Genomic DNA, 72,089 nt, shown 5'->3' with positions numbered 1-72,089 from the left:
TTTTAAGGCTCTTTTGTCACGTATTTTGATTAATTAATATATATATTAAACTAAGTTATAAAATTACTTCATATACAATGTTAAACAAATATTTGCTAAGTGTCATTGGCTCCAATCCAGTGAAATTAATATATTTTGATGGACATATTACACCCTTTGGCAGTGGGGTTCAACTGTTTATCAAAAGACCCTGACCCTGTCTATTGATGAATAGTTGGGTAAAATAGGTTGGGTTGGTTCGCTTGAATTTCACTAAAGACTCTTTTCTGTGTGTTTCATCTTTGTTATATAGTTGACGAATTCCTCGTTATAAGTATAGTACTAGGTTCTTTATCAAGGTAAGGCACAATACCGTATAGTGAAATACATATTAATATGCCGAGGATAATAATGATGGATGAATTTAAACTTCTACTTATAAATAGTTACCACTAAGATATATTCCAATGATTAACTCTGAACTCAGTCTCCAACTATGTGTGGCATATAACCTTGGCTATTTCCCTCAGTACTTTATTCTGGACACATAAAATGGCAAAACTATTTATATCTACTACCAAAAGCACTATGTCTCATCTCAACCGAGTTGCTTGTTGGCTTATAAAATTATTCATAGATAAGATGCTATCTTAGTTATTGAGCTGACGTTCGGACTATATCCCACTGAATAAATAAACCTCTTTCAGTCTATCTTACATTCTCTGCTCATATTTCTGAAACCAATCAGTTTTGTATGGTAATGTATGTTTTACGTAATGGCGTGGAAATACGTAAGGAGATAAATAATGTATACACCGACAATCTATGAACACAATACTATTATAATAATAATATTTTTTAGTAGCATATGAAATAATTTATTGACATTTATATAATTAACCACGAAGGACAACATTCAAAATCAGACTTAAAGTTTTAAGTAATAATAATTACAAACTAATAATAATATTTACAATAAATATAAGCCTGCAAAATGTTCAATTTTTGGGATACGATGTTAATAAAATTAAAGGTCTGCATTTGAATCATTAGCTGGTTTCCACGACTGCATGAGTAACTCTGCATGAGCTGGTTTTCGCGACTTCCACCGTATTAATTTCGGTTTAAAAAAAAGTTGCGAGTTAGCCGAGAGAGAGAGTCGAGAGTTGCTAGCTGTTGTCCGCGTTCTTTATGCGCGTTTATTACTGTTTTTTTTATCCCGTAGGAACCTTGTGACTATGTTACTCTCCGTTGTTTCGACTAGCTTTATGCCAAATATCAAGTTTCTTGGTTGCTTAGTTAGAGCGTGAAGGGAGGACAAACAAAAACACACAGACTTTCGTATTTATAATATTAGTCAGGAATTGTGTAGAATTTTTGTGTTCGAATTTTCAGTACCAGCAACATAGTAAGTTGGTGGTTTCAACTCCCGTGCGGAGAGCACGTTAACCCAGTTTTTATCACTTACCAGTGGTAATAGTTAAAGCCCACCCAGCAACATTGGAGCAGGGTGGTGGGTCTCTGCTCTAAAACCGTCCCTGGTGAGGCCTGTGCCCAGAAGTGGGACGTAACTGTCTGTGGGTGATGTTGAATATGCCAGTGTGGAGTTTATACTAAGTCTATTGTTCACTGTCCGAAGCAATTACTCAAAGTTAGTCCCCCCCCTTGTACTCAAACGCGGGGCGCAATCGGATTGCAGTTTGGGGGGTAATTCAATTTCATTGAGAGTGCGCGCTTTTTGCCGGCTCCTACCTCACTTTACCTTTGGTATATATACGGCTGAAATATGTTTTTTTTTTAAGTTATACTTCTTTTGGCGTGTTAGGGAAAATTGTGTGTACACTTTCAATTGTCAAACTCTGCGAGCTCATTCCGGTGATTTAATTGATTCAATTGTACAAGAATCTCAAGAATCTTAGTATTCAAAATTTAACTATGTTTATTAAGTCCATTTCTTTAATTATGTAGAATTATTTTTTTGTGATATTTAAATAAACTTTATTAAAAAATGCGTTATAATAAAACTTTCAATGTATAATAACGCTATAATAAACCTTTTCTCTATTGCTAGTGTCGTTTTTCTACAAACGTAGAATATATAGATAAAAATTTTTATATAGATTTTGATCTCGTTACGCCAAAGAAGTATAACTTCTAACGCGTGTACATAAGTATAGTTAAGTTATATTAGTACAGATTGATATTATAAGCTCGGAATCAAATGTACCCCAAAAGAAAATTAATTAAAAAGCAATTTGGTATAACCGAAGAAGAATTCGTGGAAGAAGAATTAGATTCATGGATTTCATCCATGAATCTGCATATCTTCGTGATGAAGTAGAAGAACTACAGTTACTCGACATAGCTCAGCCAGTCGCGAAGCTTAAGTTGCAATGGGCTGGGCACATAGTTATTAGTTTAGTTTAGTTAAATTTAAGTCTTAAGATATAATATGTAAAATAAACATTAAATATGTAAGAAAATTGCACGCCACGAAGTGGCAAACTGTTGGGACTATTCCCACTTACAACACCAAAAAAATGTACACAGTTAAAGCAATAAAATGTATTCTATTCTATTCGAAAAGTTTGTGATCCAGCAACATTACGCGGGTGTGAAGTGAGACGTGCGTGGGGTGTTGTACCTGTCTTGGGACACAATACACTGCTTTCAATAATGATTGAAGGTTCTGTATGGTCTTAATTCTATGACCGCAGGTATGACGGCGTAGTTTCCGATAAATTAAATACCTCTACACGTCCCAAAATAAATTTCACATGGCAGCCATTTAAAACACATCGCCGGCCGGGCTGAGGGGTTTAAATAATTTACAATCTCCAGGCCTGATGGAATAACAGCGAGGGTTAATTAACCCCCTTCCTGTCTAACCTTAGCCAGGTCCTTTTATCTCATCTGATATTCTAAGCGATTTCCATTAGCCATTAACGAGGTTTTCATATATAGGTATAAAGTGACCACGGTGTGGGTCGCTCTTTTGTGGCTTTAGATGTAGGGTTTTACGCGCTCTGGCTTTAGATTGATTAGGTTTTTTTTAAAAATGAAATGTCAAAGGAAATTTTGCTCGTCATGGTCAAATATTCATTACTACGACGAACTCCCTGGCGCAGCGGTGAGCGCTGTGAATTTAAGTAGAAGGTCCCGGGTTCGATTCCCGACTGGGGAAATTTGGGAATTTATAATTTCTGAATTTTCTCTGGTATGGTCTGGTGAGAGGCTTGTGGCTAGTGGCTAGCTGCCCTACCGACAAAGACGTGCCGTGAAGCGATTTAGTGCTCCGATGCGATGTCGCGTGCAAACCGATCAGGGGACTATGACTGCCATACACCCTAACAGGTTAGCCCGCTACCTTAGATTGCATCATCCCTCCTATGTTTTTTCCTAACGCTGCTAAAGAAGTATTACTTAAAATACAAAGATTTGAGTACAATACAAAAAGCAGCCTTATCGCTTACTAGCGATCTCTGCCTGACAACCTTAGGATGATTCGAAATTCAAATTCAAAATTCATTTATTTATGATCAGATTACATTGGATTAATAACCACAGAGACGATGGCATCAGGAAACCACGCCACCCCAGCGCCATCTGTCGGGCTGATTTGTGAATCTAAACCATCCAGGGTGCCACCCAAACGCATACCAAAAATTTCATTCAAATCGGTCCAGCCGTTTTGGAGGAGTTCAGTGACATACACACGCACACAAGAATTATATATATAGGATATAAATATATATATATATATTGATATAATATGTTACTATCGTATTATAAAGTAGTGTAAGTTTGCTTTGTGGTGACGGCAGATCGGAATACAGTGCCCCTCCACCAAACAAAGCAGCATTCTCTGTGCTACTACCACGAAGTACTACTATCAGAGGCCTTAAATCCGGCGGTGGACGGTTGCAGGTTATGGAAGATACAGTAGTGGAAGTCATCAAATAGGTTCAACCACCTTTCCAGGCACGCCATCCATTCGGTCAGGCAGTTCGTAGTCATTCGAAAGTGTTTAACATTAAATTGGAAGGATGAATTTCATAACATTAGCATATTTATTGCTTCCAAATGGAAGGATCGCGTGTGTGACTAATAAATAATTGGTTTAATATTTAAGTATTTACTCAATGCCAGTCGCCAATCGTGAACAGTTCACTTAAAATAAAGCATATTGTTGAAAACAGACATTCTTATGCCCGGTTCCAATAAACCACGTAGGTTTATTGAATAGAATCGAATGCCTAATGATTTAGGAGATATCTATATCAAAAAACGTTTCACCAACTCTTAGGTTCAACTTGTGGTGAACGTTTGATATATGCCTAGGCTTATCCTTAGAATATGCGTTACTACTAAATCTCGGACTTTAGCTAGATCCAAAGTCATTATCATCAATAGCCGCAGAGCTGGGCGTGGGCAACTTCTCACGCGTCGTGAAAGAAAAAAAAATCCCGTTTAATTAAGGAGAAAAAGCTGTTTTTACTTTATTGCACATAAGTACATGAAAACAATACAAAATTCACACAAGAAAAATAAAAAAAATCAAAAAAAAAACGTGCAAAGGCGGTCTTATTGCTAAAGCAATCTCTTGCAGACAACCCTTGGTGAAAGTAATTGATTAAGATGAAAGCGGTAGAGTGAAAACAATAAATAAATATACTACGCCAATACACACATCGCCATCTAGCGCCAAAGTAAGCGTATCTTGTGTTATGGGTGCTAAGATGACAGATTTTTTTATGAATAATATACATAGATACTTATAAAATACATATTAACACCCAGACACTGAAAAACGTTCCTGCTTATTACACAAACATCTTCCAGTTGTTGGAATCGAACCCACGGGTTTCGACTCAGGAAGCAGGGTCGCTGCCCACTGCGCCAATCGGCCTTCTATAAACAGAAACACGCAAAAAAGAAGAACTAAATTTTTATACACAAATATTTTATAAAGAAATCCAATGATGTGCTTAAAGTTAATCCACCGACTCCTTTTCGGGTTTTACGGACACTAATTAAAATTTATAACATATTTCTAATTAGATAAGGGAATACTAGGACCCCGCCCAAATATATCACTTATACTCGATCAAGAAAACATATTTAAATAATAATTCAAATAACGTAAACATCAGTAGGTAAATAAAATTAACAACCCTAATATTGTAATGATTTTAAATCACATTTACACGTGTAAGTTTGGTTTTGAAAGTGTGTGTGTGTAGTAATAATTCATCCGAGAGTAGGTAAAAACACTAATAAAAAATTATAAAAATAGAAAAAAAAAGAAATGCGTCATCTTTTGTTTCAAACATGTTTCATTGTAATATGGACCTTTGAAAAAGTAGATCGAAACTGCAACGTTTCCTACTAGATGACGCTACATTCGCTATAAGACTTATGTGAAAGGCATATACTAATTTTCGGCAGCGACGGTAGGACAGCCGTAGCTTAATTGGTGAAAGTGCTCAGGCCGCGATTGCCCGAGAGTCGCAGGTTCAAATCCTGTCGGTTCCGAAAATTATTATATGCATTTTAAATTTATAAAATTGTTTAAATAGGATCTTAAACATACTCTTTGCTACTGCTACTGCTTGTGCTAGATTAAATTTCTGCTTTGATTTTTTAATTGGTTTTTGTGGTGCTTAACAAATAAAGAGTAAAAATAAATAAATCAATATGTTAGGTTTATCATCGTCATCATCATATCAACCCATTATCGGCCCACTACCAGGGCACGGGCCTCCTCCCACAATGAGAAGGTGTTAAGCCGCAGTACATCACGCTGGGCCATTGCGGATTGGTGGACTATGTTAGGATATGGGGAGGGATATGAACGAATGTTGCGCAATTAATAAAGGGACACGTTACTATTGTGGTTGTGTCAAATCTGTTATAATTAGTTCTGTTAGCGTTAACTTTATAACATGGCAAGTCTGGGTATTAGGGAATTATGAGCCTTCGTTATTTCGGCCAAGTTTAGTCCCAACTTTTAATCCAATTAGTGCAGTCAGAAGCTTTGCCAAAAACAGCTATGGGACTGGTTACAGCAGCATATGTTATTAATTTTTGAAGTAAAGCTTTTGAGAATCCTTGTGGTTTGAAACTCGATGAAAAAAAATGAAAAATAAAATAAAAAAATATTTATTCATAAAAATGTTTTACGAAACATTGATTCATGTTTGGGACATCCTTTAACTTAGTTATATGCTTGGATGTCCCGTCCTTTCGTAGTAAAACTTTATTGTGAAATATTAACTTGTACTATTGGATTATTAAACTATAATAAAATAATAAGTTGGTTTGTGTGTGTCTGTGTGCGTGTGCGTGTGAAAATGCGTCACGATAAACAAACGAACACATATGTAAATGTACAAGATTAAGTCAGCGAGAGAATGAGATAGCATACATTTCACGTTTTGTTTTAGTTACCATGAAAACAGAGTACCATGTAATATGTGTAATGTAATTTTACATTAAAATACTAAAAAAATGAAAAATTCAAATATTAAATAATTTTTAAGCATAGTAACAATAATAATAACTGTCTTTATTGTGTCTCATATACAATGGATTCTTATAATCTAAGGAACGGTAACAACTGTGTTAGTTAGAAACTGTGTTACAGCTATTAACGCCCACCTCCGGGTTTGCTTAAATACAAAAAGACTAAAACAAAGAAAAATTAAAATATTACAACTAAAACAATACAATTTACAATTTTATAATGTACGTGTTCGTGTATGCGTATGTCTGCGACAGTGCGTTTGTGTATCTGTGTGTGTGTGTGTGTATGTGTTTGTGTGTGTGTATGCGTGCGTGTGTTAGTGTGTGTATGCGTGTGTGTATGCGTGCGTGGGTTAGTGTGTGTATGTGTGTGTGTATGCGTGCGTGGGTTAGTGTGTGTATGCGTGTGTGTATGCGTGCGTGTGTGTTGTGTGTGAAAGATAATACCTACCTGATAAATAATTAAGAGACCGGGACACCTAATCTCTGCATCATTCGAGTCCATGTAGGACTGGAGTGTACCGATAATGCAGTCGTATTTACATCAAAATTAACCCACCAACTCAATGTCATGAACATGAGTTAGTAATCAAATATAAAGTTAATTGCTTCTTAAAAAGTATTTATTAAATACATTATAATTATTACGGTTTTTGTAAAAAACCTATTCAATTTAATAAAATATATGAAAAGTTGAATTATATATTCACTTTGCAGTAATTTTATACTGCAGCATACCTTACATTTATCCTAATATTCCTGGTATCTATCTCGTAAGTTATTTTTAGAAGCTTTACTTCTGCCGTGTGTAAATAACACTGGAATTTAAACAAGGATTGCTTCTTCTGACGGCCGATTGGCGCAGTTTGCAGCGACCCTGCTTTCTGAGTCCAAGGCCGTGGGTTCGATTCCAACAACTGGGAAAATGTTTGGGTGATGAGCATGAATGTTTTTCAGTGTCTGGGTGTTTATATATATATTTTAAAGTATTTATGTATATTATTCATAAAAATATTCATCAGTCATCTTAGTACCCATAACACAAGCTACGCTTACTTTGGGGCTAGGTGGCGATATGTGTATTGTCGTAGTATATTTATTTATTTATTTATTTATTTCTTAACTTTTTTTTTATACAGAGAAAATGCCTGACGCGTACCACTCCGTTGGAGGAAGCGGAGTAGTTATGTGGGACTTGCACCCACTAAAAACTCTGTGTGTCCCTCGATAGACTTATAAGTGAGAGCACGGGATTCACTTGCGTATTCACCGCACTCTGGTTTGACCATGGTTTTGACCCCCCAATGCATGGCGGGTCCCATCGTCAACGGCCTGATTGCTGCCAAATCCTCCAGAGAGGCGTACACTACACAGCACACCACCTTCTTAGGCCTGTTATTAGTTGGGCGACAAACTTATTGATTCAGCATTGCATAAGAACTGCTTAAGTTACGTTATTTTCCCTCATCAAAAAATTCCTTTACGAATGAATATTTCTGATAAATAATTTACGAGTATACTTACTCAAAACTATAAATCTCGCTTTATAGCGGAATAAACCTATTGGTGTGTCATTATACAGTTTTTATCAATAATTACAAGTAATAAGTAATTAACTAGGGCTGCTAAATAAACCGCGAAGAGGTAAACAAAGTTTCATTTTATCACACTTCAAGTTGGCTCTTGCCTGCAATCTCATCGATAAATTCAAAATTCTAATTCATATTAAAAAAAAAATTATTCATGTAGACCTTATTACAGGCACTTATGAAGCGTTCATACATTTTACATGTTACACTAATGTTAGTGATTGTGATAACTGCATTCGTTAACCTAAAACTAAAGCTAGGAGGGTACTAAACGCGCCCTGGTCTAAGAAGAGCCCACAAAAAACTAAGCCAGGTTTTTTTTTTGTTATCACCATCTCACATTTTAGTTAATGTTGAGCTATGAAGTTAGAGCAATTCATACCCAAGCTTTTTTTATCATACATGTAATCCTTAATATTATAATAGGATTTTTCTATAAGCTTACGTTTTATATAAACTTTGAACTTATTGAAAGACATCTTAAGGATTTTATCTGGTAATTTGTTATAAAAAGATATACAATTACCCTAAAATTTATTTCTAATTTTATGCAGCCTAGTAAACTGCACTACAAGTTTATTTTTACTGATATTGTTGTTGATACCTAAAATATAGTGTTTGATACCTACAATGTAATTCAATACATAAAACATAAAGCATCACTTGCAAAAAAATAAAAACTAAATAATCCGCGATAGCGTTACCGCGGATTATTTAAGTATTTATGTATACTTATTATACTTAATACTATTTATTATTAAACTAAGAACCCATAACATAACGCTTACTTTTGGACTAGATGGCGATGTGTGTAATATCGTATTATATTTATTGATTTTATTATACTTATATGGCAGGGTATGCATAAAGCAGGAACATGGCATGAAATGGAAAATTTCCCCTTCTTTACGAGTTATATCAAAAATAATTTGGATGTGCAGTGCTTTTGTGCATGTATGAAGTGCACAAGAATCTAACTACCCCTTGGAGTCACATAATTGTCCCATAAGTCAGTCACAAGTATCGTTAATACTGAAATAAGTGATTAATACAAAATAAAAATTACTCATTAAAATAAGAGCACAATTCTAAGTCCAGCACGACGCTAAAACGTGGCTTTGAATAATAAGTACGAATAACTACTTATTATTCCAAAGGTGGTAAAATACCGAGAAATACTTTGAGGGGAAACTTTATAATGTAGTCGCACAAAGTATGAATAAATTTATGAGGGTGGAAAAAATCTAAATCCATCATTATCATAACGGGTCACCTATACAGTCAGGTCAACTCAGGTTCTTAACTCAGAAAGAGGAATGTGCAGGCCGTAGTCCACCACGCTGGCCAAGCGCGTGAAAACGTGATAGAGAACTCTCGGGCATGCAGGTTTCCTCACGAGGTTTTCCTTTACAGTTTAAGGGTGTCGATAAATTAAAGTATCATTTAATATTATGAACAGCACACATGAACAGGTGCTAAGGCGATTTCAAGTCATAAAAATAACACGACTTTAAAAACATAATGGAGAACTCTCACGACTGCAGGTTTCCTCAAGAGGTTTTCCTCAAAGTAGGTGGAAATGGGATACTAAGTCGATGAATTAAGGTATTTGATAATATAATGAGCAACGCAATTGTACATACGCGCACACGGACACGTGCTAATGCGAATTCAAGTCGTAAAAATAGCAGACGGTTGTCAAGTTTTTGTCCAAACTCTTGGACTAATAGACCCGCGCCCGGTGAACGCCGGTAATGGGTTTTTTTTATTATTCCTTTCCCTTCGTTACCTGTGGATAAGGATAGCGGCAATTAACTAAACTGCTATCTGAAGATTTCGGATTAGATTGATTACGTATGTGTTTAATTTTAAACCTTTCATGAGCTTATAGGATTCGCGTGTGTAGTTTGACCTTGAAAACAGCAAACAGACAACTATACTTCGACTATATCCGGAGTCTGGATTATGTGTTTGTCCGGGCGTGTTTGTACACGTGTTATCCGGACAAACTTCATTCCTATAGACAATAGGCGTGGGCGGTACAGATGTTCTGAAATGAACGCAGCAAACATTGATACGTTGCTTTATTATAAAACAGATTTTCCGTTTAAACGTGAGCTTATATGTATTTTGATGACCTTTCTGGCGCAGCAGTGAGCGCTGAAGTTTTATATTGGTGTTCCTGGGTTCGATCCCTGGCAGGGGGAATTTGAGTTTAAAATTTCTGAATTTTCTCTGGTCTGGTCCGGTAGGAGGCTTTGGCCGTGGCTAGTTACCGCCCTACCGACAAAGACATGCCGCTAAGCGATTTAAATTTCGTTCTGGTACAATGTCGTGTAGAAACCGTAGGGGTATGGTTAACCCGGGTTGCTGTGCCAGGTTACCTCCACGCGGTGCATCCTGGGCACCAGTCAGTAACTTATCATCATCTAGTGATTTGTTACTGACTGGTGGCTAAAAACCTGGCAGGGAGGAGGAGAAGTTTCTCCTGGTGTTTCCTTGATTAGTAGAGGACACTGTAGTAGAACAAGAATGGGCTTAGCTTGCAATTACTCTGCAGCTGCGCGGGCGGGCACAAGTGGAAATAGAAACACCACTTGTCATCTTCGTAATCCTACTGTGGAGGGTCCCGAATCCTACGTGTCTGGCGACTTCTAGTGGGACCGATGGTCTTGCCTTAACCGGCCGGACTACGAGGAAGAAAACCTCTATAAAAAACTACCCCGAATCCCAAGCGGCGGCGCACCGTGAAGGGATGCATGGCTGATGGGATGTTCAGTCGCTAGTGCGTACCTCGCCAGGGTACCGGCCGACCCCCGTGGCGAGTTACGTTAGGCTTACCTGGGTGCAGGGGGCACCACCCAGATGGACCATGTATATCCCCCGTACTCGTGGGACGAAAATGGCAAATTTAAAAACAAAAATTAATACGAGAGGGTTAGAAGGCCCGCTAGATGAGGAGGAGATGACGTACGTTTTGTCACGTCCATTGGAAAAGGAAAGTGAGGCAGACGGTTCCGACTGCTCACTTGCATCAAGCGCGTCGACCGCATCAGGAGCTCAAGCGCGAAAAAGACGGCAGCCCTATCTATGCAAGCCAGGAATGGCTAAGAAACCAGCTGTAGACGAGGTGGACATTCTCGACCCCTACGACATTGCGCCAAAGGCAAGGGCAAAAAAAGACCTCCCCACAGTTGAGGACTTACAGCAAGAGCTCAAAAATTGCACTCCTGCAGACATAGGGAATCGTATTGTGGAGTCTATGTCCACCATTGAGAAAGTTGTAGATAGTTCCCGCAACCTTAGGGGATCGCATGCACAAAGCCTTCGCATAGCAGCTCGTTCAGCGTCAGCAGCTGCTTCGGAACTGGCACTGAGGACTTCCACCGTAGAGATACAGCAGCTTCAAATGGAAAACGACAAACTCCGATCAGAACTAACCAATCTAAAATCTGAGTTAACCAGGCTGACAACGGAAGTAAACAGCCTACACCAAAAAGGCAGCCGGACTGAATATCCGATACAAGAATCTGGACTAAAGATAGTCGAACACCCACTAGCGCATCACATTGCTGAACTAGTTGACCAAAAGTTGGCCGACTTTAGAGCCGAGGTATTATCCGATATAAGGATAGAGACACGCACTGAGTCTCAGATAAATACAGGAAAAGAAAAAAAAAATGCAAGGAAAACACAAAAAATTAAGGCGGCTCAAGTATCACAATCGGTTGCTTCAGAGGAACCTTCTAAACTACAGAATAATCCGGAGCTGGAGCAATCAGCTACAGCAACTTGGAGCAAAGTTGTGGGACGAAAAGCGAAGAAAGCATCTACTTCAACGAAAGGCGCGGCTCAGGTCAGACCAACTTCCTCCAACTACAATAAAACGGCCGAAAAGCCATCTGTTGCTCCTAAAACCGCGGCAGTTACCATAACATTGACTGACAACTCTGTAGTCAATTACGCTGCAGCCATGGCAGCTGCCAGAGAACGGATAAATTTGGCGGATTGTGGAATTTCACAAATTCGTCAAAAGAAGGCAATCACAGGCGGGTTGATACTGGAGGTCCCAGAGCCTGATAGTGCCAAAAAAGCAGACGCTCTGGCAGAGCGACTTCGTGTAGCTCTTGCCGATTTGGGTGTGCATATTGCACGGCCCGTTAAAACAGGGGAGATTAGAGTAATGGACTTAGACGAATCCATCACAAAGCAGGATGTAGCGGCGGCAATAGCTAGGTCTGGAGGATGTCTCGAAGAGCAAGTGAAGGTAGGTGATATTCGCTTTAACAACTTCAGGTTAGGAACTGCCTGGGTCCGATGCCCACTCACGGTTGTACACAAGCTCGCGGAAGAGAAGAACGTGCTTGTGGGATGGGTCAGTGCAAGGGTACGAATCCTGGCAGCTAGAAAAATGCAATGCTTCAGATGCCTTGAAACGGGGCATGTCCGGAGGCAATGCCAAAATATAGTAGACAGAAGTCTGTGCTGCTATAATTGTGGTGAACAGGGACATAGAGCTCGCGAATGCAAAGCGCAAGCGCCAAATTGCCCCCTATGCGCTGATCTTGGTCGACCAGCAGACCATAGGCTAGGCGGAGATAAATGTAACCCACCGAAAAAGAAAACTACGAAAGGTGGGATTCAGAACCCCTCTGAGTCGTGTACAAAAAGCAAAACAGCCCAGTCAGCAAATCAGCTGATGGAGGAGGTCACAATGTTGCAAAATTCAACGAGCTAAGGGTCCTTCAAGGCAACCTTAATCACTGCCGCGCGGCGCAAGACCTGTTACAGCAATGCCTCGCGGAGTGGTCAGTTGCCCTAGCAGTGGTGGCTGAGCCTTACAAAGTCCCCAAACATCCACGCTGGTTTGGAAGCCTTGGGAACACCGTAGCTATATATTGGGGAGGAGTACAAGGTAATCCCTCCTGCTCCATCCTAGAGAGAGGTCCAGGGTATGTGGCAGTGGAGTGGGGTCTGCTGGCAGTAATAGGCTGCTACATTTCTCCCAACTCCGGTCAAAACGCGTACGAGTCATATTTGGACGGGTTGGCTGCTTGCATCCGCAGATGCCTACCTCGCCCAATGTTAATTCTGGGTGATTTCAACGCGCATTCTAGAGTGTGGGGTGACAAACGAAATGACCGAAGGGGAGAAATCATTCAAGAGTGGGCAGCTGAACTTGACCTCCAACTTCTAAACCAAGGCACTGTAAGCACTTGTGTGCGGTGGCAAGGTAAGTCGATCGTTGATCTTTCGTGGGCGACTGCCTCTGCATCTCACATGGTGTCAGGATGGAGAGTTGCAGAGGAGGTGGTCACACTTTCAGACCACCGACATATCATTTTTGCGGTAGCACATCGACCTCTGCACACATCCGAGCATATAAGTAGCGGCCAGATGCGACGATGGTCACTTAAGAAACTTGACAGCGACTTGCTGGTTGCTGCTGCATATGTTGCGGACTGGGCAGTGGGGTTCCAGGATTCCCTACCCAATCCAGAAGAGGAAGCGGCCTGGTTTCAGTGTACAATGACATCTATATGTGACACCTCTATGCCTCGGGCCGGACGAACTAAAACTAAGGCAGTCTACTGGTGGTCTGATAATATCGCGCATCTGCGCAATACCTGCCTTAGGTTCAGACGTCAGTACACGAGGGCCAGAAGAAGACGGAGAGCCACAAACGAAGAAATAACTCTGGCATACACAAATTACAGAGAAGCCACTAGGGCGCTCCAGACTGAAATAGCAAATGCCAAAGCGAAGAGCTGGAAAGAACTGCTCGAAGGACTTGACAGAGATCCATGGGGGCGCCCTTACAAAATCGTACTCGGCAAACTTAGACCGTGGATACCACCACTGACTGAGACCATGGACCTTGACTTGGTGAAGAGGGTGATTGATGTACTCTTTCCTAGCTTCCGAGAAAACCCATTGACCTTAAAAGCACCACTTGATCACGCTGTTTGGTCTGAGGAGTTTGAAGTGTCGGAGGATGAGCTAAAACGAGCCGTTAAACGTCTCGCAAACAGGAACACCGCACCTGGGCCGGACGGTATACCGGGCCGCGCATGGGTGCTTGCTGTGGAGGCTTTGGGAAATAGGCTACGGCGCCTTTTCAGCAGTTGCCTCCATTTAGGTGTATTCCCATCCGGCTGGAAAAAATCCAGGTTGGTACTTTTAAAGAAGGATGGCAAGGCTGCTGATTGCCCTTCCGCTTATCGTCCAATATGCTTGCTGGATGAGGTAGGCAAGCTGTTTGAGCGCATTATTGCTTCCCGCCTTAGCGACCATCTAACCCATGTGGGTCCTGACTTATCAGAAAGTCAGTTCGGTTTTCGACAGGGCCGCTCGACAGTGGATGCGATCCTCCGCGTTCGCACTATATCACAACGAGTTGTTCGTGAGGGTGGAGTGGCGTTGGCGGTGAGTTTAGATATTGTGAACGCCTTTAACTCGCTACCCTGGATGCCTATCAAGGAAGCCCTAACTCACCACAACGTGCCTTCATACCTGCGCAACATAGTAGCAGCCTACTTGCATGACAGGTCCATACAGTACATAGGGCGGGATGGCCTTACGCAAATAAGGGAAGTCAGTTGCGGAGTTCCACAGGGCTCCGTACTGGGGCCACTTTTGTGGAATTTAGCATACGATGCGGTTCTTCGCGTAAGTCTCCTACCTGGTGCCCATATAGTGTGCTACGCTGACGATACTGTAGTGCTTGCTGAAGGAGACTCCTTCCAGTCAACCTCAAGGCTCGCAGAAATAAGCGTGGCAAATGTAGTTGCCAAAATTCAGGAGCTGGGCCTCAGGGTAGCGCCTAAGAAAACCCAGGCACTATGGTTCCATAAGCTTCCCAGGCGGCTGGAACCACCCTGCTCGACGATTCGGGTTGGCGATGCTGATGTGCAGGTTGGCAGGCACCTGAAGTACTTGGGCCTGACCCTGGACAGCCGATGGGGCTTCGAGGAACACTTCGAGTGCCTGGTCCCCCGAATTCAAAAAGTAGCAGGTGCAATGCACGGTTTGCTGCCCAATCTCGGGGGACCTCAGGAAGAAGTCCGCCGCCTTTACGCAGGTGTTGTGCGATCAATAGCCCTTTATGGGGCACCTGTTTGGTCGCAAAGGCTATTAAGAGTAAAGCGACTCAGAGCGAAGCTCAACAGCATGCAACGCAAGATCGCCATTAGGGTTGCGAGAGGATATCGCACAATATCCTTTGAGGCGGCTACCATTTTGGCCCGCTGTCTGCCTTTTGACATATTGGCGGAGGTGGACGCCAATATATATGAAAGAAGAAGAGAAATGGACGTAGAACCCGAAGCGCTGAGGCAACTAGCGCACCGACAAGCCCTTATTCTTTGGCGTACGCGTCTTGAAGAGGAGAAAAACGTACGCCAACGCGCTGTTGGTGCCATACTACCAAACCTCGAGGCCTGGTTGTCAAGGAAAAGTGGAAGTGTAACCTTTAGACTGACTCAGGTACTCACCGGGCATGGTTGTTTCGGGGAGTACTTGTGTCGGATTGGTCGTGAGGCGACACCAAAATGCCACCATTGCGGAGGAGACCGGGACACCGCGCAGCATACACTCGAAGAGTGCCCGGCCTGGGACCAGGAGCGCCATCTACTGATCAGCCACGTTGGAAGAGATCTTTCTCCTGCAGCAGTGATAGCAGCAATGCTCGCGGAGGATAGAGCGTGGAAGGCGGTAGTCTCCTTCTGCGAAACTGTACTAGTCAAGAAGGAGGCTGCTGAGCGAGATCGAGAGCGAGCCAATCCTGCTCGTAGAAGACAGCGCCCTACAGGTAATCGGGAATCATAAATCTTCCCGGGACGAGCTATAAGCGTTGTGCAAGGGAGGCACCGGTGCGTTCCTAGGAGATCCCGGAGCCTCCCATTATGTACTGAGGCTGGCAACCGAGGGGGTTTTAGTGGGTAGAAATCCCACATAACCCAAATCCCACAGAGAATTGGGCATCTTTTGAGAAGATTTCCCCCCCGTCAACAAAAAAAAAAAAAAAAAAAAAAAAAAAAATGGTTAACCCGTTACCATCTTAGTCAGTCAAGGTATAACTTGTAGTGGAATTAAAAAAACCTTCTTAATCCATACTCCATAATTATATCCTATTCTATCCTACTTCCTACTTATATTATACCAGCTGACCCGCGCAACCTCGTCTGCATCAAATCGGTTATTATCTGTTTTAACATCTTAAAAAAACTAAGAACCTAACTGCAGCGCCATCTACGGGGTCCAGTTTTATTTCCAAATTATTTAATACGCGGCCGAACGGCCCTCTACGTTTTTCTTGCTTTTAGCATTTCTATACCCGTTGTAACTTCTAAACATAGGTCTAATTTGAATAATTTAAAAAGGAATTTCCAGGTACATATTCAATTTATATTATAAAACTATTTATTTGGATAAGGATTAAATTCATGATAGGAATGCCACCATTGACAAATTATAACAAAAAGCAGTTATTGTGACCTAACAGTTCGACATATAGCCTCCTAGACTTTTTTGTAGGTAAAAATTATTACTTTTAACATGTAGAACATTATTTTTATGTATTATCAATCATTTTCGCGGCGTACGCCAGTAAAGCTCCAAGTCAGTATGACATCTTTAACAAACATCGTTATATTTTAGCCAATTTACAGAAAACCATACTAAAATAAACTAAAACCTTACGCATGAGTCACTCGGTAGTTTTTTGCTAAGACACACAGACAGAAGAGTAGCCTTTGTCAATTTTCAGGTCCTCAACTAAGCCTATCCAAAAAACCACGATTATCTAAAACGCGAATTGCGCGGATTTTGAAAACAATTGCGGAAAAATTGTGATGCTATCCTGTTGAAGCTGTTTGCTTTTCCGGGATAAAAAGAAGCCTATGAGTTATTCCAGACTATATTGTATGTCTCTGCCAAAATTAAGCGGATCATCCCTTGTGGCGTTAAAGTGGCGTTAAAAAAACAAAGATGCATACATACATACATCCATCCTTAATCCATTCTCACAATCTTTCGCAATACCTTTTTTCTTTCTTTCTTTTAATTCCACGATTATTTTTAAACTTAGTTAGTTGTTAGTTCGTTTGGATGAGAATCAATTAGGGTGAGAGGGAAGGTGCCGGTGACCTCCTAACCGCAGCCGCAGCGGCACCTCCCTTTGATGAAGATTCAATTATCTAAAAAGCTAAAAGCTTTTCTGAATGAAACGAGCGACGCGAGTTTTACATCCATGCATTTATTTGATATGTCACATACGATTTTTCTAACCCACCACGCAAAAACGACGGCGTGTTAAAAGTTTGACGCGTCTGTGTGTTACACTGTGTGTGATCATTCTGTGGCATCGTTTTTCCCGAACGGATGAACCGATTTTGATTTTGTTTTTTTTAGTTTTAAAGGTGAATTAGTCGGGAGTGCTTGGAAATTGGCCCAAGATGGCCGCCACCATAAAATGGCGAATTATTTATCTTTTTTTACGACTCCTTCAATATGGTTATCAATTCAATCACAACTCGCTCAGTAATTTTCTCAAATGAAATGGCTTGACTAGTAGAATAATGTACCTACACATCATTAATAGTTTTTTTTAAATTTTGTTTTCAAAACATCGCGTTAATGCATCGCACAATGACATTCACATTCCGCCTACATTTATCTACTGTTATTTACAGCCCGTCTACATTTATCTACCGTGATCTTGAAGATTTTTTTTTAAATATGCTTTCTATTATGTTCTCTGCAGCGAGCATGCGGTTGGTGGTACCCGGGTGCGTAGGCGACGTCCGCAGCATGCCGGCAGTGCGGCTGCTTCTGATCGTCACCGCGATGGCACTCTATCTGACCATGGGCAAGTATAAATTACATTGCGAGTAAAAGTTAAGGGAAAGTTGTTCAGGAATGTACCTACACCTACCTACTTAGGGAGCCCCGAAATGAAAAAAATAGTTCAATAAAAATAGAAGAAAATCTTTTCAATAATATAACTACCACCTACACGAAATAAAAAAAAAATTTTAGTATGTAGCCTTTTTTCCTACGCTACGAGTATAAGTGGAATCCAGAGCCTTAAAAAAGTAAACCATGTTTCCCTCCAAAGATAATATTAACACTACCCGTTTCCCGGCTATTAATTCGATAGTTAACACTAAAAAGTTTTTATTTTTTTTTTTGCACTCAGCAAATTAAGCTTTATGTTCACACGTTTATTAATGCAACATGAGCTGCCCACAAATCAATAATAAAGTGCTTATAAAGTAGGCCTACTACAATCTCACTTGGCTAACCTGTTAAGGAGTACGGTAGTCATACGCCTAATCGGTTTGTACACGACATCGCACTGGAACTAAATCGCTTAGCGGCACGTCTTTATCTGTACCACCCGTAACTAGCCACGGCCAAAGCCTTCCACCTCTCACTGAAGACATTTATTCAAAAGAAACAGTTTCACAAAACTTTAAATTAACATAAAGAAGTGGTAATATCTTATCTTGTTAGTGTGATACAAAACTAATAACAGCTTTACGTAGTAAAATAAAGTTAAAGGTGGCGCGTTTATAAAAACTTAAACTACGCTGGGCTTCAATAAGTGATTCTATCCTAGCTTGGATATATTCTATATGTTACGTCAAGTTTAAATCAAGAGTGAATAGGCATCTTCTAGGCAAGCGCGCTCCACCTTAGGCTGCATCATCGCTTACCAACAGGTGTGATTGCAGTCAAGCGCTCGTCTATAAATATAAAAAAAAAAAAAAAAAAAAAAAAAAAACGTCAAGTTAAGTATTGGTTATTAATCAAGACTATTGTCTGTGTACGCAGGAGCGAAAGTTTTTCAAACGCTCGAGGGTCGAGAGGAACGCGCGACGGAGGAACATTTGGCCAAATTGAAGATGGACTTTCTCAACGACCACCCTTGTTTAGCAGGTATGTTGAATTCTTATTCACCGCTATTGCAAATAATCATGATACAAGTAAAAAAGAACCGCTTAAACATTGTACTTATCCCATAACATTCGATTCATCTGTTATGTAATACATGTTTTCATTTATATTCGATCTGAGATTGGTATATATATGTCCAATAATTAAAACTACGAAATCTAGCGATCCGCAGGCGAATTTAAAATTATGACGTCACGTCTATATAAACATAATTTTGTACCGCTTGAATTTCGAAAATCTCTGCGTGTATCAAGAATCATTCGAGTTTTCGGACTATCATTTGCAAAGTTTATTTATAGCTTTGGAACACTAAAGCTAACTATTGCCCGCGTTCTTTGTCCGCGTTTCTTACGGTTTTTTCCAAATCCGTTTGTTTTTCTGGGATAAAAAGAACTCTGACCGCTTTGGCGCAGTGGTCAGCGCATGCCCTATCATGTGGGATGGCAATTTTTTATTTCTTAATTTTCTCTGGTTCATCATCACTTATGTGTATATATATATATATATGAGAGTGTAGTGAGGGGACGCCTGCCTATGCCAGACGGGTGATCAGTCCTCTGTAAGGCCTATTCCACCCTATTCCCCACGTTTGAGACACAGGTTTACTGGATCATCACTTATCATCGGATTTTAACACAGTGCTTAACTTGTAGAGGTGTTAAATAAAAAAAACCGTGCTGTGAGATATAGTTGCGTTAAATCGCAATAACTAAATGAGTAAACAAACAAACCCGGTCACCTTTTGCATTTTAGTAATCAGTTTTCATATTGATAACACTACAAATATACGAACATCACATCACTGCCCGGGTCACTACTGCCCGCGTGGCTGATATGATCACGTGAACAATCCATATTTGTTTACCTTTATGACAGTTTCAGAGAAATGGTCTGTATAACGAAAAGGCTACTTGGAAGCTCTCATCTGTCACAAGATAGAAAAATTCTTAAGAGTGTAAACTGTAAAATGATGTTGACAAAGAGAAATCTGCTGAGCTTCTTGCCGTATCTACTCGGTAAAATCTGCCTTTCGAATCGGTGGTAGCTTTGACTTTTTAGAAGTGCTTATAAACTAGGCCTTCTTGAAATACTTAAATGATTTTTTAAATTTTGACTGATTTATTATAGAGATTCTTGCCGGCCCTTCTCGGTGGAATCTGCCTTCTGAACCGGTGATAGAGTCACAACAAACAGACTGACTTAACTTTTATGAAATGCCTATACACTAGTCCTACTTTAAATAAATGCAGCCCCGCCCGCCCTTTTACAGTGCACGGGTGTAGCCACCACGCTGGCCTAGTGTGATGTGAAATAGATTTTATTTACCCCCGACGCAAAAACCACTGGGTATTATAAGTTTGAGATGTCTGTGAGAGTGTCTATCAGTGGCATCGTAACTCCCGAACGGATGAACCGATTTTAATTTTGTTGTTTTTTTGTTTGAATCGGGAGTGTTCTTAGCAAGGTTTGATGAAAATTGGTCCAAGATGGCCGCCGTCACAAAATGCCGCTGATTACTAAATTTCTTTTGCACCCTACTGTACCCCCAATACATAAGTGTAAACAAAGCAATAATTTTGATTGTTTTATGAACTCTGATATCGTAAACAAGTATTTTTCTTCAACTGTGCGATACTTACTATGAATGCGGGTGTGCTATAAACAGTACATTATCACATCCTCGTTGCGTATGAGTACAAAGAGAAGTTATGCATTAGTCATTGATTAATATTTAATGACAATAATCAAGTAATTGTATAATGATTTATAGCACTGGTAACAAATATTAGTAATACTTTATCTAACACGCGACAGAGGTTATAAGATCATAAGGAATTAAATATTCTATCGGGGGCACAGTAAACATTAGCTTAAATATTTCAGGTTAAAGAATCATTTATTACTCTTAAAGAATATTTTTGCACTTACAGAGAAATCATATTGATCTTATAATATTTGATTAGCATGATAGGTATCATCATCATTCTATCCACCCATTACCGGTCCACTACAGGGCACTGTTCTCCTCCAACAATTAAGGGGGTTGAGGCCGTAGTCCACCACGCTGGCCCAGTGCGGATCGGTGGACTCCACATACCTTTGAGAACATTATGTAGAACTCTCAGGCATGCAGGTTTTTTCACGATGTTTTCCTTCACCGTTGAATCAAGTGATATTTTAATTACTCAAAACGCACATAACTTAGAAAAGTTAGAGTTGCGCTGGGATTAGACCTTTGGGAATTCGGAGAGGTTATACCGCCACCCATCGGCCGCCAGAGCCTCGTCGGTTTTACAGCAGGTGCAGGGCAGGTTGGCAATTTGGGAGACTGGTGCTAGCTCCCAACTTGGGGTATTTCTACGTAATCAAATCAGTTGGAATGGCGACCTCGCACCGGTTAACGCAGCGTTGGTGACCCGCACGAGGTAATTATTAGTACGCACACGGCACTATTCCATTCACTTTCCACTGTTTCTTCATGAACAGTAGAGATGTACTAAGTTCATGTTTCGCCAAGTAACCAAGTTTTACCCTACCTGGTAATGGTAAACAGGGTAAACAAGTTAAGCGATACTCACATACAGGTCGCAAGTGTCTTTAATGCAAATTTAATACACCTCGTTTACAGTTTGCAAGATATCTATTATGCAAGTTAAGTACGTCTCGTATACAGATAGAAAGACACTAGGTCTTTTATGCAAATTAAGTACGCTTTGTATACAGGTAAAAAGTGTATTTTATGCATGTTTAGTATGTTTCATAAACAGAAAGCAAGTGACGTTTATGCAAGTTTCATACGTTTCGTTTACAGTTTGCAAGTGTCGCAAGTTTTATGCAAGTTTATTTCGTCTCGTATACTGGTCACAAGTGCCTTTTATGCAAGTTTAGCACATCGCGTTTACCGGTTGCAAGATGTCGTTTATGCAAGTTTAGCACGTCTCGTAAACTGTTCGCTAGAGTATTTCATACAAAATTAGTACACCTCGTATACTGGTTGAAAGTGTCTTTTATGCAAGTTTAGTACGCCTCGTATACAGGTTGAAATTGTCTTTTATGCAAGTTAATTACGTCTCGTATACAGGTTGCTAGTGTCTTTTATGCAAGTTTAATATGCCTCGTATACAGGCTGAAAGTGTATTTTATGCAGGTTTAACACGTCCCGCTTACAGGTAGCAAGATGTCTTTTATGCAAGTAGAGAACGTCTCGTTTACGGGTTGCTAGGTGTCGTTTATGCAAGTATAGTTCGTTTCGTCTTAGGAAGCAAGTGTCGTTTATGTAAGCTTAGTACGTCTCGTATACAGGTCGCAAGTGTCTTTTATGCAAATTTAGTACGCCCCGCATACAAATCGAAAGTGTCGTTTATGCAAGTATAGTACGTTTCGTTTTTAGGAAGCAAGTGTACTTTATTTAAGCTTAGTACGTCTCGTATACAGGTCGCAAGTGTCTTTTATGCAAGTTTTTGTACGCCTCGCATACAAATTGAAAGAGTCGTTTATGCAAGTATAGTACGTCTCTTTTATAGAAAGCAAGTGTCGTTTATGCAAGCTAAGTATGTCTCGTATACAGGTCGTAAGTGGTTTTTTATCCAAGTTTAGTACGTTTTGTTTATAGGAAGCAAGTGTCGTTTTAGGTAAGTGTAGTGCCTACGTCTCGTATACAGGTCGCAAGTGTCTTTTATGCAACTTAGTATGCCTCGTATAAAAAACGCAAGAGTATTTTATGCAAGTCTAGTAGGTACGTTTCTATTATAAAAAGTAAGTTTCGTTTATGCAAGTATAGTAAGTCTCGTATACAGTTCGCTAGAATATTTTATGCAAGATCAGTACACCTCGTATACTGGTTGCTAGTGTCTTTTATGCAAGTTTAGTACGTCCCGTTTACAGGTTACAACATGTCATTTACGCAAGTTTATTATGTTTCATATACAGAAAGCAAGTGCCGTTCATGCAAGTTTAGTACGTTTCGTTTATGCAAGCTTAGTACACCTCGTATACTCTCTACTCTAATATAAAATAGATTTGGTAGACCTAGTGGTCAGGATTGAGTTCAATTCCCGGAACGCACCTCATAATTTTCGAGGTCGCTGAATCGGTGAAGGAAAACATTGAATTGACTTGAACTTGGTAAGGAAAACTTGACTAGTAGAACACTATTGGTTACTGTCAGGGGTATGTTCTTTTTTTTAACTCGTATAGTTATCACTTTATTTCACCAGCTGAGACAGTTGTCAAGCGAATATCTGTTATCAGAAAAAAGTTTACACAAAACGTCAATATTGTACGTATCACGAACGATATTGACCGCTAGATAGGTGCTGGTCTAACGAACGCTCGGCTGATAAAAATCACCGCCAGCCATCGTGATGCGGGGCTCACTTGAGTGTACCCATGTGTATGTGATAAGCTTCGGGACTCTTTCTCCATCCATCATTTCCGACCCCTGATAATGATGGAGTGTTATAAGTTTGACGTGTCTGTGTATGTGTGTGCGTGCGTGTGTGTGGAGTGTCCATCTGTGGCATCACAGCTCCCAAACGGCTGAACCGTTGTGATTTTATTTGTTTTTGTTCGAAAGTTGAATTAATCGGGAGTGTTCTCCTGTAAGGGATGTGTTCTAACAGATTACCCAGCTACCATCTTAGGCTGCATCATCACTTACCTTTACTTGTAGAAGAGAAAATTTATAGGAATTTTCTTTAGACTTCGGGCATGGCTAGTTTCAAACACGATCTACTAAAAACTTTGTGTCCCCGATGAACAAGCAGCCTGGCAACCCCAAGCTTCTTGAACGTCACTTATTAGTATTTACTTTCTTGGACAAATACCGTTCGTGCGTTAATATTATGAAAATGGTTCTTTGGTTTTATTTAGCGGTGATAGCCGAGTGGTGAGGTCTTCCCTTTCGAGGGGACCGAGTTTGAACCCCAGCACGCACGTCTAGCTTTTCAGAGCTATGCGCGTTTTTAATCAAAGTAATTTAAATATCACTTGCTGCCTTAAAGTTTCCCATTGCGTTTTTAAAGGCATGTGAAGTCTACCAACCCGCACTGGGCCAAGTGGTGGACTACGGCCTTAACCCCTTCTCATTGTGGGAGGAGACCAACGCACTGTCAGCGGGTGTTAATGGGTTGATAAAATGGAATAAAAAAAAATTATTATAATTATACGTACTTAACTAATCGGTGGATCATTAGACCACTGATTAGTTAATTGGTTTCTGATAAGGCGGATTTAAAGTGGAAATGTAGGTAATTAAATTAAATATTTATTTTTCTATACAAACTAATACAGAACTTTTTAGTGTTTACTTATAGCAACCATATTGAGGATAAAAGACAGACACGCGTATGGTATAGACGGTACGCAACACGTACCTCATAAAGTGAAAGGAGACGTTTGAATTTGACGTGTGATTTTAGGGCTATATCTGATTTCTTTCAGTAAAATCTATAATAAATAATTAATAAATAAATATACTCTTACAATACACACGTGGCAGTGATTTACTCAAAAACTATTAGCATTTCGGTTTCACAGATAAGTCTCAGAGACAGTAAATAATGTACCTCTAAAGCCTGTGAAGTAATATTTCAAATATTTAAAAAGGGGGGTTACTAATGTAACTAAATAATCACTAGTAGTTAAAAGTGGTTTTACTGCTGCAAAAGTAACAACTTTTTATGTGTAGAAGATTTCTAGAAGAATAATACCTTCACAGTTACAAGATAGAACATTTCAAATGCATGTAAAATAATAGATTTGAATTGATAAAGAAAATAAAAGAAGAAACCCTTCGAATTGATAAACACTCAATCCACCCTTTGAAAGTTCCAAAGAACATTACGAGGTCACGCAGTTAAACTAATCAGATTAAAAGTGACGTGCTAACATTTATTATCCAGTGCTATCTAAATGATTGTAAATAATAACGATTCGCCGCTATGTTTATGGCCGCCTAACGTATAAGTATAACGACTTTGTATCGCGCGTCTGCGCATGCGCATAGAACCAGCTTTTTTAATTGGATACCGTCAACGTAACGTCCAGTTGCTTATTAGACGCTACACGGGACGGTCACGTAGCTTTTCGAAGGGGCTTTCTAACCGCCTTTCTAATTTCAAATTGTACCGGTTAATCTAAAATGCATCAAGATGATAGCTAAACTTATTTTCATTACGAAAGTGGAAGTCGTAGCATTATTCTTCGAGCCTAATCATCCTAAACGCTTCTTCAAGTACAGTTGACCATAATTACCATCCGTTCCGTGTTCTATTCGGTGCGGACTATCAACCAGTTCAAAGTTAGTATTACTGTGACGCAAAATTTTATTTCTCCTTAATGTGCATTATAATTCGTTTTTGTGGAAAATCGAAGTGTGTTTTGCTCTGTTCGACGTAAGGACATCCAAAGTGGACGTTTTGGAAGCAAATTCCTCGAAAAACTATCGGCATTTTGCAACAAAAAACAACTACTAAAAACACAACATAAATTCACATGGACTTGCGGACTTTTTAGAATTAAAAATAAACTGTGAAATATTTTTAAAAATCGGCAGAAAAACAAACAGACTGTCTTAAACGTTGATCTACCTACATTTTGAAAACAAAGGATTTCGAAGATGGACCGGCCGAAATATCCCCGAATCCACTCTTATGGGAGCATGAGTTCAGCACGAAGCGATGATGATATGACAGTCCACAGCCAGCTGTTCCCTTATCCGAAAAAAATGATCGTGCAGAGAGAGATACTTTATGAAGAGGAGCATCCGCCTTTTCAGCCGCTCTTCGCCACCACTAGGGTTTTCGGAAAAGCAAGATGCACATGTCTGCTCTTCATGTACGTGGCGTTCTACATCGCCTACTTGGTGACCGGAGCTTTGGTATTCACTGCCCTGGAGACCCCGATGGAGAACCAGGTCCTCTTGGATGTGATTCGCGCAAAACAGGACTTCATGCTGAAATATCCGGCGGTTGTGGGTAAGTTTCTTATGTAGTTTCTTATGTAGTTACTCAAATACTTTTAAACTACTTCAAAGAAATATAACTGAGACTCTTTTTTCGAATCTGCGTGATTTAGGGTTTCCAATCGCTGTCGCTCTCCATCCGTTTGTCAGTATGTCCGTCTGTCACCAGGTCTCTTATGATCTGTGGTAGTAAGTTAAAATATTCATAGATGATGTAATCCTGTTGCCGCTATAATAATAAATACTAAAAAACAGAATAAAGTTAATAATTAAGAGGGCACCTATAGAACAGAAACGATATTTTTGTTGTTTTTGTTTATAATGGCACGGAACCCTTCGTGCGAGAGTCTGACTCGCTCTGATTGGCCGGTTTTTATTGTTTGTTTACTGATTTCTCCATCAATTGTGGACGAAATTTGAAAATTCTTTTTTTTATTTTAAGTATTGTCACACTGTCTTCTAGTCAGGGTCTTATAGAAAACCATCAAAATGAGGAAGATCTTTACACCTTGTGTCCTTGAATGTATTCGTTGAACTCTTTCGAATCAAATTTAAAGAAATTCAGGTGTGAGAATCATAGTAGTCGGCTTAAACTTTTTTTTAGTTTAAATTATTCAAGATTTTTCTACACCGATTTCTACATCTGCATATTTTTTATTATACTACGATTATTTAGTCGAGGTATTAGTACAATCAAAATAATATAGGAATCATTTATTAGCATCTTTGATCTAAATATGGTTTCGGTATTATAACTAATAAAACTAGACAAGCCACCAAAGTAATGTGTAACATTTCATATGCAAAAATGTAATAGTTCAAGGTTTGATAAAATCAAAGATATTCTTTAAATTATCCCATAGGTAGATTATCCTCATTATGCAGCTTCTGTATTATTATGTAAGGCATCTGTGGAAACTTTGCGAGGGAACCGGATTCCGAACGTCTGAATTTTTTATTATTATTTTTTACTGTTTTCTTGCTAGAATCCCTAAATTTAATTTATAGTAAAAAAAAGAGTCTTTCATAATAATAGCGATCAACAGCTTAACGTACTAAGATTGTCTTGAAACACCTAAAATTTTTTGGCTCAACCCGGGAATCGAACCTCATAATAATCCATCCATAATACAACATACTACCAATCCACTACTATGCCATCAAGGCAGCTTATCTCTTATTTTAGTTGAATCGCTTGAAGCGCAAGCTAAGCTTTCGGAACATAACAAAACAAAGAATTAAAAAAAAATATTTGTTTATTTACCAGAACAACGCAGACAGACTTACATACGGAGTAACTTAAAATTTTATACTTAACTAATAATCGTTTAAGTTTATGTTGTGTCGCGCAAATAAAAAGGTTCTCAATTAGCTTAATGTTCCGGATACTAATGTACCCACAACGCTGGTATTCTGTCAGTACCTATTGAGTTGAGGAAAAACTGTTACAGCTCAACGTTTTTACGATGTCTGTTAAATTAAGGAGTGTTTCATGAGTGTAAAACGACAAAATGTTTAATTGCGTAACTTTATTAAATACTTGAAAGTCTATTAATTGAACAAAAAACAAAATTCTCAATATCCCATCATCCGTCGCCAATAAACATCCCACTGTCCATTTCTCATAGGAGGGACAGTTTTAGCGACTACTCTGCTCCAATGCGGGTTGGTGGGCTAGTGTCACAAGTTAGTGATATTAAACGGGACAGACGGCTTAACGTGCTCTCCGAGGCACGGTGGTTGTCACCGACAATTTCCTAACTCCGGATTGGTAATCAAAATTCTTTAATAGAAAATACACGATATCTAACAATTCAATGGTTAGACATTATCTATTTACCGTAAATAACCTTAATTGATAGCTGTTCTCAGATATTCAAATTAGAGTTGAGTAGATACAAATATCAAAACCGGTCAACCTACACCCAATAATAGTCAGCTTTATGTTTCATAGATCGAAACTTACTCATATGCCTAAAAATTCCGTATAATATTTTTTAATATAAAACATGACAAGAGAACACATAAATATATTTTTAATGGCAAATAAAAATTATAACCCTCCATTGTGTGTGTATTGTGTATTACTGTGTATTACCGGAGATAGTAACGATAATGTTGTATACACCTATAATTGATCATTGTAATGGAACTAGACAGAATTTGTAATTCTAACACATAATTTAATGTTTTTATAAATGTTGTTACAATTATTGCTGGTGTGTCTTATGAATATAATAAATAAATAAATAAACTTCTAAATTCTAAGTGCAGGGAAAATATAACTTCTTTTGTTTTTCACCCCCGACGCAAAAACGACGATGTTATATATGTGTGTGTGCGCGCGTGCGTTTGGGTGTGTGTTTGTGTGTATGTTTGTCTGTCTGTTCGTTGCATCGTATTTCCCGAACTGGTGAACCGATTTTGATTTTGTTTCATTTGTTTTAAAGGTGAAGTAGTCAGAAGTATTCTTAGCTATGTTTGATGAAAATCGGTCCAAAATGGCGCATTACATATTTGTTCACAACTCCCTCAATATGGGCTTGACTAGTAGAATAATGTACACTATATTGAAAGTCGAGGTTTTTTTCTATTTTTTTTAGTTTAATAACTTATGGTGCTTTTAAAGTCATCTTATATATAAAGCTAATTCTAAATCCATAGTAAAAACATACGCAGAAATCTTCACGGATACCACACCACGGTGGTGCAGTGCTTGATGTTACTTGTAACCCAGCCACTAGGCAATGACTTGTCATTGCCTGATGACTGAGTGTACGGCTCACAGGGCTTTTTCCCTCGCTACGGAACCCTAAAACACTAGTTTCAAGTTATCGTTTTCTTCGTTTTAGACAAGTCGGCATATTTTTAGACTCGACGAGGTCTCAGCGAGAAGGTCATTCGTACCTAACATCAAACGAAGCTAATGTTTTAGTTTCTTGTATTTTATTCATGCTGATCGCACATTCAGAGGCTCTATACAGAAATCGAGTATCTGGCTTGCGTATACAGATAATTTTTCCATTAAAGGATTAATAAAACGATACTGACTCCGTATGTTTTGAATTTTGAATTTTATACTACGACAATACACACATCGCCACCTAGCCCCAAAGTAAGCGTTGCTTGTGTTATGGGTACTAAGATGACTGAAAAATATTTTTATGAATAATATACATAAATAATTAGAATATACATATAAACACCTAGACACTGAAAAACATTCATGCTCATCACACAAACGTTTTCCTGTAGTGGGAATCGAACCCACGGCCTTGGACTCAGAAAACAGGGTCGCTGCAAACTGCGCCAATCGGCCGTCGAAGTATTGAAGCGGTTATAGACCAGTGGGACTGTGCTCGACTTCACTTTCGGGGGGCCGAGTTCTAACTGTCTTCATCGTTGAGCGAAAACATCGTAAGGATACCTGCATGCCTGAGAGTTCTTGAGAGTAAGTGAAGGGAGGGGAAAAGCCCGGGAAGCTTATTGCTGCAAGCAATCAAGATTTTTCTCTTGCCTTCTGCCAGAAGGAAAAGCTGCAAGAGAACGGGATAGTGCAATTATATATACATATATTTTGAAAAGTAGACATACATAAACATGGATATATATAAATTATACATATATATATATATATATATATGCATAATTTATTTATATAGTTTAATATTTTATATAAAATAAAATATATAACTATATAAATCTAATAATTACATATATATAATTATATAATGAAAAAAGAAAAATCTCAGAGAAGAGAATAATAAGACGACACTTAAATATGGGAAGGGATTGACTTTTACGTATGTCTGCAGGCAAATTATTCCAAAGCACAACAGCCTTAAAAGTGGCAGAGTTACCGAAAAATTTGGTTTTGCAAAATGGGAGTACCAGAAATAACTAGGTAACTCATTGAAAATTTGATGAAAACTTTTATTTTTTTATAATTTCAATTGTTACTAATGAATTATTATACCATTAGTGCAAGTGACTATAAAGCTAGCACAGGCAGGAGATCAAAAATATATATCCCGATTATATCCCCTGACAAGGTATGTTATTAACGTGTCCACCCGCTAAAACAAGCCAATAGGAAATGGAACAAGCTTACACCCGTTTAATATTACAGTTATATTATTTCCACTAGTGCGCCAATGCTCGGGGGGTTGATAAAGCTGTGGGAGAAGATATAATTTTTTCCTTTCTCTGGGAGAAAAATGTCTACTGCCTAGCCGTGCTGCAAGTGTTGTTTAATGGTTAACATTTGTTGTGATGTACTACAAATAAAATAAATTCCCGTCTCTCTGAATATCTATATCAGATCCTCATAAATTGTAAAAGGTAACATTTATTTTAACAAAAATATAACCAAAAAAGGATTTACGTCGAATTTTATTAACTCCTTTTGGAAGTCGGTTGAAAAGATAATGCTTACAATGAGAAGAGTGCTGAATGAAAGAAAGAAAACACCTTAATTTTACCCACAGAAAACTATAGCAATAGAACTAATTAGAAAGAAAAATAATATAGAGGACCGTGGGGTCACAAGTCACCCCGTACTGGATAGCGCATTTTTAGTTTTTTTTAAACATTCAATTACTGTTAATAGTTATTCATTTATACTCTTTATTTGCACACAAAATAAAATATAATAATAAAAATACAGAAGAAGAATAAAAAAATACACAGACAGAAGAAGTATACAAAAGGCTATCGCTTCGTAGCGATCTCTTCGAGGGCAACCTTAAGATAAAGAAAACAAAAGCATAACATACTATTATGTAGCAACCTTGACTCTTACCGCATGTAACTCCTTATATCCCTTTTTATTTTCTTCCCTCTATCGATTTTTATTTTTTTATTTTATGCTCCTTCTTCATCCTTATTTTTCGCTTTATTTTCTTTACACTTGCGTGTATAAACCGTGGAGCCACTTGCTCATGCCGCCTATAATACAAATCCTGTCATAATATTAAGGATTACGTGAATGATAAAAAAGCTTGCTTATGAATTGATCCACAGCTAAATAGTAATTTAAAGAAAATGTATATAAGGTATGTTCGTTGTGGGCTGTTCTTATGCCAGCGCACGGTTGAACCAGGTAGATTTAGTTTTAAGTTAGCCAATCAAGTTAACACCATCACCTTACAATAATGGTAAAAAATATTTATGAACGCTTCTGAGAGCCTTCTGAGAGGTCTACGTGAATAAAAAATATTTGAATTTTGAATTATGTCGGCATAAAAGTCGGCTGCGTGCGGTTTTATATTGTCGGTCAGCATTCATTCCATAATTTCGTTGGGCCGTAACGAAGTTTAATAAGTTTTAGTATCCCGAGGGAATACAGTGGAATTAAATCAAATTACTGTCTGATGACTTATTGTTTACTAGTAGCGTTCCGCGACTTCAGTCGCGCATTTCTGTCGAACATAGAACCGTTTTTTTATATAACAATTTAATTTTTAATATCAATTATACAGTTAGATAAGTTACATGCATTCCGTCTAACTGTAGAACAGTTTGTTGATACAGGTGAATATGTGTTTCGGAAAAACTACTCGTATGTAGATCTAAACTGTACCGTGCAAATTATTATTAGAGTAAATATTAGGTTGGGGAAAAAGTTTCTTCGCATATTTTTAGGAAAATTAAAAACTTTTCCACAACCAATTATTTCAATTTTAAGTGGTGGTTTAAGTTACTACCATCCTTTCCTTTCATCTGTTACTTCCCAGTGAATGTGTTTCTAGGATGCAGTGCAAACGGTATCGATATCCCAGCTGCAGCTAGGTCGAGTCGTCGAACTTTAAGCTGTGACTGTTAGCGGGGGTCATATCGGGTAATATTGAGATTTAAGCGGAGCGGGTTATAGAACCGTTTGATGCATTATAGGGCGTAGCGGATTCATTCTTTTTTGTCAACAGTGGCGTAGAACGTATGCAAAGAGTAAGCACATTATATAAAATGAAGAAAATCTCCAGTACGAGTTATAAAAAACTAAAGAATAGGCTATGTCAGAGTTATAAAGAGCCGACCCTTCAGTATTTATTAACTCGTATTGGAGATTTTCTTAATTATTTATCATGTGCATACCCTGTGCATACCCTCTATGCATGCCACTGCTTGTCAAGGGCCCCAGTGAACAGGTCGCCTGCAATTATTAGTCCTATCAGGCGGCCTGTGTGCAAGTAACCACAGAGCCCTCAAAAGCGACACTTTGATTAAAAGGAAACTGCATAGTTTAAAATAAACTACCCGTTGACATCTTGAAAATGTATCTTAAAGTTCAAAGTTTAAGCTTATAAAAAAGCTTGGGTGTAGATTATTGCTCTAACCGGGTTGCTCTTCTAACAGTTGTAAATTTCAATGTGTGATGTGTTCTTTGACCAGAGTGTGTTTGGAACTCGTAGCTTTAGTTTTAAGTTAACGTTTATGGTGTTACCATAATCTAACTACCATGTTCACATTTCTCATGTGATCGTTCAATGTAGACAGTACGGTTTTCCAGTATTGTAACCATATAAATCGAAGTTAACTTTCTCGAAATTGAATAAGTTAGCATAGTACTTTTTGAACTTTTATAAAAAACCCTCTTATACACAAGTGTACAAGACTAATAATGAAGAATCAAAAACCACTCCACTTTAGTAGTCTTCTTGAAAAGGCGGTTAGTAAATTCATACCATTTAACACTTGATAGTTATTATTTTGCCTCTATTATTCTATACGTTTACCGTAGAAAGGAAAAATGGGAAAAAGTTTTTAAGCTACCAACATTCCGCGGAACGTGCGCGGGGTGTTTTCACTGTTTTTGGACACAATGCACTTCATGATATAATGACTGAATAATAATAAATAATAAATTAATATACTACGACAATACACACATCACCATCTCGCCCCATAGTTAGCGTAGCTTGAACTGAAATAACTGATGAATATTTTTAGGAATAATATACATAAATACTTATAATATACATATAAACACCCAGACACCAAAAAACCTTTGATGTTCATCACATAAACATTTTCCAGTCGTGGGAACCCACGGCCTTGAACTAATATAACAGTGTAGCTGTCCACTGCGCCAATTGGCCGTTGAATGCGGGTTCTGTATGTTCTTAATTCTACGCTTCACACCTACAATGGCGCGAGTAAAACAATAAATCGCTGTCGCTTATCTCGACAGCGTGCCAGCGGCCGATAGCGATGAGATGTTGGGGTCGGCACTCGGTGGCGGGGTCAGCCTATCTGGGGGGTGTGGCCGATTTATATTGCTTTGCAGTTGCTGTTGTACCTACAGGCGTTATGCAACTGGAAAATTACAACATGGATCACCTTTTTTTTATTTATTATTCAGGCTGGCGCAGTGGGCAGCGACCCTGCTTTATGAGTCCAAGGCCGTAGGTTCGATTCCCAAAACTTAAAAATGTTTGTGTGATGAACATGTATGTTTTCAGTGTCAGGGTGTATATTGTGTATAGGTATTTATGTATATAATTCATAAAATTATTCATCAGTCATCTTAGTACCCATAACACAAGCTACGCTTACTTTGGGGCTAGGTGGCGATGTGTGTATTGTCGTAGTAAAATTATTTATTATCATCGTCATCATCAACGACGCAGTGGCCTATAGCCTAGACTAGAAGTTTATGTATAAAATGTAAACAATAACATTATGTAGTTATTGCAGCAAGAGGTTATCATCAGACCGCAATTACCATCTTACTCAAAACAATCACTAAGCATTGACACAATGAAACTAGGAGGTCAATTGCGCAATGCAATCACAATCATTTTGATATCAGTATTGCAGCCCATTATTTTATATTATAACCTACCTATCTTCAGCATTAAATAAAAAGGATAGTAAAAAAAAACAAAAAAAAAATCTTTTGCAACAAAACTAAACATATTTATACCATAAAAAAACTTTTATATAATATCGGTAAAAAAAAAAAAACTTTTACCGTGTGCCTTTTAGAACTTCTAGACGTAGTTGCAGAACATATCTGCACTAATGCAGGTAAACGCTCACCAATGTTTAGAATGACACAGATGTACAACGAACACTTTGGCGACGTTGACATTCATACAACTAGTGTAAGTAATTTCAAGAAGTTGGTAATAGACATTCCGAAGTATGCTTATTACCAACTTCTTTATAAAAAAAAAAAAATAACGTATTAAGTAGTAGTTTGCATTATATTGATTATTTTTGTGTAGCCCTATTTTTTAATATAATTTTAGTAATTCGTGGACAATGATGTGGGTCTTGTGCTAATGCTATTTTATTTTTAGATTTTTTTTATTTTATTTTTGTGCATGACTGTCTGTTGTCCCTAATAAATAAAAAATTAAAAAAAATTGTATTTAAGTACGAATAATAATATATTTGTCGTTCTATTGATCTAAGGTGAGTTTCTAATGAGCCTGTTTGTTAAATTGCTCTGTACCTCGCCAAGAGTAGGGGTGGTGACAACTTTAATCTGCCGTCATCACCGCACAACGCACGTGCCCAGTGATGGGCCTGTAATGGTCGATAACGTTGATGATGATGCTATTAAATGGAGTACAGGTCGGGACAAAACACAAGAGATAAGCTTTGAGCTTTACATCTGTAGCGGTCTCCACATTACAGAACTAGATGGCGTCACAAAAATCCTGCATCGCGCTAGCGAAGTGTTCACGAAGTTGCCTATATATACAACTTCCAAAAATGAATGTTCGGACCTCGGTCCCCGAGCACGATCACCGGCTCGGAGGAAGATCTTCCTATTGTTACGATCGAGCGTATCACCATAGCTCCCGTTCACATCTTTAAAATCATACTCACACACTATATCTAAACAGCTTAAGAAAGGTCAAGAACTTGACATGTCATTCGTAAGCAACATTGCGAAAGGAAATAATATCTGATGACATCACGATATCGCCACATTATTGACACAGATAGTGGTCCGAGTACCAGTATCTGTGTCAATATTGTTTATTGTCAGTATCTATTTATCGCGCTTATCAGCTAGTAATCTTCCATTACAACATTATTGAATCTACCAACTTTAGCCCCACTGTTTTGCTCGAGTAAATACTGAGATCCACCAAAAATATAATTTATGTTAAAATTGAGAGCCAAGTTAAGAGTAATAAAGAATACGGGTGGCTGTCGGCTTCTCTGAAAAAGTTATTGAGATATAAATTGCTAGGCAAATAAATACTTTTACCAAATCGTAAAATTCATTGATTTCTGATTTTATTCCTTTGTATACACAGAACTACCAAGCTGGACGCTAAATTTCAACTTTCTAGTTCATCTAGCCCACGCAAAGCTAGAACGTTGGAACGCTAGAACATCGGCTCAAACGCTCCCGCGTTTTTAGATCTCCACCAACAAACCAATAACCCATATATTATACTACTACTATTAAGTATTAATATACTATTATAGCTTTACAAAACAAAACCAGTTTTAAATCACCTCATTTACTAACGCTATAGATGTTGCATGTTGTAATCGTACGAAAAACATAAAATTCTGAACTGTTAATGTTTAAGTTATTGATTTAATATGTTACTATTGGTTTGAATTATAAGGTTTTAAGGTCCTGAGTGCTGTTTATTACTAATCAATGGATTTCTTTCCAGCAAAAAAAAGATTGTTCCTTTTTTATTCTAGATAGACTTGCGCTTGACAACTATCATGCCTGATGTAAAGGAATGATGGGGAAAAGGCGGGAAACTTCGTGGATGGCGGACGTGGTTTTTCAGATTTTTCTTTAAATTTATTGTGAACTCGTTTTGGGGAGGATTGGTGTTGTTTGTGTTGTGCATGTTGTAGTGTTAGTGTCGTTCTTATAGTGGTTGTCTGTTTGTATGGGTGAGTTACTTTAAAATATTATAAAATTAACAATATAATATTTTGAAAAAATTGCCTATTTAGGCGCCTAGCTGCTGTGGGAATGGCACTGGTACTGCGGTCTGTGCAGTATAGACAGAACCAGTCCTTTACGGGGCGGGTTTGCGGTAGATTTGGGGAAATGTTTGGGGCGCCGCGCCTCGTCCGCCATGTGCGAAGTTTCCCGCCCTTTTTGTCAGTCAATTTCTCCTGATTATTTTATATTTTAAGGTTCCCTTTCTTCTATACACACCTCACATTGGCTAATCTGTGTAATGCCAAAAGAATAAAAAAACAAAAAGCAATGATGCGGTCTTAGTTGAGGCGCGCATTCACTCTTGTGTCTCTTGAAGGCATTCAAGTTGTATGAATCGGGAAACACCGAAGCAGGAAGAGCGTTCCAAACTTTGGCGGTACGTATCAGAAACGTAGATGAAAAGTGTTCTTCTTGACTTTGTGTGATACAAAGTTTTTGTGGTACTTAAAAATATTTTTTAAATATTGCAAAACACATACTCTACTTCTATCTATCAAATCTATCTATCTATATATTCTCTATCCATAAAAAGTCGTGAACTCCTAAAGGAATTCAAAAAAAAAATATTTATCGCACGAAACCACGCAAGCCCGATTTTCCTGATCGGTTTTTAGTGTCTAGTCATATGAATATCCAGTATGTGCATTGGTACCATGTGGTGACGGCAGATCGGAGTACATTTGTCATCACCCCTTCGCTATAGGCTAGTAACACAATATTATCAGTTTTTAAGTGACGTCATGTTTACATAACAAATGCACAAACGGAGATAGCATTTGAACTGCGTTTAACTCAACGTCGATAACTTCGGTTCCATGGTATATGTCGCATTACATCACCACGGCTGGCATAGACCTTACCTTAGGTTCTTATTTAATTTTTAGCAACGTCAACAATTTAAGAATACCGAACGATCTCTATGTAGGTACTAGACATTTTAATGTTACAAAACACGTATCTTCTCTGTCAGTTCACTCTTGTGGTCGTCACTTAAGTGACACGTGGCACGCTTGACTATTCGTCGCCACTCCTCTACTTACTTTACTGCCTTTCTTGCACACTCATGTAAGAAGACAGCCACTGCAGCCTTTATTTGGCCAGCATCTCATGAGAGATCTTCCGCGTGATCTGGTGCCCATCTATTCTTCCTTGGACACCCAGACGTTCAATGGAGTCGTTGTCTCTTCTTGATACGTTACCAAAGAAAGTGAGAATACGAGCCTGTAATATGGAGGATAGACGTTGCGTATGCGTGATGAAAACACTTACAGGTACTCCATTTGTCCTAATCTTCATCAAATCGTCAAATCATCACTATGATCTATTGGATAGAAGCGGGCGTTACTTTGCGGAAATCCATGATATATTATGAAAATGAAGCTTAACTTGCTATATTCCGCGAAAAGCAAGAGAATGACTTTACAATGAATAATTGTTAAGAAGTGTTGACTTTACCTATGTTGACTTGCAAAGTCAACATCTCCTGATGATGCTCCGGTTTCGGAGCGAAACGTGCGTAGATGGTACATTGCCGAAGATCTGTTCGGTGTGGAGTATAAAAATTGCAGAAATTATAAATTACACCTCACAGATTCTCCTGCTTTACGCGGAGTATAGCAAATTAACCTAAACTAACTTTATCGGTATAAACTTTAATTGGAAGATAAATTTTCTATGCTTTCAAAGTAGGTACCTAATTATTAATAACATTACATTAATTAATATGACTATTAATAATGATAATGACTTTAACTCAAATTGTACATTGAAATATTTCGTAGAAATACCTAAGTTAAGAATCTATTGGGTAATGCAAAAATATCCGCGTTATTGTAACCTCAAGATAAATTTGACTACCAATAATAATGACAAAAACTAAAATAAATTATTATAATTAAATTGATAATTTGCGATAAAAAATTGTCTATTATATCTAAACTTTTCCGACCATACCACAGTTTATGACATGCATTTCATCTAACCTTGCGTTGCGGTGATAGAGTAGTGGATAGGAGCTCGCCTTCACTTCCAGGGGGCGAGTTCGAATCCTAGCACGCACCTCTAACTTATCAAAGTTACGAGTATGTGCGTTTTAAGTAATTAAAATATCACTTGCTTCAACGGTGAAGGAAAACATCATGAGGAAACCTGCATGCTTCAGAGTTCTACATAATGTTATCAAAGGTATGTGGAGTCCACCAATCCGCGTGTTCGTGGCGCAATCAGTTCGTGGGGAAACCTGAACTTATCAAAGTTATGTGCGTTTTAAGTAATTAAAATATCACTTGCTTCAACGGTAAAGGATAACATCGTGAGGAAACCTGCATGCCTGAGAGTTCTCCATGTTCTTGAAGGTGTGTGGAGTCAGCCAATCCGTACTGGGCCAGCCTGGTGGACTACGGCCTTACCCCTTCTCATTGTATGTGGAGACGCGTGCTCTGTAGTGATGATTATTTTATCTAGCTAGTGAACTATATTATTTTTATGTACTCAATCGCATTTAGATACTAGTTATAACTGTCCACTGCGAAGGTCTTATGTATAGTCAAGTACCTATATCGTTAACCTCCAAAAAAATTAAGGTTGCGCTACCCCCAAATACGTAATTGTGTAATGACTCCACTATTTTCATGCCAGTTTCTAAACTATTTGTTACTATTTAGGTTATAGGCATTATTTTATAAAACGAGTGACACCTTTATAATTTTTCTCTAGCCTTAAAGGTGGGCCGAAAGACGCGCTGTTGTGGTTAGATTTATTAATATATACGCAACGGTAAGAACTAAGAAGTTACAAGTAAAGGGGACTTTTGTAGGGGACTTTACTTTATAAGAAAACTTATACACTTATTGATCTCGCAGATTTTCTAAGCCCGGCCCACCTCCAAATGATGTTGCATCTTTGATAGACAGCTGTATACCGTACATATTTTACAATTACATACATACAATTAAATAAAAGGCGATTGTAAATTTATTAAAATACCTAATTTCACTCTAGCATCTGCGTATTTTCGTAACAATAGAAAGGGAGGGTCATCAATACTCATACGTAAATGTATCAGGTTTAGGGAATTATCGGATGTTATGAGTTTTAGTGTACCGGGTATTTTAGAATGTTGTGGTTTGGAATTACCAGACCAAAACGCTGTAGTTATTTGTATGTATAGGCCGCCAAAATATGATAAAGGTACAATAGATACATTCTTTAACAAATTGTATGACATACTTAGGAAACATAGTTTTAAGAAAAAGAAACTTATTGTTTGCGGTGACATAAACATTGATATTTTAAAAAATAATAAAATAACACAACAGCTTATGGAAGTATTAGATGGTTTCAACCTCCAATTAGGGCTAAAACAACCAACAAGATTAGCAAGTGGCACTTGCATTGACAATTTTATCAGCAACATTCGTAGTTACAGCTGCGGTATTATAGAGTTAGCATTATCAGACCATACGGCACAATTTTTTGACTTTGCTGTTAAAAAATTTTGCCGTGTAACTCACTGGTACATTATAAGACGAGATTTCTGCAAGGAATATATGACTAAATTTAAAGAATGTATGCGGAATATAACATTTACAGAAGTATATGAAACATCTGAGCCAAACGAGGCTTTCAATAGATTCTTTGAATTGTTTACGTTGTTTTACTACCTCAGCTTTCCGCTCATAAAAGTAAAAATACATTCGCATCAAAAACCAAAATGGATTTCAAAGGGCATAAGGCAATGTTGTAAAAATAAAAGAAAGTTATTGTGGAAATATAGAGGAAAAGGTAGTTATATACATAAAAAAGAATTTAAAGCATACAGAAGAAGGCTAAAGAATATTATAAAATTAACTCAAAAAGCTCAAAACGATTACAAAATTAAAACTGCTAATAATAAATCTAAAACTACATGGAGCATTATAAATGAATATAAAACTAAAAGTAGTGAAAATAAAATATATCAGATTAAAAAAGAAGGCCTAATTGTAACAAACCCTAAAGATATAGCAGAGGCATTTAACGAGCATTTTCTCAATCGAAAAAATATTAAAACAAACAAAAAAATTAATATTGTTTGGAATAAATATAACTCAATTTTTTTGAAACCTTCATCACCCAAGCAGATACAAAACATTATTAAGCTATTAAAGAATACAAATAGCTGTGGGTATGATGAGATTAATACTAAAGTAGTTAAATATGTGTCAGAGTTAATATCGCCAGTGCTAAGTTACATCACTAATTTATGTGTAGAGCATGGTGTTTATCCGGAAAAACTTAAAGTGTCTATAGTGAAACCGTTATTTAAAAAACACGATACAGAGGATATGGACTGTTATCGACCCGTATCTTTAGTTCCAATTTTTTCCAAAATATTAGAAAAATATATTTATAATTGCTTAAATGATTATTTCGAAAAAAATGGTGTACTCTCCGATGTTCAAATAGGTTTTAGAAAGAATAAATCGATCAATTTGGCTATTTATAACCTTCTTAAGGAGGTTATGGTTAATAGGGATAAAAAGAAGCTCGTATGCGCGTTGTTCATGGACCTTACTAAGGCATTTGACTACGTTGACCATAACATATTAATAGATAAACTTAGTGTATACGGCATTAGAGGGAACGCACTGGCATTGATCAATTCATATCTGACAGGTAGGCAGCAAATGACGCAGATTACAAGTTTAGTCGGGTACAATAAAACTGAAACTGCATATTTATCAGAGTCAAAAACTGTAATAACTGGAGTTCCGCAGGGTAGTATATTGGGTCCACTGCTGTTTATAGTATATATTAATGATTTTCCCAGGGTAACCGATCATAAGATGGTTTTATTTGCTGACGATAGCACAGTGATCTTTGTGGGTGAGAATAAAATAGAATTTGAAAATGATATAAATGATACAATATGTAATATTATTAATTGGCTGACATTTAACAATTTAATTATTAATCTTGACAAAACAAAAATTATGACATTCATGAATAAAGGTAATAGTATGGCACTAGACATTAAGTATTTAGGTAAAAAAATTGAGGTAACAACAAACACAAAATTTTTAGGCTTGCAAATTGATGATAGCCTTAATTGGAAGAATCATATTGAGAATTTGTGTTTAAAATTAAACAGATTTTCGTTTGCATTATATATGCTGTCGAAAGTGGTTAATCAGACAGCGGTTATAATTGCATACAATGCGTATGTCACAGCAAGTTTAAGATATGGTATAATATTTTGGGGTAATTCGTCTGATAGAGAGCGAATATTTAAATGTCAAAAGAAGTGTCTAAGAGCTATATGTCACTTGCGTCCCACAGATACGTGTAAACCGTATTTTGAGAAAATGAAAATACTAACTTGTCCTTGTTTGTATATTTATGAAGTTCTGATATTTATCAAAAAAAACAATCACTTGTTTACATATAGTGATAGCGAACGCAGGAAAAATAAATTATTGTATAAGCCACATTCCACAGCGTTATTTGGGAATAGTATTTTCATTATGGCGCCTAAAATATACAACAAATTGCCAGCGTCGCTGGCCAACAGAAGCATGAATCTTGTGGATTTTAAAGATAAGATAAAAAAATTACTTATTGGGAAATGTTATTATACCATCCAAGAATATTTAACAGACACAATATTATAGGTTTGACATTTACAGTGATTATAATTTGACATGAATAATAATATTTGTACTTTTGATATCACTCTTAAATTTTATTCTTATTTTAATAATATCGATTGATTTAAGATAGTATTATTATTGTATAATTATTGTACGATCATATATATTTTTTGCATGCCATCTAAGGCGGATTGTTTGTCCCTTTGTTTTGTGTACCTACCAACAATGTAATACCAATCTGCAAATAAACGATTTGATTTGATTTGATTTGATATTTGTTTAGCTTTTATAGAATATTTATGTTTCTTATATCTAACAACCAAATAAATAAATAAATATACTACTATAATACACACATCGCCATCTAACCCCAAAGTAAGCGTAGCTTATGTTATGGTTACTAAGATGACTGATGAATATTTTTATGAATAATATACATAAATACTTATAATACACATATAAACACCCAGAAACTGAAAAACATTCATGTTTATTACATAAACATTTTCCAGTTGCGGCAATCGAACCCACAGCCTTAGACCCAGAAAGCACGGTCGCTGCCCACTGCGCCAATCGGCCGTCATATGCATTCAAGCAATTCAATCAATAGCTGTCAATTGTATGAATATGAATATTTGTATTTAGACTCCAATCAAATCTTAATATATATAAATCTCCTGTCACGATGTTTGTCCGCGATGGACTCCTAAACTACTTAACCGATTTTAAATTAAATTGGCACACCGTGAGCAGTCTGGTCCAACTTAAGAGATAGGATAACTTGGATCTTTAATTATAGTCGCAATTTTATTTTATTGCAAATTATTTGTCTGTAATTGATTGACAGTCACATGTTATATATATACTACTATATTCATTTAAGGCTTAGCGATACTGAATACTTTAAAAACAAAATCAAACGCAGACGAAGTCGCGGGCAACAGCTAGTATTCTATATATTAATATTCTCATTAGTTGTTTTTACTAAATGCTAATAGCGGATGGCTAGCGTACTCTTAAAGAGCACTAAAGACGATCTGTCTACAGCAAAATGTAGGTATAATTGTGTAGGTAAAGGCAAAGAGACGGTATCTCACCGGGACACGTATCTAATGGACTGGCGACATTAATATCAGCCTAGCTAGTAGGGTTGTCAGTCAATTTTGAGAAATAATAAATTCATCTTATTTATATTTTTTTCAAGTCAAACATGAGCAAATCCGTATATTTCCGAGAACAACTTGTCCCGATTGTTAAGCTGAATAAGGGAAATGGAAATTTTCCATTTTTTTCCCGCAATATGGCGAGGTTTTTTATTTTCCTGGTTAGGCTTTAAATATCTATTTAGTACTAGCTGCACAAAGCGGTGAAAGCGCATTTGGTAGGAGCTCGACTTTCGGGGGGCCGAGTTCGAATCCCAGCACTACTAACTTTTCTAAGTTATGAGCGTCTTAAGTAACTATAATATCGCTTGCTTCAACGGTGAAGGGAAATATCGTGAGGGAAACTGCATGCATGAGAGTTCTACATATTGTTCTGAACGGTGTGTGGAGTCCACCAAGCCGCACTGGGCAAGCGTGGTGGACTACGGCCTTAGCCTCTTCATAATATGGGAGGAGACCCGTACCCTGTAGTAATCGGAAATGGGTTGATGTGACTAGCTGCACTGCCACCCGTTAACACTCTCAATATTACCCTACTCGCTATACACCATCGGCGTGGTTAATCGCTTAAAATAACTCGGAAGGAAGGAATCCCATCTGTAATCCGCTAAATGGATATTAAAAAAGTTTGTCAATGTATAATATTATTAGAATTGTGAAACTGGAGCAACTTTTAGAAGTTATACTTCTTTACCGGTGTTAGGAAAAAAATCATGGGAGTAAAATTATACGATGTAAAGAAATTTGCGCACATGGATGGTTACACGATTTTAACAGGATGAAGGTAGTTGCGAAACCGATTGAAATATATACATACATCCCCATATATAACCCACACATCGTCCTCCAGCTCGCTTTTTACGATGGGCGCGAACACCGTCACAAAAAAGCGACACCCTGAAGTTAGCTACGGTCTACATTTTAGTTTTTCAAAAAAGGTTTGACAGTGTACAATTTCAATTGTCAAAGTCTGCGGGCTCATTCCAGTGATTAAATTGATTGAATTGTACAAAAAATCAAACATTTTAAGGTTCAGTTAATCTTGGTGGTCCGATAATAATGAGATAACTAGATAATGCGTTATAATAAAATTGTCAATGTATTAAAAACGCTTTTTCTATTGTTAGTGTCGTTTTCTCTACAAACGTATTTTAGGGCGTAAGATTCAATTTTTGAAAAGATTTTTATCTTGTTACGCCAAAGAAGACATACACGTGTACATAAGTACACAGACGTTTTTTTGTATTTAGAACTTACTTGACGGGTAATGTATAATTACTTGCCAAATAAATAATAAACTTACATGATAATGCTATAATCATCATCAATAGCATCAACAGTCCAGCGCTGGACTAAGGGCCTCTCCCAACGGGAGGGCTTGCAAATCAGCCCTCTGGGTAGACGGGTTGGTGATTGCAGTAGATAAAAGAAAGAAAGAAAACTCGTCTTTATTATCACACATTTGTGTTAAATGTTACATTTGTATCATAAATAACAAAAAATGAATACATATTCTTGACCCAAAGTAGAAGCTATAAGAAGCTATAAGCTATAGCTTCTGTTGTGGGTACTAAGGTGACTGATGAATTTTTTTATGAATAATATGCATAAATAAATAAATATACTAAGATAATACACACACCGCCATCTAGTCCCAAAGTAAGCGTAGCTTGTGTTATGGGTACTAAGATAACTGGTGAATATTTTTATGAATTGTATACATAAATACTTATATATAATACACATATAAACAGCCAGACACTGAAAAACATTCATGTTCATCACACAAACATTTTCCAGTTGTGGGAATCGAACTGCGCTGCAAACTGCGCCAATCGGCCGTCAATTGTAAATTGAATGTGAGTGCCAGCCCTACATTCTCGACACTGTGTCCAGGTGCTCTCAACTCATACCCACTTAGAACGTCTCTGAGCTTTTCAATAGGCTCAGAGATTATTTAGGAAGTTTCCAGTAGAGATAAACTTTTACAAACATCATCGTGTCTAAAATCATGCGTCTTAACTTTACAATATCAAGAACAAAGTGTGTCTTAAGTTCAAAACCTAATGATAATTTTGAAGATTTGTATAACAATTACACAGAATAAAAAAAAATACAGAACCTCATTCAGCCATTCTCACATGCTGCCCTGTGGTTCATCAATTTAAGTACCTATTTTGATTTGATTTTTTTTACAGGAGAATATGTAGGAATAATAAAAGCACTATAAACCCTCGAGTAGGGGATAGGTCTAACTTTCTAAGCACAAGTAGATTCGCATGCCGCTGAATTTCGTGTGGTCACTAATCGCCTACGATGTGACATCAAGAGCACGCTACATCAAATCATTGCCAAAATCAACTTGAATTATTCAATGTTGGTAAATTATATCAAATCTATATTTTTATCTACTGAATCACTTCATAACCTCCTACCTCCCGATGTCGAAAACATATCATAAACAAAGTTTTTTTTACACGCTTTATATTAGCTTCACTTGTATGTTTGTTTGTAACCGACTTCTTTGGGCGCGATTTTGACCCACTTTAAACGGCCAGATTTCTTTCAAACTTTGTAGACATATCGAGGACCGATGACGATACACTAATCTGAAAAGATTATCCCAATTTTCACTATAAAAAATAAGATTTTTTACTAATTACTACAGCGCCATCTAGACCCAAATGTAAAAAACCTATGGCGTTCGCGTACCTACCTAACAAATTCCACAGAAAACAATACGCTACTAGATGGATTGGCGTTAGCTATTACTTTTGAATGGCCTGTTTTAAATAATAATTAGAACTTGCATTTCGAGAGACGGGCACACTGAATAAAAAAAAAAATTTTATCTCTTTAATGGTGGATGGGTTACCGATTAATTTTGCTCTAATAAAAATAATAGATAAGGAAAAACTAAAAAAAATCGCTATTATGAATAAACTAAAAGAAAGAAATTAGTTTAGTTTTTTATACCAAGCGTGTTTTTTTAGTTTGTTTGAACTATTTAATTTATTATTTTTCTACCAGTTTATTTAACTTCAGTTACACTAGTAATAATAAATTTATTCACAAGAACGTAGGAACGCCGTACAGATCTAGTAATATTAAAAACAGCCTGGTACATTCTACCATTCGGTGTATGAATAATAATCATCATCATTTACATCACATCAACCCATTACCGGCCCACTACAGAGCACAGCCTCCCACTTTGAGAAGGGGTTAAGGCCGTAGTCCACCACGCTGGCCCAGTGCGGATTGGTGGACTTCACTCGCCTTTGAGAACATGTAGAACTCTCAGGCACGCAGGTTTTCTCGCGATGTTTTCCTTCACCGTTGAAGCAAGTGATATTTTAATTATTTAAAACGCACATAACTTTGATAAGTTCAGGTTTCCCCACGACCTGATTGCGCCACGAACACGCGGATTGGTGGACTCCACATACCTTTGATAACATTATGTAGAACTCTCAAGCATGCAGGTTTCCTCATGATACACCGTCGAAGCAAGTGATATTTTAATTACTTAAAACGCACATACTCGTAACTTTGATAAGTTAGAGTTGCGTGTTGGGATTCGAACTCGGCCCCCCGAAAGTGAAGTCGATCTCCTACCCAACGCGCTATCACCGCTACGTATGAGTAATATATATAGTGTATTAATGAACTGTACATCTTTAACAATTCTTATCAAAATCTTGTATACAGTATACGAAGATCTACGTTCGGCGTTCGGGTAAACAAGACTTACTTAAACAAAAATTAAACATTGAAATGGCACAGTCATCATCATTATAGTCAGGCTATTAGCTATCAGTTCAAATAGCTACTAACATAAATTATAACCAGTTATAAATAACGTACCTACCTAGCAACAGCGAGTAGATAGGAATCTAAACCGAAGGCTTCTTGTGCGCGTCTTCTTTGCCGAGAAAAAAAGTTGCTTAAACATTGTCATTATTTTTTTTCTTGATAAGTATATCGATCACTAATATCTATGGTAAAAAACACATCGATCCGTTGGTCCGTTGGTCCGTTGCTGAGCAAAAGAAGAACAAATTCAGCATGCATAGTTTGATTTTATAGTACATAAAACCATACGTAACGTGTAAATGAAAACCGAATTTTTACATTACACGCTTTAGAGGTACATTATTTACTGTCTCTGAGACTTAGCTGTGAAACTGAAGCGTAGCGTACGTCGCGTAGCGTAGGTACTACTCGTGTATCGGTCTTTTATCTTCAATAGGGTTGCTATATTTGAACCCTTTGAATGTTTTGAATTAGTTTGAGCTGGTAATGAGTTGATAATTTTAAATAATGTTCATGAATTAAGTTGAGTTTAGAGATATATATATCTTTATAAATACATTTCTTGTGTGCGTGTGTATGTAACTGAACCCCTGCTAGACGGCTGGGCTGATTTGAATGAACTATTTAGTATACGTTTGGGTGGCACCCTGGATGGTTTTATTTCATTAATTAGCCCGTCAGATGGCGCTGGGTTCCGCTAGTATATACATATACTTACAACATAATAATTGGCACCAGTGTAGAGTTAAAACGAGCCACGACTTAAAGTACCTACATTCCTATTTCTGGTAATGAGCGGCGAGGTAAAACAAAACCTCACTTTTGTTCACTGGAGACGACATCGTTTGTAACATGTTCTGTACATAAACAGCTGCTAACCATTAGTTATACGAAACCTTCATTAAACGTGAGCGCTAATAGTTCGAAGGTGAAAACCAGCACTAAAAAGGAAAGGTTGTATAGGGTACAGCCTACAGGTTACATTCGAAATTCTTACGCTCTCGTCTTATGGGATTTCGAATTTCTGCGGTTATTACCTCTTCCACCATATGTCTGTACGTATATCCATACTTTAAACATCCATAGGTTGATACAATGATGAAGTTTTCAAATATTTAGGTATATATTCAGCTCGATTACTATCGTCATCTCTAGGGGTATGCACAGGGTATGCAGATGATATCAAATGAAAAACAATTCCAAAACGAGAAAAAAAAGGATAAATACCTGAGGGTAGGCTTTTTATATTACTTGCAATGCCTATCCTAAAATTTTTACAACTCATAATTGAGATTTTCTTTATTATATATCATCTACATACCCTGTGCATACCCTCTATTCACGCCACTGGTCATCTTGAACGAAATCTTGAACGTTAGAAGCAAAAATAAACTTGCAGTGCAGTACACTAGACTACACAAAATAAGCAATTCATTTAAAGGCAATTGTATACAATTTTACAATAAATTACCGGTTGATATCTTGGGGATGTCACTAAAGAAGTTCAAAGTTTGTATTAAGCGAAAGCTTATAGAAAAGTCCTATTATAGTATAAAGGATTACGTAAACGATAAAAAAGCTTGGGTGTAAGCAATTGCTCTTAAATATTTTCAGGTTGCTTCTTAAATATTTTCTAATGACAATGTGAGATGGTGATAACAAAAAGAACACCCGGCTAAGTTTGTTGTGGGCTTCTTAGACCAGGGCGCGATTGGAACCCTCGTAGCTTTAGTTTTAAGTTTACGATTGTAGTTATCGCCATCACTACTCACTGCTATGTACACATTTTGTATATAATAACGCATCAAAAGTGCCATCTATGTGCCTATTTGAATAAAGAAATATTTGACTTTGACTTTGACTTTGACATCTCTCATCAAATGATAGAAATTAGATCAGATCTCTTTTGACATAGTGCGATTGGACGTAAGGTCACCTATTCACTACATCGGCAATTAAAGTGTAATCACCATTAAAGATTCAGCTTTACGAACATTAACATTTTAAAGAGCTTATCTTTATCAACCCATCACAGAGACGTGTCTGACCAGTGGCGTGCATAGAGGGTATACACAGGGTATGCAGATGATATAAAATGATGAAAACCTCCAGTACGATTTATAAAAAACTTAAGGATAGGCATTGTAAGAGTTATAATAATCCTACCCTTCAGTATTTATAACTCCTATTAGAGATTTTCTTCATTTTATATTATCTGCATACCCTGTGCATACCCTCTATGCACGCCACCGCGTGTCTCCTTTCAGAATAAGAAGGGGTTTGACCATAGTCCACCACGCTGGCAAAGAGCGGATTGATAGACTTCCCACACCTCTTAGAACGTTATGGAGATCTCTCAGACATGCAGGTAGCCTAACGACAAAAATATCTTAATGGCTTACCGTGTGTGTGTGCGACCCGAGGCTAAATTTCTCCTGTCGGGACTTTAACTCGGGACCTCCACAAATAAACGACTGTACCAGGAGATCGTCATTTTCCAACCATATCTTAACTGTACTAAACAGTCTCGGAAACCTAAAGCAATTAAAAGCAACCCGAAGTTAGGTTAGTTTTAATGAGTTAATTTATTCGCGAACTTTTCTCGATCCCTAACAAATTAGGGGCGGGTAATGCGGTGCCCATCGCACCGTAACTCCGCTCAAGTACTTTAGTACACGTTTACACCAAAGGTAAGTTTAAAAAAACCCAAACTTTAAAAAAAAGTTAAAATTCTATGATAAATTTGTTATGTGGATACACTAAAATCTATTAGTTGTGGTTGTGAGTTGTTCCTATAGTTGACCAGCCACCGGTTGTTGACTAGTATTTGCAGCATTAAGTGTAAATATTAAGATTTCCGCTACTATCTATTTATTGATGATGGCCGATTGGCGCATTGGGCAGCGACCCTGCTTTCTGTGTCCAAGGCGATGGGTTCGATTCCCCCAACTGGCAAATGTTTGTGTGATGATTAGAAATGTTTTTCAGTGTCTGGGTGTTTATTTGTATATTATTCATAAAAATATTCATCAGTTATCTTAATACTCATAACACAAGCTACGCTTACTTTGGGGCTAGATGGCGATGTGTGTATTGTCGTAGTATATTTATTTATTATTTTTACATTGGCTATATTTTTTTGCAGCTAAGCCAAGAATAAAGGGTAGGGTAGTAGTACTACTTCAATGAGAGAAGATGAAGTTCACGACGTAATATGATCAGCAGCCATTTAAGTCTAACCCGGCACTCCGAAATGTGGTCAAATTTACGCAGTCCAAAAACAAACCTAGCAGCAGTTCTTGGGTAAGATCGGGACAGCATGACTCAGCGAATACAAGTAAAAGAAGAAGATATTATATTTTATGTTTAACGGGTTGGAAGGGACTTTCACGCGCATCCTCCAACGTCATTTCACTCTATCTCCAGCTACTTTGAGAGCATTGTAGACTAGTGTCAATTGAGCAGAAGTTTTTCTAGTTATGTGCATAGACAAAATAAAATCTTTTAATCCTAATTTAGACCATGAGTTTTGTGTGTTATAGACGATCTAACAATTATCACGATTGATAACTGATAACAATCGTTTTAAAACTGGAGCCAGCGTGGAGAATTTAAGCTCATAATATAATATCTTCGCCGGGTATTAAGCTGATGGTCGGAAACACGGTATACCGTATAAGCAATGTAAACTCCATATTTCATATCTAATCGATATTCAATCAGCGACCGCTCGCAGCCAACAACAGCTTGCGGCTTGGCGGTTTCTACTCTCATCAAACTGCCTGTCATCTGGCGAACTCTCATCTAAACGCTTGTCAATTTCCCCGGCTGTGGTTAGGTACATCTGTAGTCCTAAGTTTTGCTTTTGCCGCAAACTACTTACGTTATCATTATGTAAACAATCTTTATATATTTTTATAGGGAATTTAAAACTTTATGAAAAGAAGTGTTAATACCTCTAATTATTAACAATCTTGTTGTGAAAAAAATCTATTTTGTTCAACACAGTTTCTTGTAAGACCTTTACGTCGACCAATATCCGAGATATTTATACACGCGTGTTTTATTTAACATTACCGCACTTTATGTGTTCTATTTATGATGTCTTGATTAAGTTTGTAAAGCTTGTTTTCTGCAAGTTATTATTTTTTAATATAGGCTGCATGCTGCGAACGATGCTGGATGTATGTCGGTTTACCTTGGCGCGCAATATAAAAAACGACGGGCCATAATCCGTTAATCCGTTGAAACTCTAACATAGTGGATAAGCAGCAAAAAAGGCTCAGTTATTATCTAAGAATGTATTTAAAAGTTTAGTATGTTTTTTTCCTCGCAAATATGATGAAAATTGCATGAACTCGTATGGTACATTACTTATTACACTCTCGTCTTCCTTATCGGACTCGCTTACAGCTCGTGCTGAAAACCGCCCCGGCTGTAAAATATAATGTAGCCATACTTGATGCATAATCTACTAGGTATTACCTCTTTATAACAAATTTGAGATCAACCTTACCTCAATATAACAAACCTTGATATCACGAGTATTTACTCGTTCCATTCCGATTTATTATATCGCAAACAAGTTTGGTGAAATAAATAAAAAAATGTCGGTACACCAAAAAGTAGGTAATAGAAAACCTGAGGAAAAAACCCAATACCTAAGGGATTCTGTACATCAAAGCCGCCGACATAGCCTTGACGTCGCGCCGGCTGCCTTGGTACCTCGTCTCTGTTCCACTGACAAAGTTTTCAAACTTGAAACGAGGTGCGATGTAATGAAAAGATCAATTTTCACCAATAAAATTGTAGTCTGATAGATCGTCAAAGTTGTTAAAAGTTCGAGCGTTAATTATTCCCTAGTGCCTTGTCTAAGAAGATTATCCGAACGCTCGATCGGATTTCTGTTCTTCTCGAATTAATTAACACTTTGACAAGGCTCGATTATTACAAAGAAACTCTTGATATAGTTTACAAAGATGCTCTTTAAATTTTGTGAACTTTGGCTGTACTTCAACCGATCAGAGTCTTTAGTTATCGCTTTATTTGATATAAAACATAATATTTACTGTTTTTTTTCCATTAGGTCCACGATTAGGTCTGCCTCATTTTTTTAGTGGTTAGCATGTTCAACTACGGATGTCCTGGGTTCGAATCCCAGACCAACATTTTTTTAAGATATTGTGTACTAGCCCGGAGTTAGGAGATTGGCGTGCCTTGGAGAGCACGTTAAGCCGTCGGTCCCGAGTATTATCCCTTACTTCCCATGAGAGAGCCCATCCACGCATTGGAGTAGCGTGGTGAGTCTAGGCTCTTAAACCCGCCTTTGCCCAGCTGTGGGACGTTAAATTAAAAGCACTGAGCTTTTTTGTTCAGTGGTAGGCCCTATTGGTCTTATAATTGGGTCGTCGTGGATTCAATCCCAATTAGGTGTAATTTGGGAGTTAACGTTAAACTAAAAAAACTTATAATTTTGTCCCGTCTGGCCTGGCGCTTAGGTTGTGGTTTGCGTCATAAAATGCATTTAAAATTAATTTCCTTAGAAAATCGGGACCCCGCAAATTATCCTTAAACTGTATTTATAATGATAATAATTATTATACGGTGTATACTAATATATAGTGTATTTATATACACTTTTACTTTTTTTTAGTTTAACGTTGCCTGAAATAAAGATTATTAATAATAATAAAATATATTTTGTTACTAAAAAAATTTAATGAAGCGGTGATAACCCAGTGGGTTGCAGCTCGACTTCACTTTCGAAGCGCCGAGTTCGAATCCTGGCACGCACGTCCAATTTTTCTAAAGTTATGTGCGATTTAAGTAATTAAAATATCATTTACTTCAGCGGTGATGGAAAACATCGTGAGGAAACCTGCATGCCTGTGAGTTCTACATAATGTTCTCAAAGGTGGGTGAAGTCCACCAATCCGCACTGGGACAGCGTGGTGGACTACGGCCTTTACCCTTTCTCATTGTGAGAGGACACCTGTGCCCTGTAGTGGGCCGGTAATAGGTTGATATGACGAATATTTGAATATGTAAATCATTACCGCTCCAATCCATTGCAAATAGCACAGCAGTGACTCACATATCTGCTGTCAAACTGCCAGCAATAATCTTCAGGATGGTGCTCCCCCAAGAGAGAGAGAGAGAGAGAGAGAAAGATAAGATTTATGAGTTTACTTTTTATTTACAGATGATGATTTGGAGACGTTACTGGACGAAGTGGTTCGGGCCAACAACCGCGGCGTATCTGCATCTCGCAATGTCAGCGGTGGACCCAACTGGAGCTTCGGACAGTCGCTGTTCTTCTCTTCGACTGTAGTCACTACCATCGGTGAGTTTGTTATTACAATAATTGATACACCGGCATCCAGATGGCCGATTGGCCCAGCGGAAGTGACCCTGTTTTCTGAGCCCACGGCTGTGAGGTTTTGAATCTGAATGTTTTTCAGCGTCTGGGCTAATTATAAGTGTAGGTATATGTTTATTATTTATCGATTATCTTAAAAATATTTATCGGTTATCTTAATACCTATAGCACAAGCTATGCTTGCTTTGTGTAATGTCGTAATATATTATTTACATATTTATGTTGGTAGATGAAGTTTTCAGTTGGTAGGCTTAGGGCACTTTAGAAAGTCAGCTTCAGTCACTAACATAGCTTATACCATTTGAAGAACTTTGTTACATCTATTAGTAGTCATTGAAAATACAAACTTGTTTCGGGTTGCTTGTCTGGCTGTTTTCTACAAGATATATTTCGGAGAGTGTGCTCAGGAGCTATTCGATTCGGTCAAACCATCTCCTTTCTACCATCGAACTGCGAGGCACCGAAAGAATCTGCACCGTTACGTGGTTGAAATACCATCAACACGTACGAAGCGTTTTGCTTCTTCCTTTCTGATCCGCACCGCAAAGGCCTGGAATGCCCTCTCATCTTCCGTCTTCCCTGATACCTATAATCTGGGTACCTTCAAATCAAGAGTGAATAGGCATCTTCTAGGCAAGCGCGCTTCATCTTAGGCTGCATCATCTTTTACCATCAGGTGTGATTGCAGTCAAGCACTTGTCTATATATTTAAAAAAAAAAAAAAAACGTCACGGTGACGTTTTTTCAATACCATCGCTGAGTTCGGAAACGTCGGAAACTCCTGTCTATGAAGAACTAACAATGCTATTGGTAAGCATTGTAGCATGAAATGAGAAAAGAAAGCAACCACTTGTAATGTAAGCGCAGAACGTAATTGAAGTTTCTGACATTAGCGTTTATCTTCAACTATAGTCATTACCATCGGTGTTTTTATTCATGAATAACTTATTGCACTAGTAAAAGGAGACTTCATTCTTTCTTCCTTTCTTTCTTTTTTTCTTTCTTACTTCATTTCTGATCTTCATTGACTTTATCAAAAAATGACAGAAGAAGTTGTTCAAGAAACCTTCCAAGCCTCAGCCTCTCGCGATGAAAGTGAGCGACCTAATTGACCTTTATATTGATCTAACTTCTCACGTTCTCCTCTTCAACCTGGGTCACCGGAGAATTGATACATGACGGAGACGAAGTGCTCTGGACAAGAAACAGTGGAAAATCTGCCTTTTGCAATTTGAACATTGACGACTCAAGCTTTGTACAGTCGCCGTTTCACCTTTTAAATTTGTGGCACAATAAAAATACGTAGCGGCCGGTCTGCGTTATAATAGTAATTAAGATTGACGATGGAAAAGGCCCCCAAAGGATTTCTCCGGTTTTGAGTTAGGGTCGCATTTATGTGACAAAGGAATACTTTAGCTATTTCCATGATATTATATCTAATCAGATATAATAAAAAAAATATCCGACAGCGTTTGTGAACACTGTCAATTAAGATAATCCAAAACCAAAATAAAATGTTCAAATTAAAATCTATCTTTTTAGTTCTGTATTGAATTTAATAAATAATGAAATTTTAGATTTTTTTTTCTGAGGATATTGCAACTGCGACGTAACTGCTTCGGCGTTTGTTTTATTTAAACAATTAACTTACATCATTAAATTTTTAATTTAAGTCTCATAATATATTAAATCATTTATTTCTCTCCGTATTCGTTCTCTTCTATTCTCTTCTCGAGCGGGTGAAGATCATTATCTACACCCATGTACACCCAACAATAGAATATCATCATAGTAAATAAAAGCTGTATTTGACAGTTTGACAGTTCAAAAATAGGAGTGCTCCGATCGTCACCAAACTTTACAGGATTACTCGCCAGGTCAATCCAGAGATTCTCTGAAAGTTTCATTGAAATCGGTCTAGCCGTTTCGGAGCCTATACGGAACATACTCGCAAACTTTCTCTTTTATATATATAGATGTAATACACCCTACCAATCCCGTGGTTCTCCTAATCCTTACGTTGCCTGGAAGACGTAAGCGATAAGGCCGCCTTTGTATCCTACTTTTTAAGTTTAAGTTTAAGTCGCCGAGTGCTTTCAGGAGGTTGAAATTATGATGATGAACATGGGTTCTGCAGCATTGATTATGATGGTTGCCCCGCAGGCTACGGCCACGTGACGCCGCTGTCCAAGCCCGGCAAGCTGTTCTGCATGGTGTACGCGCTGCTGGGAATCCCGCTGACACTGGTGCTGCTGTCAGCGCTGGTGGAGCGTCTGCTGCTACCAGCAACAGCTCTGCTGCGATCGCTGAACGCCGCGTTGGGCCATCTGTACCGCCCCTTCACCATACGCTTGGTGCATCTGATGATCATAGGTGAGTCTCCATATCCTCGCGGCATGCAATATCTTTTTTTTTATTTCATTACAATTCAGTTACTCGTGTTTTATGCTGCAGAAAGAATAACAACTCTTGACCCTGGCGCAACGTTGAGCGCTGTGAATTTAAGTAACAGGTCCCAGGTCCGATTCCGCAATTGGAATTTATAATTTTGGAATTATCTCCGGTCATTACCGACAAAGACGTGCCGCTAAGCGATATAGTGTTCCGTTGCGCTGTCGTGTTACCGATTAGGGGTCTGACTCTTAGGGCAGGAAGTCTCACTAACAGGTTAGTCCGCTACCATCTTAGACTGCATCATCACTTACCACCGGGTGAGATAGCAGTCAAGGGCATCCTTGTAGAGGAATAAAAAAAAAGATGTCTTTTTCTTCTTTCTTTCTTTTCTTCAAGTTGTTGACTGCAATATCATAGTCCGAAAACAAAAATAAATCGTTGGAATTAAAATAGAAAATAACATCGCAATGGTGAAGTGATTACAGTCTAAGTTCCATCTTACCGGAACCGGTGTTAGCTAACCCCGGTCGAGGCCACCAGACCAGAAAAAAATCCGAAATTATAAATTAAACCGTACCGGGATGGTGACAGCAGATCAGAATACAGCTATCACCAACCCTCTTCTGGGTGTCGTAGAAGACGACTAAGTGGCAGCGTCATAAATTATTCTATTCTACAGGCTACAGGCTATTCATAAATTATCCGAGGGAACGAACCCGGGACTTCCCACTTAAAATACCACAGCACTCATCTTACAGGATAAAAGTGATAACCCTGTTGTAAACGCTACTGCCCCTTTCAAATGCCTGAATTCGATCTTCACGCATTCCCAAATTTTCAGAGTTAATTACGTGCGTTTCTAATTAAAACAATTAAATATAATTTGCCTTAACGGTGAAGGTAAACAATGTGGGGTAACCTGCATGCCTGAGAGTTCTCCATAATGTTCTCAAAGGCGTGTGTAAAGGCAATTGCGTGCATAGAGCATGCCTGGTTATAAATACCTAAGGGTAGGCTTTTTATAACTCTTACAACGCCTATCCTTAAGTTTTTTAAAACTCGTACTGGAGATTTCCTTCATTTTATATCATCTGCAGACTGCATACCCTGTGCATACCCTCTATGCACGCCACTGTGTGTAGGCAACCCGCACTTGGCCAGCGTGGTGCACTCAGGCTTATACCCTTCTTATCTTCTCAAGGATACCCGTGTCCTGTAGTGTGTCGGTATAAGTTTGGTGACGATATGGTTTTGTAACGTTGCAGTGACGTTTCTGGTGGTATTCTTCCTGCTTCTCCCTGCGGCGGCTTTCGACGCCCTGGAGCCCGAGTGGGACTACCTGGACTCGTTCTACTACTGCTTCATATCGCTCACCACCATCGGCCTCGGAGACTACATCCCCGGGGACTCCCCCGGCCAGCCCTACCGCCCCGTCTACAAAGTTGCCGCGACCTGTAAGTTTAATGTCTTACAACGTTTTTTTCGCACGTCCGAATGTTGGCTGGTAGAAAATGCTTTAGCATTAAGCCATTTTATGGGTGTGGACTAAAAAGAGAAAAAGTTACCACTATAAAAATAACAGTATGAATTTAAAAAAAATCGTTTTCCATTATTTAAACTAGATGGCGCTCTTTTCATAACATTTAAATCTTAGTTCAGGGCGCTTTTCCTGTCATGCGGTTTTTTGGCTGCTTGCAGGTCCGCATGGATGCGGACACGTGGTGTGATATAAGAAGGTGTATGTAATGATATGATACAAGCGGCATAGAAATCCGCATTACAGGAAAAGGGCCGCAACTTTCACGCGATCAAATAATTAAAAGTAGGCAGGAAGTCTCACACAAGGCACACTGTACAATATAATTGGTGAATGTATAATGAGAATGGTATGAGAAATACTTTGACATTTAACCGTAGGAATAAATTTATACCGATCTTCACCGCTGGTGTACATGACACTTGATGCGTACAATGGAGGTTAGATAGAAAATGTGTACATGGCGTGAGACGATGGCGGTAACTATATTCGTAGACTTAAAACTTAACCTACGATCTGTCTCGTTTTAACACTAAAGTAATGCAGTAAATATATCAAAGCAGTATGGAAACTACGAACAAACGTACGAAACAACACACTCACACGGATGCACGCACCGACGAGGCCCCTAAGCTATTCTCGCAGGATTTTAGTCGGGGGTTTGGATGAATCTCACAACGTGCATACATTTTCTAAATAATGTACATTGTACGCACCAAAAGTGTCATGTACGGGTCTACTTTAGGGGCTACTACAGTAAAGATATTTATGACTGACTTCATGTCATGTCTATAAAAGTATATCTACTAATAGAGTCTAATTCAGAATTAGATTGAGCTAATTCCCCCCATTTCTTATTTTCTTAAAAATAAATATTTACAAAAACCAAGTAATAAAAATATTTTCATAAAAGTTTTATCTTTATTAATTTTTTCCCCGGGTACTTAACATATTTTTATATTTATTTTTTTCAGTTTACCTGATTATCGGACTAACCTTTTTGATGCTTACACTGACAGTGTTCTATGACATCCCTCAATTGAATCTCAGCACGGTTTTCTCTTCGATGAAGCTTGACGAAGATCCCGAGAAAATGCGTTTAAGCGGTTCCGGTGTGATGGGCCCTGGCTACGGTATTGGAGGATTGGTGATGAGGGATGACTACCATCATCATGACCAGCGCCGCTCCGTGGTTCACATCAGACCACATTTGGATGACAGCCCCAGCCCCGAAGACACGACGCCAGTCCATGCCAGGGATCTTCGGGTTCACTAAGGAGCTTCAAAACACTGACCACCTAAAATTTATTTTCGTTTTTAACAACTATGTTCCAACAGAGTAAAATGCACTAAAGATTGTCAGCCAACTTTCGTAATTAGTATGCAAGTTTAAAAAAATACGAATTGATGTGACGTCTTGTTTTTAATAGACGATAAGTTCAGGGTGTCTAGAAATATTAAAGTAGAAATAGAAATATATACTCTATCGATAGCGTAATGTTGTGTCTATCAATATTATTTCTGTTCAAGTAGTTTAAAAAATGTATTAAAGCAAAAATTATATTATTAGATGTCTGTGTAAAAACACTTGCATTGATAGTTTTAGCGTTGTGGGTATTTATTACGAAACGTAGTTTTCTTTAATCGCATCCTAATTGTATTTACGTAAAATAAAAACTAATAATTTGCATGTAACTACTACTTTTAGATGTTTAAAAAATTCCGTAGAAGCATGGGATAATATTATTATATGTACCTATTTTAATAAAAACCAATTAAATATTTAGTTTGTATTCACGGGAGTCCTAATTTGCTTATTTTCCTAAGAATTATTCTCAATCTCAAGTAAATGGCATCGTATTTTTGCCATTTTTTAATATATTGGAGTGGAAAGAGGCGAAGAACATACAAGCCCTGCATTAACAAGCGCTTACTTCTCCAAATATATCATAATTTAAAAAAATATAAAAAAAAATGTGAATGAATATCATTAGCACTAACTTCTATTTTTTATTGTCAGCCGTCCTTTAAGCATTTTTTAACGCATTATTTTGTGCACAATCTTATTTTATTATATAAATCGAACTTAGTTCGTTAAAAGACTGAGGGGGTTTTCAAATTTTCTCACTTTTCTATTTCAATATATATATATATATATATAGATTTCTATTGAAAACTATATAAAATAAAAAATATCAATTTTATAGAATAAATTTAATACAAACAGACTGAAAAACATGTCCCTCTGCATATATTGTATACGTTAATAAAATTTAAAATCTAAATTGGCGGCATATCAAGTTAGAGTCGATTCAAAGAAATTCTTCAGCTCCTATGACTGCACAGAACAAGTTGTCGATATTTATATTAAAAACATAAAAGGGAAATTTATTCAACTTCTTACTATATGGCTTTTGGGCCTTGGACCTACGCATGCAATGTGTGTGACTGTTAAACATCAAATGATTTGCATGTACATTCCCCTTTAATTGTTTTTTTCGTTGTTGCATCTAAGCTAGTGTTATATTTATTTTTAGAATATAAAAATTATGTCTATACATGTTGATGTTTTCGATGTTTATTAGAAAAATAACTTTTGTAAACTATAGCAGAAAAATAATATGTAGAAAATGAAATTAGATGTCCTTAAAATATTACTATCCAAATAACTATGTTAAATTAATTGATGTGGCGATCATTTCACAACGACCTTGATAGCAAAATCAATATGGTGTACAAAATGCGCAACTTCTTTTGGTGTTACCTCAACAATAAATATAAAAGTCAATAATATAAAACCTTTTCTAATTATGACGCTGCACTGATCGCTAATGTAATGGCGGTCAGTGCTCACGGGAAAGATTAATTTCACAGCATTTTTTTTAATCAAAACTATTTACGATATAAACAATAATTGTATAATGTTATTGAAATATGACAATATAGCTTAAAGCAGTTTAGACACAGCTATATAAATTATAATGTATTTTATTTTGGCTTTGATAGGAACTTTTATAGTAATATTAAGTTATAATAAATATAAGATTGCTGAATATTGTTTAACATTAATCTTAATCAATAATCAAAGATGCATAAAATTCTACAAACATAATTCATTATAATTGCTCGAAATATTCATATATTTTTAGCTGTATGTTTGTAACAAACATACAGCTCAACCTACTTTAGGCTATGTTCGACTCAACCTACTTTAGGCTAAAGATAGCTGCATGGTCTGGAAAACACAATGAAATCAGACAAAGGTTACTTTTTATCCCGAGAAAACCTCGCCTCGACGTTTTGGATTCATAATCTTATTTATTATTTGGAATGAAATGTTTACGGTATTCAGCAATTATTACAGGGAACATTGTATTGAAACTAGCATGTTTTACCAAAATCAATAACATATTACTTAATCATTATCAACACAAATAAATATAGTATACTATAAATACATATAATGTATCTAAGTAGATATTTATATCTTGATAAAATTTTAGATCAATAGGATAAAACATATTATATACAAATTGTATCTGTCGATAAAACACAAAATGTCTTTAATGGTATTAACTGCATATTATTATGAATGTAATTGTATCCGATGCAATTCTTAAATAAAAGAAAACAAATTAAATGTTTTTTTTTTTATTAATGCATTATTATTGCATTAATTTAAACCCTCATCTACTCTCCTTCAACAATGAGAAGGGGTTAGGCCGTAGTCCACCGCGCTGGCCAATTGCGGGTTGGTTACTTAAGTACATTGATTTAATGTTACTATCGTACCTATACCGCCACATACATTCACCACAACAAGTAATGGTAAAGTATATACAAGAAAATAGAAACAGCAGAAGAAGGATACAAAAGGCTTGATATTGACAAAAAGGTTATATAGTCTGTGTGTAGTGATAAAGGTGTTTGTCTAGAAGATGCCTGTTCTTATTCTTCTTCTTTCGCTTTTTTTGGCTTTTAGGTGTGCCAAATCGGCACGTCGTATTTCACCAATGTGACGTATACTTGGAAGATCCACAAAGGTGATTGTCAAAAAGTAAACATTATATAAATATACTTTTTATAAATCTTAGTATTCCAAAATAAGGCGTTCGTAATGGAGTGTGGCCTTTGGAGTGTTATAATTCAAAGATTTTTTTTACTATAAATTATAATAGTATATAATTATTGCTTCATTTTGTTAGATTGAATATATTTTACATAGCGACTAAAAACTAGCGTAAGAAAACTTTGGACATTTAATGAACGGGGAATATTAGGAGGAAGGACGTCGTAAAGCTTATGTAGGAGTTTCGAGCAGGAAAACAAAATATGAGCGACCGATCCTTCGTCAAGCCACCCACCACATTCACACACAATGTAATGTAAACCATGTTTTAAAATTATGAAAAAACACTCTTACACATAAAAAAAAAATATGTTGTATCACAACACTCCTTAAAAAGACTAAGTTAGAAAAAAAAAAAGAATAAGTATATATTTTCTTGACACTTGCTCGTTGTGAACGTGAACCTTACTTCGTGGATAAGTCAAGTCAAGTCAAGTCAAATATTTCTTTATTCAAATAGGCACATAGACGGCACTTTTGATGCGTTATTATATAAAAAATGTGTACATAGCAGTGAGTAGTGATGGCGATAACTACAATCGTAAACTTAAAACTAAAGCTACGAGGGTTCCAATCGCGCCCTGGTCTAAGAAGAGGCCCACAACAAACTTAGCCGGGTGTTCTTTTTGTTATCACCATCTCAGATTGTCATTAGAAAATATTTAAGAAGCAACCTGGTTAGAGCAATTGTTTACACCCAATAACCTACTATAATGGGACTTTTCCATAAGCTTTCGCTTAATACAAACGTTGAACTTCTTTAGTGACATCCCCAAGATATTAACCGGTAATTTATTGTAAAATTGTATACAATTTCCTTTAAATGAATTGCTTATTTTGTGTAGTCTAGTGTACTGCACTGCAAGTTTATTTTTGCTTCTAAAGTTCAAATTATTGCAGTCACATTTTCTTTTAAATTTTGATATATTTTTGTGAACATACATTAAATTTTCAAATATGTATTGGCTATAGAGTGTCATTATTTTAACATCTTTAAATTTATCTTTCAATGACTCTCTCGGACCCATTTTATAGATCGCACGAACAGCCTTCTTCTGCAGCACGAAAATAGTACCAATATCAGCAGCATTACCCCATAGTAAAATTCCATATGACATAATGCTGTGAAAGTAACCAAAATAGACTAGCCTAGCAGTTTCTATGTCTGTCAGGTGGCGTATCTTCTTTACTGCATAGGCAGCAGAACTAAGCCTGTTCGATAAATTATTTACATGAGGGCCCCATTGAAGTTTAGCATCTAACGTTATTCCTAGAAATACTGTTGTATCCACCGGATTCAATTCCTCATTATTAAGTAGTATAGTGGTTTTTACATGTTTAACATTTGGTAATGTGAATTTTATGCACTTAGTTTTATTTTCATTTAAAACCAAATTATTAGCTTCAAACCATTGTACTACTTTAGCGAGATAGTTGTTTACATCGTCTAAAGCTAATTCACGTCTCGTAATTTTGAACATAAGTGATGTATCATCAGCAAACAATACTATCCCGTGATTGTCCTTAACAAGGTAAGGCAGGTCATTAATGTAAATAAGGAATAGAAATAGAATAGAATAGATATAAGGGTCATAATCCAAGATATTAGACACGCGTGTTTAATTTAAAATTACCGTACTCGTGATCGTGATTATTTATGATCACCCGATTACGTTTTCACTTCACTGCAAGTTATAATTATGAAGATGGACCATTTTTAATGTAGCCGCGTAATACAGATTCTTATTTTAACCAACAAAGCTGTTTGCGGTGAAAAATAGAAGGCATTTCCTTAAATTTTATTATGGATGGTGGAGCTGTAATGGTAAGCCTAGTACTGGTGAACTTTATAACAACATGATTGAAAGCCGTAAGGTATTTAAAAACAAACTGAAGTGGTGATAAAATAATGAGGAAAAAATTAAATTAGACGCGTTAGCAATGCACAGGACAGATAAAAATTTCATTAAATTTTGGCGTACTACAAAGTCTTTAAATCATAGATCCAGCGTACCTGAAACGGTAGATGGAGTGAATGACAAATATAAGATAGCAGACTTATTTTCACACCACTTCAAGGTCAATCCCTTTCCGGCTCGTACTGCATTAAACCCTACTAAGGTAACTGTAGATATAACAGACACTGTAAGTTTTACTGCTGGCGATGTGGCTAGTGTGGTTCATCAGATGAGTAAGGGAAAGTCTCCTGGGTTCGATGGTTTAAGTCTTGAACACATTATGTATGCTGGCGAATCAATATTCAGAGTTTTGGCCACCCTGTATAATACTTGTATAAACTTTGGCTATTTACCAAAACAGCTTATGAAAACCGTGGTAGTTCCAATCCCCAAAAACAAAACAGGTGACCTTTCCAGCCTAAAAAAACTACAGACCGATTTCGCTAGGCACTGTGTTAGGAAAAATACTGGAAAGGTTAATACATCCGAGCTTAAAGAATAACATCAAGCTGAATGATGCACAGTTTGGTTTCCGTCCCGGTCTTTCAACAGACTCGGCGATTTTCAGCTTAAAAGCAACCGTGAGCCATTATGTGAACAGAGACACATCAGTTTACGCGTGCTTTCTCGACTTAAGTCGTGCTTTCGATCTCGTAAATTATAATTTACTTTGGGAGAAATTACACGACTCTAAAGTCCCTCTAAAACGATTAATCTGTTGAAGTACTGGTATGGTAACCAAGCAAGCTATGTAAGATGGGGCGACGCGACTTCTAGTGAATATAAGCTAGAATGCGTTGTTCGTCAAGGAGGATTGACCTCTCCTGACCTTTTTAGCCTATACGTGAACGACCTGATTGAGAGACTGAGAAGCACCAAGATCGGTTGTCATATAGGGTCCACTTGTATGAACAACTTCAGCTACGCGGATGATATGGTTCTTCTTAGCCCCTCTATTAGAGGACTTCGTAAACTAGTAGCAATCTGCGAGAGTTATGCTGCAGAACACGGTCTTAAATATAACGTTAAGAAGACAGTTACGATGGTGTTCCGATCTGGCAGAGGTCCGGGGACTATTCCGGGGGTTTTCCTTGATGGAGATTTGCTCGAGAGAGTTGAGCGGTTCAGATACCTTGGACATATTGTGACTGAAGGCCTTGTCGATGATGAAGATGTAGAGAGGGAACGACGTGCTCTGGCTGTTAGATGTAATATGCTCGCACGTCGCTTTGCGAAATGCAGTGACCAAGTTAAGGTGACATTGTTTAGAGCATACTGTTTATGTTTCTATACATGTCAACTTTGGGTAAAGTTCACCAGACGCGCTGTCAACAATATCAGGGTGCAATACAATAATGCTTATCGTATCTTGATGAAGTTGCCAAGGTACTGCAGCGCGTCGGACATGTTCGCTAGGTCCAGAGTACCGGATTTCTTTGCGATCATAAGATCGCGAATAGCAACATTTTGGAGTCGTTTGCGAGCCTCCGATAATGAAATCCTAAGCACGTTGGCAGAGGGTCTGGACTGCTCGATTTTCAAGCACTGGCTTTCGGTGCACCGTGAGGCAAATAGAAAATAAACTGTAGTGATTTTGTAAAGGTTAGGTATAAGAAAACCCATAAACTATGACGAACTATGTAATTAATGATTATTATTATGATGGACGTGAGTTTGCAATATTTTTATATTGCAATACTGTTACTTATTATTATTATTTTGTTATTTAATTTATCTTTTTATATTCTTATAACTGGGTTTATACCTTTCAATAAAGATTATTATTATTATTATTATTATTAAATGAACAAATTTACGATATGATTTTTATTTTCTCAATATTATTATGATAAATGAACATTTAATTTTATCAAAAAAGGATCACTTATTTTCTGAGAACGTATTTAAGTGTATCCGGTTTTTTTCATCGCAAGTGTGGTAAAATCGTCGTACGAAACGCATATTACACTACACTCTCAGCTTTCTTAGAGCGTTCGTTTTTCTCATACGCGCCTAATACCGCCTTGACTATAACACGCAATATAACCGTACTTGATGCATAATTTACTATTATTTAGTACCGTTTAATATAAAAAATTATAGTAATCTTAATCTTTTGAACAAGAAATAGGTACTATTACATCCTTATTATTAAGGCGGCAACTTGTGCTTTTGTAAAATTAGGCCTGTTAACAGAAAAGGCTGAACCTTTTCTGTTCATAAATTTAAATAAAAAAAATCTTTTATCCTACTTTTACATTTAGTTAAAAATAATAAAATTAAAAAAAGAAATAACAACAGAAAAATATAACCTGAGAAATGCTACCAATCACTTACGCGTCAACTTAAGTTGAACGGCATATAAACATCATCCCTAGCTGAGCATTGTTTTACCCTCTGCTCCACTGTAAAAACTCGGCACTGTCAAGGTCCAAGTCTAGGTCTTTTTTTTTTCTGGCCTCTTCTGGCTTTACAGAGATTAGCCAATGTCAGGAGTCTAGGTCTTATATCTGTCCTATGGAGGGTAGAGGTAAGGAGAGTCATCTGTGTATATGAAAAAGTGTCGTCAAAATGTATTAAATTAGGATGGCGCCACATTTGCATCAGGGTAACTCTTAAAAGAAGCGCCAAATATAAATATTGTTAGAGTAGGCTTGAAAAATAAACAAGGAAGTATGGAGATACAAGGAAGTAAGGTTATATTTACCACAATATTTTGTATAACGTAAGTTGTTGAAATTCTCAATAATTAACTACTTTAGTCGATAATGACATTAAATTTTTTAACTCGGCATACTTCAATTCATCTACGATTGCTACATTCATACCATACCCTGTGCATCCACCAGCGCCATTGTGGAGGATTTTTGAACTGTTATTTAGCGCATACACTGGACACTTTTTCAACTTTTCTCCCATATAAGATGACTCTCCTTACCTCTACCCTCCATAATCTGTCCTATGGTGCAAGCAAGTCACAGATAACAGATTAAAGCTCAGATAAATAGGTCCTTTATTCCTGTATAGTGTATCTGTGGATTGAAGATTACTTAAAAAAGAAGTTGTCAAAACATACCTAACCTAAAAAGCCCGGTTACTTTACTTGTGCTTGCTTTATAATTTTAAAGATAACTGAACTGATTATAAATCTTTGAATATGTCTATGAAGTTAATTTCTAGATAACAATTATAAAAAATGAAGTTCGTAACACATTTCTTTAGTACTTCTTGAGTTCATTCTGAACTCAGAAAACCCACGCCGCTTAGTTTAACAAAGAAAATATCAGTAAAAAGAGACTATGGAATCTCCTGTGTCGGCTTTTGCTGTATACAACGCTTCTAAAAACCAACCAAAAAAGAAAAAGAATAAAAAAGTCAAAAATGCAACAGCTTCCAAAATCCTCAATAAAGATATCGGGGATGATCTTAAGAAAGAAATAGCATTAAAACTTAAACGTCAGCAAAACAAGTTTAAAGAATCGAAAAACATCTGTAAAAAAAAGGTGCACAAGAAAAAAAAGTCGAAAAAGACCACAAAAGCTACTATTCAAAATGGTAAGAAAAAGTCTTCAGATAGTGCGGACGAAGATGTTCCTCAGTTATTACAAGCTCCGATAAAGAAACAACTTGAAATATTCAATTTTGAGAGGTCACCTTCCCAGTCAAGTACTAACAGCTTTGAATTTACCCCAATTGAAACTGACAGTGTGGAAGAAGGATTAAAAGTGTTCAAATGGATGATTGCGCCATTCAGCCCCGAAGATTTTCTCAACCAAATATGGGAAAAAAAGCCACTTCATATATCCAGACAAAAGTCAAGGTACTACAATGAAATAATTTCCACACCAATTATAGATTCTATGTTACGAAATGAAAACATTCAGTTCACGAAAAACATTGATATCACATCTTATATTGATGGCAAGAGGGAAACTCATAACCCTGAAGGTAGAGCGCATCCTCATCTTGTCTGGGACTTCTACTTAAACGGTTGCAGCATTCGATTATTGAACCCCCAAACATATATAGCAAAGTTGCATCTTTTAAATGCTACATTACAGGAATTCTTCCATTCTTTTGTTGGGGCCAACGCTTACTTAACTCCACCAGATAGCCAAGGGTTTGCACCACATTACGATGATATTGAAGCATTTATTTTACAAACTGAAGGCAAGAAGCACTGGCGGATTTATAAACCCAGAGATGAACTAGAAACTTTACCAAGAACATCATCAAAGAATTTTACTGAACACGAAATAGGTGAACCAATATTAGAAGTGACTTTAGAAGCAGGCGATATGCTATACTTTCCTAGGGGTTACATCCATCAAGGAGTAACTATAGATGGAGAGCACTCGTTACATGTAACAGTGAGCATGTATCAGAAACATGCGTGGGCAGATTTGTTTGAAAAAATGATCCCCGCAGCACTACAGATGACAATAAATGAAAATATTGAATTAAGAAGGGGACTACCCATTGATATTTATGATAACTTTGGTCTAGTGCATTCTGATGTTAAAACGCCGCGCAAAGCGGAAATTGTGCAGCAAGTAAAAAATTTATTTAACAAAATTCAAGAATACCTACCAATTGATGAAGCTGTGGACCAAATGAGCAAGAAATTCCAGCAGGATGTTTTGCCACCTGTTTTAACTGATTTAGAGAAAGCTGTTACCGTATACGGTGACACAGATGTCATGGTGGAAAATGGAAAAGTGACTAACAGAGTAGAAATAAGCTTAGATACAAGGATAAGACTGTTACGTAAAAATATACTAAGGATGGTGTCTGAAGAAAGTATCAGGCTGTATTATTATGCAGAGAACTCTTTGGAATACCATGGAAATGAACTTCCCTTTTTAGAAATAGAAGAGGATTTAGCTCCTGGTATAGAAACATTAATAAATACCTATCCGGAATATGTTTCAGTTGAAAATCTAGATATACCAAATGAGACAGACAAGTTACAATTAGCTGATGCACTGTGGAGCAGAGGTTTGATCATGACGGAGTATCCATTGGAGAATTTAGATGATGATTAAAGTTTTGTATGTAGAATTTATGTTGTTTTAATTGGATGTCCTACATAACCTGTTCACAGCTAGACAGACTGTTTATGATAGTTGGCTATGAATCATCTGCTAAATGGGGCTCGCATTTGCACATCAATTACTGTTAAATGCAGTAAAGTTTTCCCTCGATTTTTTCCTTCACTTACATTTTTCTTTAAGATATGCTAGCATCTTGTTGGACAGAGAGAAGTAATATGGTCTCCACAAGCTCAATAGATCGTTATAAAAGAAAATTAGTGTGATTATGCTAGTTAGGTATTTTGTAAGGGAAACTTCGTAGCATTCCACAGATTTCACTGTGCAAGTGCTGGGCACATTCTGTGGCAATGGGCAAAACTGAGAGCTGCTTTATATTCATTAACATTTATATTCCAAATTTAAATCTATTTGTAATCTGGTGATAAATTGCTTAGGAAAGCTATTGGTAAAATGCATGTGGCAAATGGACAATAAAGAGACCCTTTATAAAGTAACATCATCCCAAATTTGATTGTTACTAAACAGTATCAAATCAGTATGTTATTGGTACCTGCTAGGGCGCCTTTACATAAATTTAAAAAAAATTAGCCTTTATTCACTAAATGAATTTTTGCTTTATATACACTACAGAGTTACTAAATCATTTGATACTTATTCCTAAAAAAAAATTACTAAACTTTGTAACTTAACTAATTTCATAACATTTCTATAGTAAGCTTTTCACTAGACTCACTGCACCTTTACATAACTTATTCTTAAATAGAACTTTGATTATTGGAACTGGAGTTCTCACCAAGCCAAGGTCTTGAGTTATCGATTTACAGATTATATAAAAGGGTAGGGTGCAAATAAAGAACATTGATTTTGATCAAAAATTTTATTACAAAAAATGTATGAGTAATTGAGCACCTCATTCCATTTTTCTAAAATCCTTTTATTACAATATTAATTCTATAATAATGGTCCATATCAAGAACCTTAAAATTATGTAATGATTTTTAGCACTAGTTTAGGCTTATTATAGTTACAATAGTGAATAATGGCAGGTTAACATTACTGGAAACGATTTAGGCATTTAGTTAACAATAGGAATCTACTAAAATATGGATAGAAAGCGCTGACGTAGGTGCTGTAGGTACTTCGATTCGGTAAAACTCAATGGTGTCAATTACGTTTTGCATTACGAAACAGTTTTTTTCTTGTTAAATAGTTATTGACAGACCATGACCATGAAGATAGCTCTCCTCATGATAACATGAAAACCGTCTGTTATAAAAAGCAACACTCTGCAGTATGCCCATACAAGGAACACGTCCTACAGTGTGCGCCCATAGTCCGTCAACCTGAGTCGTAGGTGTTAAGCCGCCTCAGGCTCTTCAGACCGGAGCGCAGCAATGCTGCTTCAAGCCCGAATAAGCTGGCTACACAGAATTAAGAACATAAAGAAACCATGTACACGACTAATAATGAAGCTTAAACCACTCCACTTTAGTAGTGTTTCTCGAACAAGCTGTTGATCACTTCAAACCATTTTGCAGTTGAGAGTAATTATTTTAGCTCTAAAAAGTTGAAAATGGGAAAATGTGGAAAAGTTTTTGAGCTAACAACATCACGCGGGTTTGAAGTGAGACGTGCGCTGGGCGTTTTTACTACTGTTGGTCACAATGTAGCATGCAAATGAGGGTTTTGTATATTCTTAAATCTGTGCATGGCGGCAGTACTTTAACAGGCGAGCTTAGTTCCAATAATAAAGGCTAAACTAAATTGACATGTTTAAAATATTGCTAACCTTCTCCACAAAGAACATTCTGAAAGGGATGACACGACTTTTAGATATGTCAATATAGTTAATTTAGAATTAGCACGAATAATATACCTACATTGGAAATCTGATTGCTTGGAGGCCACAGCTTCAATACAGATCTAATCAATTGTTTTAAGACTGCCCACACACAGGCAATATAAACATCGACAATATTTTTTTCCCATATTTCAATTCTTCTATACGCCGCCACACACAGAGTTAATATTATTGAAGATGTGCAGAATATTGTCAATTATATTCCTGTGTGTCCCTTAGATTATTGGATAGTTACGACCTAATATATAATCAACCAAATACATTTCTACCCAATGAAAAAGCTTCTTAAAAAATGTTAAGTACATTTCCAGTGTGGTCTAATTTATTCCAATTAGATCTTTAAATAAATAGCTATATTTAAAATATATACACTTGCATCTGTAATCTACTACGGACGCCGTGTTACACGCTTAAATACAGATCCCATCTAAAATATTCACGTGACAGATTGCATTGATTAGTGCTATCCTTTTTCTACTTTCCCATGTAGATAAGAATAGCACTAGTAAATTCAATCTCCGATAGATTTTAGATTCGATTGATCAATTATTATAATCAGCTTGAGGCTGAACTTAAACCACATGCCGGCGGCCTTTTTAAAACAAAATATGATCTTATTTAAAAAAAAAACGTTTTTTATGACGTTTGTGTCCGCAACTCGAAAAACAGTTGATCGATTTATTATAAATATTTCTACCGCGTTGTATTTCTATATAAGTGTTTTATACAGTGCTTTTACACTTTTTATTTCTAAGTTCCTACGGAAACGGGATATTCTAATTTATTACCCATTAATCAATGTTTAACGGATAAATTTATATATTATGGTTCAAATAGTATGTGTTCAATGGTATAAGATGCTATTATGATAAACTCAATAATATGTATAGTCATCGATATTCCCACACCGCATACCTAACATTGTTAATATGAAATAATGATAATACTCGTAAGGAAGGGCTCGTTCACATAGATCATCCGATTTTACAGCATAAATTTTAACTGATCCGTCGCTACTGGTGGTAATATTCACACAGCATATACAGGACCGTTTTTATTGATCCGTCGCTACTGGAGGATATACGCACAGCATTTACATGACCGATTTTAAGAGATCCGACTACTTTCTACGAGGATGGACGTTGCAAATGGCGGCTGTGTGCAGCCAGTGCAGATGATAAAACGGATCAGTTTTTCTGTTGTTACCGGATCCGGAATACTGTCGTGTGTGAACTGGCTCATACAACTACATACGCTAATAACATATACGTTTAAACGGACCTGTAATACCGATTGTTTCTATTTTGTCGGATAGGTATTTTTTACTGAATCCGGAATACTGTATTCTGTGTAAACTCGCTCATACAACTACATGCGGTAGTAAACATACCTATACGTTTAAACGGACCTGTAAGACGGACGTTCTATGTGAACGCGCCCTTAGATGCAATACCGCGAGAGTGATATATAGAACAAACTTCCAAATAAAAAATAATTTACCTGCGTTACGTGCTATATATATTACACATATTAATATTAACTACGCGATAGAGGACTTTCAGCGAGATTATTTTCACAGAACTGTTATAAAAAGCTGCCACTAAATGGTGAATTATATACAAACAAATAGACAACCGGCGACGTCCAAATACATACCGTATTCATTCGGGTAAGAGGTACGTTCATTCGGTATATAATTGGCATATACTATTCCAGCTAACATTATTAGGTACTCAATTTAGAAACCCAGCCTTTGTTTTCTTAATCACAGCAAATTATTATCAACACAGTTTTTAAAAACCTTACTTTTCATAGTGAACCTCACAGGCCTGTTAAAAAAAACAATGTTAACAAATTTTCTGGCGATATATAAATATGTAAATGAAGTATCAAATACGATCCTACTGCGATTCCAATAGCAGCACCGTTGTCGCCACTGACATTAACTGCGGAGTCGAAAAAAAATCCATTGTCTATGGATAGTCACAGACAATGGATATAGCCAATTTACCGATATATGTATTGATATTTAATTTTCGATTAATAATAAAATAAGTAGGTTATATCAGTATTTACATATTTTACGTTTCTTTAATATGGTTGAAAAATTAAATATATTTAATCATATATTTAATCAATTTTTAGCCCTTTATGCATCCCCAATATTTTCAGACTGTCAGATTGTTCAACACGATTTACTAGGAAACCATAACTCTCC

General features: G+C 37.2%; 3 protein-coding genes across 3 annotated transcripts; all 3 read left to right on the top strand.

Moving 5' to 3' along the window:
- Nucleotides 1–25,068: 25,068 nt before the first annotated feature.
- Nucleotides 25,069–60,509, top strand: LOC120629753 (potassium channel subfamily K member 1-like). The gene is made up of 5 exons (XM_039898775.1): nt 25,069–26,029; nt 52,762–52,902; nt 55,102–55,311; nt 56,598–56,786; nt 57,844–60,509. Exons 1-5 carry the CDS (start codon nt 25,672–25,674, stop codon nt 58,143–58,145), a joined length of 1,200 nt encoding a protein of 399 aa, XP_039754709.1. The 5' UTR covers nt 25,069–25,671; the 3' UTR covers nt 58,146–60,509.
- Nucleotides 60,510–63,998: 3,489 nt separating this feature from the next.
- LOC120630153 lies at nt 63,999–64,538 on the top strand. Its single transcript, XM_039899303.1, has one exon. The coding sequence runs from the start codon at nt 63,999–64,001 to the stop codon at nt 64,536–64,538; it is 540 nt and encodes a 179-aa protein (XP_039755237.1).
- Nucleotides 64,539–65,981: 1,443 nt separating this feature from the next.
- LOC120629946 (bifunctional lysine-specific demethylase and histidyl-hydroxylase NO66) lies at nt 65,982–68,017 on the top strand. The gene has a single exon (XM_039899041.1). It carries the CDS (start codon nt 66,256–66,258, stop codon nt 67,999–68,001), a length of 1,746 nt encoding a protein of 581 aa, XP_039754975.1. The 5' UTR covers nt 65,982–66,255; the 3' UTR covers nt 68,002–68,017.
- Nucleotides 68,018–72,089: the final 4,072 nt, after the last annotated feature.

This window comes from Pararge aegeria, chromosome 15, assembly GCF_905163445.1.
Source record: "Pararge aegeria chromosome 15, ilParAegt1.1, whole genome shotgun sequence".
NCBI lineage: Eukaryota > Metazoa > Arthropoda > Insecta > Lepidoptera > Nymphalidae > Pararge > Pararge aegeria.
This window is presented reverse-complemented; position numbering and strand designations above follow the sequence as displayed.

Excerpts from the sequence above, each read along its gene's own strand:
- LOC120629753 (XM_039898775.1), top strand. The coding sequence starts at position 25,672 with ATGGACCGGCCGAAATATCCCCGAATCCACTCTTATGGGAGCATGAGT. Across the intron at positions 26,030-52,761 it reads GAAATATCCGGCGGTTGTGG|ATGATGATTTGGAGACGTTA; the intron begins GTAAGTTTCTTA and ends TTTTATTTACAG. Across the intron at positions 52,903-55,101 it reads GACTGTAGTCACTACCATCG|GCTACGGCCACGTGACGCCG; the intron begins GTGAGTTTGTTA and ends GTTGCCCCGCAG.
- LOC120630153 (XM_039899303.1), top strand. The coding sequence starts at position 63,999 with ATGGTGTTCCGATCTGGCAGAGGTCCGGGGACTATTCCGGGGGTTTTC.
- LOC120629946 (XM_039899041.1), top strand. The coding sequence starts at position 66,256 with ATGGAATCTCCTGTGTCGGCTTTTGCTGTATACAACGCTTCTAAAAAC.